The sequence below is a fragment of the Pipistrellus hanaki genome, assembly GCF_964339955.1.
Source record: "Pipistrellus hanaki genome assembly, chromosome: 18".
Taxonomy (NCBI): domain Eukaryota; kingdom Metazoa; phylum Chordata; class Mammalia; order Chiroptera; family Vespertilionidae; genus Pipistrellus; species Pipistrellus hanaki.
Genome location: NC_140520.1, coordinates 1,963,885 through 2,032,863, shown reverse-complemented (window position 1 = coordinate 2,032,863; position 68,979 = coordinate 1,963,885). Strand labels below are relative to the sequence as shown.

Below are 68,979 nucleotides of genomic sequence, written 5' to 3'. Positions count from 1 at the left end.
CACCGGCCGGCAGAGTCGGCTTGGAGATGGACGAGGGGAATCCCAGCGGAGATCACCCAACTCCACAGTCAGTGGCTGCCTGGTGGTGAGGCCCCGGCTGGGGCGACTCTTGGGAGGGTCCTTCAGCTTCTCTCGACTCGGTGTATGTGCATCGTTCAATCATCAGCCTGCGGACTGAAGAGTGCCGGGTTCGATTCCGGTCAAGGGCATGTACCTTGGTTGCGGGCACATCCCCAGTGGGGGGAGTGGGTGTGGAGGAGGCAGCTGATGGATGTTTCTCTCTCATCGATGTTTCTAGCTCTCTCTCTCCCTTCCTCTCTGTAAAAAGAAATAAATCAATAAAATATATTAAACAACAACAACAACAAAAACGAGCCTGGCTTTTCAGTAACACGGACTCATTTCCTCATTTCAAGAAGCGAACCTGTTTCTTCTCCTCTGCCCGGGAAGACCCACCCGCAGCCACTCCCTCCTGGGACAGCTCCTCTCCCACCAGCGCCTCCGCCGCCTTCTTCCCCGAGCTCCGCCCGCGCACAGCGCTCAGATGCCCCTCCGAGGCCCCTCCAGCACCGGCTCCATCACCGCCATCATCAAGCCTCTCACAGAGCATCTCCGCCTGTGCCAGGCGGTGTCCGCGCCCGTGCCCGGCGCCCTGCCCTGAGCTCACTGCCCGCCTGCGCCCACCTCCCGGGCGCACCCTGCGGGATCTGACCCGCTGCCCTCTCCCTGCTCCCTGGCACCCCCTCCGCCGCCCGGTGGACAGCCCTGCTCCGCCCTCTGCTCTCCTCCCTGCACGCCTGTCCCCGCAGACGCTGTCACCTTCCCGGCCATGGGCGGGAGCCCAGTCTCTGCCCTCAGCCCCTCTTCCCTCCCAGACCTCGGCGGCAGCCCTGCCGTCAACCTGGGGGTGCCCTTTGGTGTCCTGCGGGTCTCCATCCTCAACCACAACCTCAGCCCTCACTGTGCCCCCCTCCCCCCAGGGTGTGACAGCACCCGGCCCACAGGGGACTCGGAGGTGTGTGGACCAGAGAAATGAATGGGCAGGAGCCGCTGGTCTGGGCTGAGGCCTCTGGGCTGAGGAGGCCACTTCGGGGAGGGGGCAGCGCTCCAGGCGGCAGAGAAGGCCCTCGAGCTGGCGAGTGGGCGGCTGCGCTTTCACTGGACGGAGTCTTACTCATGGGCTCTGCTTCTCGGCAGTCACGTGGCTTTCCCCATGGCGGCCCTGGCAGGCGGACAGCGGCTTATCTCCGAGTCAGCAGCCAGCGCCTTCCGATGTCCAGATGTGACCTCAGCAGCAGCGGGCAGGGCGCGGGCGGGCACTGCCCAGGCGGCCGGGCTGGGGGCCTCGGCCCAGCAGACGTTCCGCTCTCCGAAGCGGGCGGGAGGGATGGGGGGGAGCAGCCACCTCTCCCTCCCGCGTCTGGCAGGTGCTGGGATGACTCGGACCCCTTGTCCCGGGCTCACCGACGACAGCGGCGGGAACGGGCTGGGTGGCTGCGCCCTGCGCCCGGTGCCACGGACGGGGAGCGTGGGGTGCGGGAGGGATCCGCTGCCCCCGGAGCCCATGTCTGTGCTCACAGATACTGTGCGCGCTGAGACGGGACACACAGCAGGGGACCGGCGGGCAGAGCTCGCTCCCCAGGAGGCGGAGGGAGGGCCGTGGGCCGCGCCGTCCTTTCTCCGCCTTCCTCCGCCCGGCTCATCGCCCCCGTCCGCCTCCCGGAACTCGGGGCAGGGATCCTGTCCGCTGGCCTCAGGGAAAGTGAAAACCCAAAGGATGCAAGTGAGGTGTCCAGGATTACAGCGCAGTCTATATCTGTATCTGTATCTGTATCTGTATCTGTATCTGTATCTGTATCTGTATCTGTATCTATATCTATATCTGTATCTGTATCTGTATCTGTATCTGTATCTATTGATATATCTATATCTATATCTATATCTATATCTGTATCTGTATCTATATCTATATCTGTATCTGTATCTGTATCTGTATCTATATCTATTGATATATCTATATCTATATCTATATCTGTATCTGTATCTGTATCTATATCTGTATCTATATCTATTGATATATCTATATCTATATCTATATCTATATCTGTATCTGTATCTGTATCTGTATCTGTATCTGCACCTGCACCTGCACCTGTACCTGTATCTGTATCTGTATCTGTATCTATATCGATATCTCTAATATCTATATATCTATATATCTCTATCTCTATCTCTATCTCTATCTCTATCTCTATATCTATATCTATACACACTGAATGGCCAGATTATTATGATCTCTGAATCTCTGAATGCATAATAACATAAATATATTGATAAATACATATTTACATTACTGATTTATAATAATACAAATATAAATATGTATTTATATTACTGACTTCAGAGAGGAAGAAAGAGATGGAGAGAGATATAATAGAAACATCAATGATCAAGGATGATAGATACTCATGGATCAGCTGCCTCCCGCACACCCCCTTCATGTGCCCTGACCAGGAATTGAACCGCGACTTCTTGTTCCTAGGTCGCCGCTCACCACTGAGCAACACCGCCGGGGCACTGGTAATCAGTGTTTAACCATGCGGCCGGTCAGACGGACGGACGGAGGGCGGTGTGAGGAGAGGAGCGAGCGCGGACGCTGGGCGGAGCCGCCACCCCATGCCTCTTGGGCAGCGCCCCTCTCTCCTCTGGCAGGAGGCGTCCGGGCGCTGAAGGCTGTCGCCGGCACCCTGTCCTCTCCGGGGACCCGGCTCAGCTGCCGGCACGTTCCTTATCACATTCCCGAGCCGGGGAGGGCAGGGGCACTTCCCAGAAGCGGCGGCTGGGGTAAACAGCCCGCGGCCAGCGCGGCCCAGCGGGCCCCCGGGGAGCCGTGTTTACCCGCAGGCCCGGGCCCGGCCAGCATTCCTGACCGCAGCCCCAGAGCGGCCCCGGAGCTCCTCCCGAAGGACGCGGGTCCGGGCCCGCCTCGCCCGGAGGGAGCTGGCCCGGTGATCGGGGAGGCGGCCAGGCCTTCGTCCACGGAGGTCCGCTTCCTCCCGGAGAGCGGCCGGCCCGCACCGCCCGCCCCTGAGCCGGCCAGACCGCGGCCGTGGCACCCGCCGCCGTGGCCGTGACAGACCGGCCGGCGGGGTGTGGCTGCACCAACCAGACAGGGAGCCCCCTGCCCGCCTGGGCCCGAGCGCAGCAGCTGCTCAGTAGCCGTCTGCGGGGAGCGGCGTGGACACAGCCCCGCGCGGCTCACCGCCCGTGTCCCGAGGGACGTGCCGTCCTGTTTGGGCGGCGGGGCTCCCTCCCGGCTGCGGAGATGTCTGCGGCCTTCGGCGAGTCCCCCGCGGGAGCAGCTGGCGTGGGCGTGAGGAGGCGCCGGGGCCACGGGCCCGGGAGGGCGCCCCCTGGTGCCCACACCTCACAGGGAGGCCTGGCGCTCGGGGCTGAGCAGTCCGCCCGGCAGGCCAGGGAGGTGTGGACGTCAGAGCGGAGTCAGGTGGCCCCAGAACAGTCTCCCTGCCGCCTCCTCGGTGACACCGACAGGAATGCCCTCCGGAGCCCGCAGGGCGGAGGGCCGGCTACCCTTCTGGAACCCTCCACCCCAGCCCCGAGCCTGTGGGCACCCGGGCCCGGGGGTCCATGGACTTCAGAACCCGGCACCGACCCCACCCCTTCTCAGACGCAGGCGCTCCGTTCTCCTCTGGAACCGGCCAGGCGTCAGCGTGCCCAGCTCGTGGCCGGGCTTACTGTGTATATAAGGCCTTTCTCTTTGACAGGAAAAACCCACCCCCCAAAACGCCTCCCGCAAAACCCGCTGGGAGACAGTGCAGGGGCAGTGGGCCCGTCGCTAGCTCAGCACCAGTGGTTTCACTGACTCAACCATCTTCCCCCAAAGCCGGTCTGTGTAGGTCGGGCCCAACCCAGATCCTGTTGGATCACAGAAAAGTGTGAGTCCCCAAGGACCCGGATCGCAGCAGTGAAGGCCAGTGAGCGGCCTGACGGTGACCCCTGGAATCCCCCTAAAGCCTCTCCCTGGGGCCCAGTCTCCCCGAGAAAAACAACCACCGCGATGACGTCGCCTTTGCTGCTGGAGCAGCTGGGCAGTGAGGGACAGGCCGGCCCCGCAGAGCGCGTCTGAAGGCTGAACCTCCCTCAGCACAGCTGCAGGCGCTAGTGAGCGTCCAACACGGACAGCGAGCCAGCCCGGGGCGGACGGGGGGACTGAGGGCTCCTGGGAGGCACTTATTTGGCTCTGAGTGACCAGCTTGCCCTGGCTGGTGTGGCTCAGTGGTAGAGCATCAGCCCACACACTGAAGGCCAGCGGTTCGATTCCCTGTCAAGGGCAGTACCGCTCATACCTAGGTTGCAGGTTCCTTCCGCCAGCATTCAGGAGGTGACTAAGCGGTGTTTCTCTCTCCCTCTCTCTCTCTCTCTCTCTTTCTCTCTCTCTCTCTCTCTCTCTCTCTCTCTCTCTCTCTCCCTTCCTCTCTCTCTCTCTCTCTCTCTCTCTCCCTTCCTCTCTCTCTCTCTCTCTCTCTCTCTCTCCCTCTCTCTCTCTCTCTCTCTCTCCCTCCCTACCTCCCCCCTCTCTCCCTCCTCTCTCTCTCTCTCTCTCTCTCTCTCTCTCTCTCTCTCCCCCTCTCTCTCTCTCTTTCTCTCTCTCTCTCTCTTTCTCTCCTTCCCTCCCTTCCCCCCTCTCTCTCTCCCTCCCTCTCTCTCTCTCTTTCTCTTCCCCCCCTCTCTCCTCTGTCTGTTTGTCTCTCTCTTTCCTCTCCCCCCCTCCCCAAATCAACGGAGGAAAATATCCTCAGGTGAGGATTAACAAAAAAAGAAAAGCTACGTCGATGAAGTGACCAACTGTGAAAGGAATACTGTGTCCACCCAGTGATTTCCCCGAGTCCTGGGCAGGTGGCCCTGACTGCCTCAGGCACAGGACACGGGGGCCCACGACCCCAAACCACGTGCTCGAGGCTCACAGTGTTGCCGCAGGAGAGACGCCTGGAGCAGCGGTCGCCAGCCTTTCCGACCTCACAGACTGACCGCCAGTGTCCCGCGGACCACCGGGCGGCGCACTGCCCTGGCTGCTCTCCGCACCTGCCTCTCCTGGCAGGGCTGGAGCCACAGCCTGCTCCCTTGGCAAACCGTGAGCCTGGGACCATCTGTTTTTTGTTTTTTGTAAAATACAGATCTACAGTGTAAGTGTCTTATTTGCAAAAAAAAATAATCAGCCGAAACCGGTTTGGCTCAGTGGATAGAGCGTCGGCCTGCGGGCTGAAGGGTCCCAGGTTCGATTCCGGTCAAGGGCATGTGCCTTGGTTGCATGCACATCCCCAGTAGGGGGTGTGCAGGAGGCAGCTGATTGATAATTTATCTCTCATCGATGTTTCTAACTCTCTATCCCTCTCCCTTCCTCTCTGTAAAAAAAAATCAATAAAATGTATTTTTTTAAAATAATCAGAAAGCTCCAATGACAATGCTGACAGTGGTTAATAAAGCACAAGAGGAAACTGAGATCCGTCCGCGCTAAAATGCTGACAGTGCGAACGCGGACGGATCTCAGTTTCCTCTTGTGCTTTATTAACGCTTTCCGGATTCTTCTAATTGTGCGTTTTAAAGGCTTTTTAAAAATGACATACTTGAACACGCTGTTCCTCTTTCCTGCTGGCATTTCCTCTCTCTCCGTCACACTTCTCCCAGCTCCCCCCAAGAGCAGCCCTCCCGTGGCACCTCGGCCCGGCTGCCGGCGGGTGGAAGGGACTCAGACGGAGAGACCGTGTCTGCTGTGGCGGCAGGGGCACCGGGACCACTGGAGGCCGCAGAGAGAAAACCCCAAGCCCCCTTCGCATTCTCCCGGGAAGAATTCCTCGAGGCCCCTAAAGCTGACGTGGCCATCGGGGTGCAGGTGGGGTTGTTCTTACGGCAGCTGCTGGCATCAGCTGTTAGTCATAAACAGAACCCGAATTTTCTCCAGAGAAGTACGGGTAGTATGCCGTCTCTCTCTCTCTCTCTCTCTCTCTCATTAATTCCAAACAAAAACCTCATCATCTGGCTGATCCGAGGCCCTGAGGGAAGGGATGCATCTCACAGGCCTCCGTCTGGGTCCGGCGCAGGTCCCGCGGGTCACGCATCTTTGGATTCGGAGACAGACGTGTCGGGCGGCAGGACCGGCCCGCTCCGCCCGGGGCGGTGTGTGATCGCGCAGACGAATGCGCCCTCCCCTGCCCCCGGCTGCCTCTGGTCCCGCCACAGGCCCTCCCGTCGCCGGGTCGGCCCTCGGGGTCAGCCGCCAGCTGCAGGAGGGACGTGTGCACGCACATGACCACCGGCCAGCTGCACAGTGTCCCGGACACCGAGCACCCCCCCGGGTGCGGACACCACCCGCAGGGACCCAGCGCAGGCCCCGCACCCAGAGCGCAGGCTGAACGGCCAATCCAGGCCCAAGAGCCACAGACTTTGCAGACGCTGCACGTCTAGGGAGGGCGCTTTTGGCGGGACAGTCCCGATTTTTAACAATTTGTCCCGCATCCCGTGGCATTTTTAAAAAGTCCCGGTTTTTTGTTTTGTTTCGTTTTTTTGCTGAAACCAGTTTGGCTCAGTGGATAGAGCGTCGGTCTGCGGACTGAAAGGTCCCGGGTTCGATTCCAGTCAAGGGCATGTACCTTGGTTGCGGGCACATCACCAGTAAGGGGGTGTGCAGGATGCAGCTGATGGATGTTTCTCTCTCGTCGATGTTTCTAACTCTCTCTCCCTCTCCCTTCCTCTCTGTTAAAAAAAGAAATCAATAAAATATATATATTAAAAAAAAAAAAAAAAAAAAAAAGGTCCCGATTTTTGGAAAGATTTTGCAGCGTTTTAAAAAAATGCCGCGGGACAAATTGTTAAAAATCGGGACTGTCCCACCAAAAGCGGGCCGTCTGGTCACCTTACACTTGGTGGGAAAGCAGAGCTGGGCGCTCTGCCCTCACGCCGTCTCCAGCCCTCCCCGGCCACGTGCTGTAGACCAGGGGGTGAGCGAGTCCCTCTGGGCTCAGTTGTTCCCTCTGTGCGATGGGTTAACAGCCGCCCCTGCCTCCCGGCCGTCCTGCAGACTCACCGACAAAAGCCACCCGAGGCTCTCGGCGACAGATGCCCGCTGTTGTCGTGAGAGCTCGTGTTGTCCTGGCGTTTTCTCTAACCGTCCTGGTGTGTAACCGGGGAAACTGAGGCCCGGGAGAGGGAGGGACTGACTTTCCCGGAGGCCCCAGAGCGGATGGAGCGTGAAGCCGGGCAGGACCCTGGGCTTCCGGGCTCCCCCAGGACACGGGGGGCTCGAACCCGTGGCCTCCCCCTAGGCGCTAAGTACAAAAACAGGCCTCCAAGGGCACAGCCCCTCCCCCCCGGCCGGGCGCCCGCCCGCCAGGCTGGAGGGAACATAACGTCCCCGGCCATCGAAGGGGAAGCCAAGGTCACTGTCAGGCCCGCTCCCCGAGGGCCGGCCCCGCCTGCTGCCCCTGGACACTGCTGGCATGGAGCCCTCCCCCGGCCCGCCGCGCGGACACGGAGGACAGTGCGTCCCCGGCAGCTGCGGCCAGGGGGCCGCCCTCTGGCCTGCTGGGGAGGGAGGACACCTGTCCCCGGCTCCCACAGAACGCACAGCTCGGCACTTTCCACAATAAATAACACAAGAGAGCTCTCTCCCCGCCCGGGGGAATGCAGAGTGCTTTTCAGGAACGCTGCCGAGAGAGGCGACGGGTCCCGGCCTCACCTCCGTGTGTGTCTGGCCTGGAAACACAGGAAAAAGCCGAGTCGTTTGTGGGCATCACAATGAGCGTTAGAGCGGGGGTGCCCTGGGCCGGGAGCAGCGGCCGGGCACTGGGCAGGGCGGGAGTGCCACCTGGCTGCCCTCCTGGAGGACACTGCCCTTCCCTGGACCTTCTCCGTGCCCGAAGGAGCCAGCCCGGGGCCAGCACCCTGCTGGGCTGATGAGACAGACAGACGGAGAGGCCAGCATGGCCCTGCCTGTCCGCGCAGCGAGCTTGCCCGAGGCAGCTGGGTAGGATCCTGCGAGTCTGGGCTCAGCACCCCCGGCCCAGGCCCACGCCACCCCCAGCCACACACACAAACTCAAGACGGATTGAAGATGACAACGGAAGGCCGGCAACCGTGAAACTCCTGCCGAACACTCCCTGACGTTGATCTTGGCAATGATGTTTGGGGCTTGAAACAAAAAAGCTCAGGCAACAAAAAGAACAACAAGCCAGTGGGATTGCGTTAACTTGAAAAGCTTCTGCACAGCAAAGAAAACAGCCCACAACATTAAGAGGCAGCCTGTGAAATGAAAACCATATTTGCAAACCAAGTAGCTCATGAAGCGTTAATATAAAATTAATCCGTATGTGGAGTGGTTCCTGTGCATCTGGACGGCGTCAGGCCCCTGGGAGAGGAGGAGGAGGCCACGCTGAAGGAGGCCGGCCAGGGGCTGGGGGTAAACACTGAGCCCCCACAAACACGGGGTGTCAGGCCAGGAAAGGGGGTGCCGGGTGGCAGCTCATGGCACAGTAAACTCGTTACTGAAAGTCTGTGGCACACCAAAAAGGTTACATTTTTTTGCCGATCTCACAAAAACAATAGGTATAATTTTTAATTGGTTTATAGAAATAATAATAGTGTTTACCTACCCATTTTGCTCTAACGTGACTTTTTTAAAAAGTCAGATGCCTATACTTGTATATCAGGATTTCTGGTACCAAGAATTAACCAATCAGATGCAACCTTAATGTGCAATGTGACCAAGGAGATGCGACTCTTATATGACCTGCAGATTCCCACTGGGAAATTCCCACTGGACGGGGCATTCCCACTGGGCGGCTATTGTTGTGTTGGCTGCTGTCATTTTTTTATTTGACAATTTGAGAAAGAAAAGGTTGGTGACCCTGACTAAATAGTCAGGTAGTGCATGCTTTAAAAACTCTTGTGGCATAGGTTGAAAATCACTGCCCTAGAGAAAGAAAATACTTTATTAAAAAATATTTTTTTTAATTGATTTTTTTACAGAGAAGAAAGGAGAGGGATAGAGAATTAGAAACATCGATGAGAGAGAGACATCAATCAGCTGCCTCCAGCACACCTTCTACTGGGGATGTGCCCGCAACCACGGTACATGCCCTTGACTGGAATCAAACCTGGGACCTTTAAGTCCGCAGGCCGATGCTCTATCCACTGAGCCAAACCAGTCTCAGCAAGAAAATATTTTAGAATAGAAGTAATCCTGTTATTTGCAGATTTTTAATATTTCCTACAGCTTTTGTGATATTATACTGTGTTAGTACAGTTTTGGTAATATAATTATATTAAAATATTTTCTCTTAAAATATTAATGTTTATTGCCTGTAACATTACTTAAAATTATTTTTCTTGGGGGAAAAAGAAAGAAAGAATATCACTGCTCTAGGGGGAGAGTACAGAGAAGAAAGAAGTCTGAGGCCGGTGATCTCTGAGGGGAGGCTGATGAGAGGTGAAGCCAGCAGGGAATCTGAGGAGCTCTGGACAGAGGGACGGGGCCGCCATGAGCATGAGGCAGGACCTTCCGGCCAGGCAGGGTTTTATGAAGAAAGTTGTCACTGTGCCCGAGGCTGCTGAGACATCCAACAGCCGGGGCGAGTCAGCTCAGCTCGGCCACTCAGTTCTAGGCTCCAGGAAGCTCTCAGCCCTCACAGACCCCCCCTGTTCTCCTGCCCCCCCCCCCCCCCCGATGGATGCAAGTCTGCACTTAAGCCTTCATTCCTTTGTTTAATTACATCCGAAGTCCCATGAGTGAAATAGCAAATTAAGTCATTTCTACCCCCTGGAGGGGATAAGCTTTGGATCGTTTGTGGATCCTGGAGACCTGTAAGGAAGAGAGACAGAGAGAGAGAGAGAGAGAGAGAGAGAGAGAGAGAGAGAGAGAGAGAGAGAGAGAGAGACGAGTGTGGGGGAGTGAGGGAAGAGAGGGATGTCAGAGTGGAGGGGAGGAAAGGCGGACATGCTGGGAGACACCAAGCAGCAAGGTCCCTCACTCGTTTGCCCGGGGCGGGCTCCCTGCGCTGAGTCACTGTGCCGCTGGTACTCTGGCTGACACCTGATTTCATAAACTCATAGACTCTCCCTGCCCTCCCCTGGGCCTAGGGCGTACGCACAGGGTCTCTTTATGTGAGATTCATCATCGATAATTACAGCACATTCTCCCTGAGGATGCATTAGAGCCATGGTTAGGGACAAAGCTCTATCCTCATACAAACACCACATGACAGCAATTTTCACCCGTGTGCCCTCGAATGCGGGTGTGCCGTAAGAATTTTTAGAACATGCAGTCATTGACTATTTAGTCAGGACACTGACCTCTTCTCCTTAATAATGTCGAATAAAAAATGACAATAACCAATACAATAGCTGTCCGGTATGAGTAAATCAAAATTGTACCTATTATTTTTGTTAGATCAGCAAAAATCTATTTTTTGGTGTGCTACAGAAGCTGAGTAATTAGTTTATATGTGCCATGCCATGACAAAGGTTAAAAATCACTGCCACATGATGCTACCATTTGACTAATGGAGATGTGGTGAATGAGATAGACTTGCCCATGACTAGCATCTTCAGAGCAACCCACACCCAACTAGACCAACCCACACCCAACTAGACCAACCCACACCCAACTAGACCAACCCACACCCAACTAGACCAACCCACACCCAACTAGACCAACCCACACCCAACTAGACCAACCCACACCCAACTAGACCAACCCACACCCAACTAGACCTACTCACACACAAGACCAACCCATATCCCACTGGGCCAAACCACACCACTAGACCCACCCACAACCCTGAAGAGGTTCCATTTGTCAGAGAGAGGCCCCCCTCCTGCTTGGGTGCTGGTGAACGTGGACTCCAGTTGGCATGCTTGAGTGGAACCCATTGGTTGCCCACTTCTTTATAGACTCTTAATTCTCCTTTGTCGGTCTTTCACAGATCCTCGGGGGAGAGAAGAACGGATAAATCATCCATCTCTCATGTCAAATGTTTCCACGGTAAGTGAGTCCCAATGACCTGGTGGGGGGTGGAAACACCATTCATCAAAGCGCTTAATTCTTTCGAAACCCTGCTTCCACAGCAGCATGTTCCGAGGAGCAGAACAAGGGGAGTCAGCATCCTCCCACGACTTGCGGTTAGAAGAATAATGATGTTACGTAACAAGTGTCCCTTCTCCCTAGGAAGTTCTGCTCAGAAGAATGCGCGGGGAACAAACCCTCAGGCTGGTGAATGCAGGCCAAAGGCGCGCCATATGCCTTTTCCCGATTCCCAACAGGGCGAGCCAGGTGTGCCCCCGGGGAATGTGATCCCTGCCCGGCTCAGAGCAGGGCAGAGCCTGGGGCGGGGGTAGGCGCGCAGGAAAAGCCACAGGGGCACAAACAAAGAGACCTTGGCCCCCGGGGTGGCGGGCCGACTCTGTTCTCCACTCGCGTCCTTGTGGCGTCTCATCGGAAGTCCCGGCCGGCGATTCCCAAATCGCTGATCTGAGGATGAGATTTCCCTGACGGTGCAAAAAGCAGGCAGCGCCGCCTCCCTCAGGAGGTGTTTTTTGAAAAGCAAGCATTTCCCCTCTTCCCCTCTTCAGACCAACCCCCTCCGGAGAAGGTTAGCGTTCCTGGAGAGCGGCCAAGTGGTCCAGAGAGACTCTGTCCCCGGAGGCTAAACATCAACAAGGAGGAGAAAATTCAACAAAGTTGCTTAAAAACCAACCAAACAAACAACCACAAAAACCCACTTTTCATGTGGAGGCCAAAGGATTGCTGCGGGGAGGGAGGGGGGCAGGGACCTGGGACAGCCGGGTCCCTGGGGCCACGGGGCTGCACTAAGTCGGAGCCAGGACTGGGGTTGCGTTCCAGGCGCTGTGCCAGGCAGGAGGGCTCTCCCTGTCAGAATTCATCGGGGGCATTGCCTGCGCCAGCCCTGGCTTGCTCTGGATTGCCCGACGGTGGTCCACAGCAGCTGCCGGCTGGGTCTGCCCCGTGTGAGCGGCGCCTGGGTAAGACTCCACACACAACCAGACTGAGAGCGTGAGTCTCGCCCCCGACGTTCTCCCTGTCCTCCTCCCGCCTGCAGGAGCCAGCCCTCCGCCACCGCCTCCCGCTAGAAATGGGGGCATCGCCCAGGATTGTCACTTGTCCCTGATACTTTGGATCAGCCACACGGGGTAGAGGGAAGAGCAGGAATGTCTGGTCAAACTGGCGTAGCCCCCACCCCCGCCACGGACTGATCGCGTGATCTCAGGCCCAAGTTCCTGGACTTGTCAGAGCTCTGCCTCCCAGCCTGCGGCCTGGATCCACCAACACGGAGCCCCCGGCATTGCCGCGAGGGTGACAGAGGGCGACCGTCCATGCCACCCTGATGGCACTCACTCGGTGAGCTCTGTAAGTGTGGGTTCCTCTCTGCCCAGGGTTCTCCCTTCCCGGCCTTATGATCTCACCCACCGTCCCTCAGTCCCAGTCTACAGAGAGGCCACCGGCTCAGAGACGCTATACCTCGCCCAGGACCCCCCAGATTATAACAGCTCAGGACCCTAATGGATATGTTTCCAATGGGATGATGGGGAGACAGGGGTTACGTCCGGAGCCCCCAGCAATCATCACTTTTGGTCACTTCTCTGTTTTGCCAGGCACCACCCACATGTGACAGAAACAGCTGAAAATCCACTAACAATTTGGTCAACTTATAAAATGCCCATTTTTCTTCTAAAAAAAAATAAAAATAAAAAAACTGTAAAAGCAACTCCCTGGCCCAGGGGGTGTGGCCCAGAGACTGAACCAAGAAGTCGCTGCTGGATTCCCGGCCCGGGCACAGGCCGGGGCTGTGGGCTCGATCCCCAGGGCGGGGCGTGCAGAAGGCAGCCCATCACTAATTCTCTCTCATCGTTTCTCTCTCTCTCCTCCTCCCTTCCTCTCTAAAATCAATTTTTTAAAAAATATTTTCTTTTAAGAAAAACAACTTCCTGGAGCCCGTGAGCCCTCTCTCTGGGCTAAAGTTCAAAACCCCGCGGCCACCTCTGGCCTCATTCCGACGTGGCGGCCCTTCACCCACTGGCCAGAGGCTGGCCCGGAGAGATGTTGTTTTAAAGGCCAAACTCCGGGCTCAGCAGTCTCGCTGTGGCCTCAGGAACAGCCTGTTTCCCACCGCGGTCCCCCGGGGCTCCTCCGAGGGCTCAGCCGCACACCCCTCTCTGGCGGCCGGGCAGCCTTCCCCGTCCCTCCGCACAGGAGCCTCTCCGAAGGAGCCGCATTTCCAGTCCCTGGCTTCCTCAGGAGGGAGAGCCTTAATGAGGTCCCACTGGCCTTTGGCAACTTTTTCCTCCTGCTCACCGGAGGCATCAGGGCTCACAGGGGTGAGGCAGCCAGGAGCTGGGGCTCGGGGAGGGGCGGCGTGAGGATGCGGGCAAGCTGTCTTTATTATTATTTTTTTTTTTTGGGGGGGGGGCGGTCCCGCTTCACTTTCCCATTTGATTCTACCTTCCAGCCGCACCAAGATCACCCACACCCTCCTCCTCCCCCTTAGAAAGACCTGTCCTGTTTGGCTCAGTGGACTGAAGGGTCCAGGTTTGATTCGGGTCAACCAGACACATCCCCAGTGGGGGGTGTGCAGGAGGCAGCTGGTCATGTTTCTCTCTCATCGATGTTTCTAGCTCTCTCTCCCTCCCCCTTGCTCTCTGTAAAAAATCAATAAAATATATATATTTTTAAAAAGGCCTGCCCTGACCCCTGTGCGGGCCTGAGCAGAGCGCCCTGGCGGCGGAAGGCCACTCGCCATGGGCCAGGACGCGGCAGTTACTTGAGGGGCCCCTTTGCCCTACGCAGGCGCAAGCAGAGCACTCAGAGTGCTGCGCAGGCGCACCCTCCTGAGCCTGCTGGTGTGAATGCTGCCCGGGCGCCGCTGATTGGCCCGAGGCCCTGGTCTGAGGGTATATAAGGGGCGTCCCTCCGGCCTCTGTCCCTGGCGGGTGCTCCCGCTCTCCTGCACCCGTACCCCGCACCCTGCACCCTGCACTCTGCACCCCGCGTGATCCAGTTCTCGGCTCAGGGTGCTCCCGCTCTCCTGCACCTGCACCCTGCACCCCACACCCTGCACCCCGCACCCTGCACCCCGCACCCTGCACCCCGCACCCCGTGTGATCCAGTCCTCCGCTCAGGGTGCTCCCGCTCTCCTGCACCCACACCCCGAGGGATCCAGTCCTCCGCTCAGGGTGCTCACGCCGGCGCTCCACCGGCCGGCTGTCCTGTCGTCCCTCCTGTGCTCTCCTCCCTGCCTGTCCTCCTCCCTGCGCTCAGCCTCCCCTGGGCGGCCTCGGTCCCGGATTTCCTTTCCGAAAAGCTGGCTTCTGTGGGAGGAAAGGGGTCTCTGAGACAAAGCGTTCCTTCTTCCCTCCCCCGGGGGGTGCAGAGGGCCTCAGGGCTGATCTGTAAAGACTTGCGGGAAATGGTGCAACCCCGAATGTGCCAGTGACGCCCCCTTGTCTCGGTGGGAGCGTCCCCCGGAGCGGAGGGCGGTCGGCCACGCGGAGGGCCGGCTGCAGGCTCCCAGGTGCCTCTGGCCCAGGGCCCGGCTGCAGCCCATCTGGTGCCAATGCCGGGGAGATGGGGGCCTGCTTTTGCCGCCCTCCTCTCTGCGCCCCGGTTCTCGCCTCTGCAGAGGCGTCCTCTGGCCTCACCTCTTCTGTGCAGGCCCAGCCCGCAGCCGGTCCCTGCCTGGCAGGTGTGGGGCCGGCACAGCGGCCTCAGACCAGAGCGGGTGCAGCTGAGCCCAGGCCGAGCCCCGTGGGCATGCCCAGCTTCCGGGCTCCATCCCCAGTAAGGGCGTGCAGGAGGCAGCCAATCCACGCTTCTCTCTCCAACGATGGTTCTCTCTCTCCCCCTTTCCCGTCCTCTCTGAAATCAGTAGAAACGTTGTTTGTTTGTTTTTGTTTGTTTGTTTGTTTGTTTGTTTTAAATCTGATTTCCTCCCAGCCCAGCCCTTCCCTCTTACACTCAGAGTCGGACAGAAGTGTTGCTCCAGCGCCTTACCTCGTCATCCAGACCTCAGGCGTGCTGCCTCCTTCTCTCTTTACTTTTTCTCTTTTTTCCTGGGTTTTGGCTTTGCTCTTTAAGACTTTTCATTGTGAGAAATTTCCCAAGTGAAGAAAGCTGCACTATGACCCGTGTTCCCCCCATCCGGCCCACATCTGCCCGGCTCTGCTGCCCCCGAACCCTCTCCCGGCCCCCTCCCGCCTCCTCTCGTGGGTTAGGCCGTGATGCACCCACGCGTGCCCCTGCCTGAGGCGTCCCTGCGGGTGGGATTCCCAAGAAGCTCCTCCGGGAGCGCAGGATCGCCCTCAGACTCAGGAAACGGGGTCCCCACCGGGTCTCACGCTTTAAAAGGCCTGCCCCCTCCCACTCCCCTGGCCACACTCCTCCCTGTGGGGCGAGGAGGCCCGAGGAAATGTGCGCAGCCTGAAGGGGTCTCCCCGCCCTGGCCGCAGGAGGCGGTGACTCGGAGGGGGTGGGGTGCGTGGGGAGCTCAGTCGTATAGAAGCATCGGGAGACCTCGTGTGTCCACCGGAGCAGGAGGAAGGCCTCGTTAACAGACCGTTTTGCTGGATTCGGAAGAGGGACCCCAGCCCCCTCCCCTCCTCCAGAGGAAAGCCCTTAGCTCTGAGCTGCTGCCACCTCATCCCCAATGCCTCCCCCTCGCAGCCAGGAGCCTGCGCCCGTCCCCGTGCTGGCCCGGGGGCCGTGCTGTCCTCCGAGGGGGTCCTCTCAGAAGCGGAAAATCTATCCAGCGGGCGATGAGCGTGCTTCCCGCACGGCGCCGGGACACGGTGTCGCCTGGTACAGGGACGGGGGGGCGTGCAAGGAGACGAGGCAGAAGGACACTCAGGACCGGAGTCTCCACTTTAATCATTTGCATTGAGGGAAACGGGAACAGATGCACCTTCAGAAACGGTCATGCACTACGGGGGGCGGGGGGGGTTAATAAAACGGCCGCTGGCCCGTTACTGGTGCCGCACATGTTTGTTTCGCTTGCTTTTACTACACACACAGCCCAGGTCCCTGCAGCTCCCGTCACTCAGAGGCACGTGTCCCCCCTCTCCCAGCTGACACTGTCCCGAGGGCAACAGCGTGACCCCGCTCACTGGGGCCGCCCGGCCCCACGGGGACGCGGTGAGCAGCCGGGCTGCGGACAGCCTTGAGGGGCAGTCTCTTCCCGATCTCAGGGTCTGAAGCGATGGCACACCCTGTGCCTGCCCAGGGCTCCTGCGTACAGTGAGTGAACGAGGGTGAACACGGCAAAGCCTCAAATGGTACATTTCACAGCGATTCCCTGGGAAACTGCCCTCCTGTAGCTGAGTGTGTTCCACCTGCTGTACCAGACACGGTACTGATCATGTACCAGACACGGTACTGATCATGTACCAGACACGGTACTGATCATGTCCCGTAACACATGGAACTATCCAAGAAACCCACCGCCTCCTAGCGGGTGGCCTGTCCAGACCCTAAAAGCAGACCTCATGACTGGTCCATCCTGACTGTGGTTCCATTGGCAAGGGTCCCAACCGGGCTCTCTCGTCAGCCGGGTCAAGGTGAGAGGACTCGGTAGCACAGGCCGCTCTCCTGGCCTGGGCGGACGTACAGCCTCCTTGTCTCGCCCTATTGCTTTAGTCCACTGGTCGGCAAACTCCTTGGTCCGCAGAGCCAAATACCAACAGCACAACTATTGACATTTCTTTGGAGAGCCACATTTTTTAAACTTCTTCTAACGCCACTTCTTCAACGTAGACTCACCCAGGCCGTGGTGTTTTGTGGAAGAGCCACACACTCCAGGGGCCAGAGAGCCGCATGTGGCTCGGGAGCCGCAGTTTGCCGACCACGGCTTTGGGAGGCCGCACGCCCATACGTTCTAGCGTGGAGGCGCATGCAGCAGCGGCCGGCAGGAGCGATGCAGTGGCGGTGTCAGTGGGGCTCAGGCACAGCCTGTGCACTGAGACGTTTTAAATGGTGAAGAGAAAGAAAATAAATAGCAGAGGAACTTGCTCTCGAGGCCACCGTTATAGTACAGAGTTCAAGGCGGCAATCACACCCTCACGGAGCCAGCGGACTGCAGGACAGAGGGCTGCAGGTGTGCATGCTCCGGGGCCGGACACTGGCTCCGGACACAGGCGCTCCTCCGTCAGGGTCCCTTGCGGGCGCAGAGCGGCCTCGGGCACCATGGAAACGCTCCCTCTGCCCGGAGGCCGTTTCTCAGTCTTAAGAGTGCAAAGAGGACTATAAGACAGTGCGCCTGCCTGGTTTTTCTCCTCACTGGCTACGATTCTCTCTCCTTCGGGGATGGTTTTTCTTCGTAAAAACCCTTTTAAGAACAAAGGGCTTGAGGTCTTCATGCATCTCATCCCGGGGCCCCAGCTCTTTCCCCAAAACGGTGGGAATCGGTGGACTGGCTCCGGTGGAAGGTCACTCCGCCAGTCCTGGAGGCCTCTGGCATCGGACCTCCTGAGGTCCTTACACCACCGGAACCAGGGGTGGACCCAGGGGCCGCCCAGCCTGACCCTGGGGACCCATTTGGGGAGAGACCTCGGTTCGCGTAGCTCTGTTCCCTCCTCCCCTCCCCCGTGGGGGTGGAAGGGGAATCTCCGCCCCAAAATGTCCTGGGCTCCGCGCAGGAGCCTTTGGTCCGGGGACCCCCTCTCCGAGGGGCGAGGCGCCGGGCACCCGTGGGGGACACGGGGCGCGGGGCGTCACCAGGGCTGCCCGGCGGCGCCCAGCTGCGCCTGCGACACGGCGGGCACGGCGGTGGCGGCGGCGGCGGCGGCGGCCGCGTCCCCCACGCCGGGCAGCACGGAGCGCACGGAGCGGCGGAACTCCTCGTTCCTCCACGTGTAGAGCAGCGGGTTGAGCGCCGACAGCGCGCAGCACAGCAGCCAGCTGGCCGCCTGCACGGCGCCGGGCACGGGCAGCGCCAGCCCGCGCGCCAGGCTCACCCAGGCGAGCGGCTGCGTGGCCAGCAGGAACACGCCGCCCAGCAGCAGCACCGACAGCCCGCTGAGCCGCCGCGGGGCGCGCCGGGCCGGCAGGGGCGGCAGGGGCGGCGCGGGCGCGGGGCCGGGGCCGGGGCCGGGGCCGGGCGCGCGCGGGGCGGGCAGCGCGGCGGGCAGCGCGGCGGCGGCGCAGCCGGGCAGCTGGTGCAGCAGGTGGAAGTTGAGGACGCTGACCCGCTTCACGCTGACCCGCACGCGGCGCACGATGCCCAGGTAGCAGTGCAGCAGCAGCGCCGTCTGCGCCAGCAGCGCCGCGGCCGCCAGCAGCGCGGGGTAGTGCAGGCGCGCGCCCGCGGGGCCGGGGTCCGCGGGGCCGGGGTCCGCGGGGCCGGGGTCCGCGGGGCCGGGGTCCGCGGGGCCGGGCCGCGGCGCCCAGGGCGGCAGCAGCAGCGCCAGCGCCAGCGCCAGCGCCCAGCACAGCGCCAGCATGCCGGCCGTGTGGCGCCGCCGGTACAGCGCCTGGTAGGTGGCGGGCGCCCGCGTGATGAGCAGGTAGCGGTTCAGCGCCACGAGGCAGTGGGACAGCAGCGAGGCGGTGAGGCCCAGGCCCAGCAGCGCGCCCCGCAGCAGCCGGTAGCGGCCCGCGCCCGCCCAGCCCCCGGGCGGCGCGGCGGGCAGCAGCCCCAGCACGGCCTCCTGCGGCATCCAGAGCGCGCACACGCCCAGGTCGGCGGCGCAGCCGTTGACGATGAAGGCGTTGCTGGTGGTCTGCAGCTTGCGGAAGGACGCCACCAGGTAGATGACCATGCCGTTGGCCAGCGTGCCGCCCAGCGCCAGCCCCGAGTACAGCAGCGACACGGGGATGCGCCGGCCGGCGCCCGCCTCCTCGTCCTCGCACAGCAGCAGCGGCGAGCCCCCCGCCGCCGGCGCCGCCGAGGACGCGTTGGCCATCCTGGCGCTTCGCACCTCCGGCCCCTGGGCTAGCGCTCCGCCCGGCCGCCCGGTGCCGCCTGCGGGAGCGGAGACCCGTCAGCTCCTCCGCCGCACAAAGGCTGGAGCCGGAGCCGGAGCCGGAGCCGGAGCCGGAGCGGCGGGGGAGGGAGGCAGGAGCACGGGGGTGGCACTGACAGGTGCCTGCCTCCCGAGTGCCGCCCGGGCCGGGGAGAGGGTCCCGTGCGCAGGGGGCACTGGGGAAGCCCGCGCACAGCTGTGCCCGGACAGCCCCCCTCTCCCCCAAAACACACACGCTCACACACGCTCACACACACTCACACATGCTCACACACACATTCTCACACTCACACACGCTCACACATGCTTACATACACATGCTCACACACGCTCACACACGCTCACACACATGCTCACACACACACTTTCTCACACACACACTCACACACACACACACGCTCACACACACGCAGGAATACTGCCAGGTGGAGCCCTAGTTCCCAGGAGAAAGTGGAGGTACCCCGCTGGGGGAAATGGGGGGCGGAGAGGAGTTGGGGTGCCTTACTTGCGGGCTGGTCCTTAGCTGGCAGGTGCAGAGGGAGAGACGCCAAGAAGTGCCTCCTCCGAGGCAGCCTCTGTGGTCCCCGGACCCACAGGACACTCAGCTGGGACCAGTGCCAGGAGCAAGCACCCCCGTCTCCCTGGCCGCGTCCACGCACATGGTCCTGGCAGGACCGGCAGCTGCCGAGTGCCTCCGGGGCAGCTGGGCTGGAGAGGCGGGCGGGCGGGCAGCTGGGCAGCTGGGCTGGCGGGCGGGCAGGAGGCGGCAGGATGCCGGCGGCCGGGCAGGAGCCCCCGGGAGCCAGGCGCCCGCCCTGTGCTCGGAGGCGAGAGGGGGCCGGGTGAGCCCGCTCCGCTGGAGCTCAGCTCCCCGTCACCGGGAGGCAGAGACTATTCATCCCGCGGCATGCATTATTCAGCAGCTCTCCCTGGGAACGCAGACACCCGCCCGGAGTCCTGTCATTAACAAGTCCCTCTGCCTGTCTTCTCCTTCTCTCCATCGCCCGCTCTGCACCCCACTCCGGTCGCCTTTGTTCCCATCCCTTCAGCGCGAGAATAAAACTCAGGTGCTCCCTGCCGCCCCAGTGCCTCCCACCGGACTGGTGCATGCTGGGGAGACTCCCAGCCCCAGGACTGACCCCCCTCCCACCCTTTCCAGGGAGAATTCCTTCTATTCTAATGGAAATTTATTCTTTCTTTGGTGCGGTGGGACCTGGGTAATTATCCCCAGAAACCACCCCCCATCCCTGTTTAAATCAAAATTTCCATTTTTTTTTCTCTTCTCATCGCCACACTCCTTTCGCTCCTTTTGGGGTTCAGCTTGGGTTTCAGTCATGAGAAGGTTAGAGGGCGGAAATGACAGGGTCCGAAGTGAGAAACGGGAATGGGGGGAGCAAAGACCCAGAATGCCCCGCGGTGTCTGCCCGATGCCCCTCAGACGCCAGCCCCGCGGGCTGGTGATGGGTGGGCTCCGGCACCCGCGTGCGACTGAACTCATCCCGGGAACTCCGTGTTCGCGGGGACTGATGGTTTGGTTTTGTTCCCTGCGTGGTGTGTGGGGGAGACGCGGGTGGGGTTGCTGGACGCCTGGGCCCCTCGCTGGGCATCAGCCGGCCTGTCCTGGTCACGTTCGTGCTGGCGGATCGGTTCCCCCCCGGACCCCGGCCAGCAGCGCCCGCAGCGCCCGCAGCACCTGCAAACGTGTTGGAAGTATTTGGACCCGCGGAGTCAGACGGGGTTGCAGAGAAGAAAACGGAAACCCAGACTGTCTGTCAGTGACTTACCCAGAGTCACACACAGTGATATGTCCATGCTGTGAACCGGGTCGTCCATGACCCACAATCCACCTGACCCCACCGACTCCACTTCCTAACAAAACAGCATAGCAAGCCCACGGCCTCGTTCTCCTCCTGGGAAGTTCTAAGCCTCTCCATTTGTTTTTTTGTTTGTTTGTTTTGTTTTTTAATATGTTTGTATTGATTTCAGAGAGGAAGGGAAACACCCATGATGAGAGAGCATCGTGGATTGGCTGCCTTCTGCACAGCCCCTATTGGGGGTTGGGAGCCCACAACCTGAGCATGCACCCTTGGCTGGAATCGGACCCAGGACCCCTTCAGTCTGCAGACTGACGCTATACCCACTGGGCCACACCAGCCAGGCCCTCTCCATGTGTCTTTTCTGGGTGAATTGAACTGTACCTGACATTTCCACTGGCGTCTCCACAGCGATGGCCCGGCCCCAGGCGTCTGCCGTGTAACCGGCCCCAGGAGGCCTTTTCTCAGCGGCATGTGTGCAGGGTGCAGAGCGGCCTGGCTGCCGTCGGAGTGCCCATCTGTGAGGCTGCCCAGGCCCCTCTTCCCTGAGCTGCCTTCCCACCCTTTCCAGGAAAAGCAATTTGGACTAACACGGCTTTGGCTTGGTCTCTGTCCAGAAGGGACTTTTTTTCTTCCAGTAAGAGGTTTATTATAGTCATGTGTTTTTTTAATCTGCTTTAAAAATATGTCTGAGAGTCTTAGGAATTTGATGGAGATCGTTTCGTGGTTTTAAGCATTGAGGAATTATTTTCTGTTGTTTCAATGATGAGATCAAATCCCTTGAAAAGTGTGCAGTGTGTGTACATATCGCTGATGGGGGAAAAAGATGGCACACTTATAGAAGCCTGGCCATAATCACTACCACCCTTAATTACAGGTCAGCAGAGGTGATAGGAAAACAATCAAAGAAACCGTGTCCTTTTCGGGACTAAATTAGGATGATGAGGGATCGAGTGCCCGGAGCCACAGCCCGGTCCGCCCTCCTCGAGGCCATGATGGTGGCCAGGAAACCATGGTCCTTTCCCTGTGGGACCCGCCTCCGAGGTCAGCCGGGCTCCGGGTCTGAGACGGTTCTCTCATCCCCCGGCCAGGACACGCCGGTTCCCAATCAGGACCAGGATGCCGGACCCGCTCCCCGCCGCCCGCTGCCTTCGGACCTCAGCACACGCCCGCTCCCTGGGGTCCCCCTCGGACCACACCCTCCTCCCCCCCGCCCCACTTTCTCTGGTTCCCCGGGAGAGGCGTGTCCGGGGGCTGGACGGTCATTGTTTGGTGTCTGAGTGGAAACGTCAAACCTGGACGCGTCTGCCTTCGGTCAACGCGCCTTTTCAACACCGCATCGTAACACGTGTCATTTCAGGAATTAAATTCTTTCCCACCAGGTTCCAGGGTCCCGGTGCCGGGCCCTTTAAGATGCTACGCTCCCGCTGAGGATCAGCAGGAACTGGTTAATTTACAGGCACGTCTCGGCAGCTGATTGATGTTTCTCTCTCGTCGATGTTTCTAGCTCTCTCTCCCTCTCCCTTCCTCTCTGTAAAAATAATAAAATATATTAAAAAATAAAAATAAAACACGTTGGTCAGCTTGCTGCAGGCCAGAGGGGAGAGACCAAGCCGTGATGTAGCTCGCCTCTACTGGGGAGGTGGGGGGCCTGCAGGTTAAAGGTCAGCCAGCTCGTGTCTGTCCACTTCCAACCAGCCCCAGACCGCAGGGTTCGCACGAAAAGTCGACCTGCAATGTTAAGCTTCTACTCGCACTCACCACAGTTAGAATTCTCTACAAAAGCTCTTCTTCTCCTCCTCATGATGATTATCATAATTCAATCCATAGAGGAGGAACTGGGTGGGAATATATTACCATTTCAATTCGGCTCAAAATAACCTAATACCGTTATTTGCCACGCCCCGGGCTGGGGCCGTGGCCCGTGCAGCCTGTGCGGACACGGGACACGGAGCTCCCGCTGGGCGGTCACCTGGCGGGATCGGAAACTCCCATTTGTCTCCAGAGTCAGCACCACCCGGTTCCTGCTCTGCCGAAGCCCAGGAGGCGCCCGCAGCGCCAGGACCTCTGCCTCCGAGGCTCAGAGGGAGAGAGCCCAACGGCGGGTGCTGTCCGCTCATGGACCAGCAACTGATGGGAAAGGAAACCTTAACGTGTCAGTGGGTTAGCCCACAGGCCACACGAGGCCGGCGGAATCCTTTGGCCTGGCCCCATCTGGGATGAGTGAATCCAATGCCTGACCCAGCCCTGACCGGTGTGGCTCAGTGGATAGAGCGTCGGCCTGCGGACTGAGAGGTCCCAGGTTTGATTCCAGTCAAGGGTATGTACCTTGGTTGCGGGCACATCCCCAATAGGGGGGTTGTGCAGGAGGCAGCTGATCGGTTTCTCTCTCATTGATGTTTCTAACTCTCTATTCCTCTCCCTCTCTGTAAAAAAAAAAAATCAATAAAATATGTATTTAAAAAAATAATATAGATAACTAATTAATTAAATGTCTGACCCAGCAGAGCAGGCTGAGTTAAGCTGACACGTCTGTACGGCCCACACACAATGTGATAAATACCCACAAGGCTCTGGGTCAGCCCGTCACCGTGGACAGCACACGCAGAGCCGCGGTGAGGAGGTGACTGTGGCCCTTACCTGCGGTGAGTCCTCTGCCTGCTGCTGCTGGGACCCCCTGGCTGACGCCTGCACCCCTCCCCGAGTTCCCACCTCGGGGACCACGTGAGCGCCATGACCCGCCGGCGGGAAGTGTGTTGCTACCAGCTCCTTGGCTGTTTTTTTGGGGGGTGGGGGGGGAAGGAGGAACTAAATCTGTCGGAAAGGACTGTCTGACCTTATCACCGTGTTTGTCAGGTCTGTGACGTCACAGGAAACCGGGGTAAGACGAGGCCCGTGGCCGCCTGGGGCCCGGCTGTCCCTGCGCTGGACGCAAGCACAAGGCTGCCCTCCCGCCCCCAGCCTCTCCCGCTGCTCGGACGCTTTTAAGGGGCAAACGAGGAGGGAAGAGCCTCAGCGAGGCCGCAGCCCAGAGGGTCCAGTCCAGCTGGAGACACAGAATCGCTCCGAGGCTTCTCCCGGGGCGGCGTCCACCGTCATAGATGACCCACAGGGCGGCGCTCTGCGCTTTATGGACAGAACGGGCGTCACAGAGAGAGACACGCCCAGACGCCGCGATCCCTGGTGGCCGGGCCGTTCGGAGGTTCCCCTGGGCTCACCGTCAGGGCTTCCGGGACACCGGGAGCCGGAGCAGGTCCATGGGAGGCACCGGCCAGACGGGATCCAGCACAAACCCACAGAGACACTGTGGGACATTCGTAACGCAAGCCCAGATCACAGAAGCCAGCGGACGTGTGAATGGCATAAAACTTTTATTATTTAGTAGCAGTGTATCCGCCTACACTTCAAAATAGAACAGAGCATCTTTGGGAAAGTAAAACTATTCATAACAAAATACATGTCAAACGATTTTTCATTATTGCAGTAGAATTACTTTGCTATATACTTTGTCTATTATATACATCCTCTTCTCGGTTCGCCTACGTATGCACATGTGTATAAATAATGTTTAAGACGTACACATGTGGATACCTAGGACGAGTGCGCGCGCGCACGCCTGGGAGAGTTACAGCAGTCACTGTTACAATCATTTTCGTAGCTGCACACGAGTTAGTGTTCACAGAACCAGAGTGTCCGTGTGGCTCCCTGCCCTCCTCCAGGGTCACCTGGATGGTGGCCCGCTGATCCCTTTGTAAAAAAATACTGCCACCTGTACATTTCACCAATCTCTCTCTCTCTCTCTCTCTCTCTCTCTCTCTCTCTCTTTTTTTTTTTTTTTTTTTTTTTTTTACAATAACTCATAATAAAATAGTTCACTATTTCGGCTTTAGAAAAAGTATACAATTTGTGATCCCTAAAAACATACCCTTCTCTTTATTTTAAATCAACGTAGTGCAACGATTTGGTACTGTCGTTCTTGGAGGTTAACTAACCCACCTGAGTCAAACGTTCATTCAAACACCAGGTAAAGTTTAAGACGTAAAACAAACAGGAGGCTCCGCTGAAGCGTGGGTGAGGGTCTCGAGGCCCCTCCTAATAAATACACAAAAATAACCCGGCGGGCGAGGCCTGGAGAGGCGCACCCTCCGAGGGGGGCCCCGGGGGTTCTCACAGGCCCCTGCACGCCCAGGGCTCCTCTCTGACAGGCGAGGACCGCCTAGCAGCATCCCTGCCCTGTCCTCTTCCTGGCGTGAACACGGGCACCTGAGCACGGGTGAGCCCACAGCGGGCCGCCCTGCTGGCCCGGGAGCCGGGGGGCCGGGGGCCGGGAGCCGGGGGGCCGGGAGCCGGGGGGCCGGGGGCCGGGGGGCCGGGAGGAGCCCGCTCCGAGCAACACCCAGCGAGCCGGCTGGCCGTGAGGCTCAGGGTCCGAAAGCCCGAGGAGGCGACACTGAGCCGCTCAGCAACCAAAACGCAGGGGAAGCGAGGCCGGGGCCGGGCCGAGGAGCAGCGCTCGGGAGAGACCTGGGCGCCCCGGGCCGTGGACCCCCTTCCCCGACGGAAGGACCTCCGGGCAGGGACACGTCCCGCTCCGAGCACCCTCCCCAGGCTCCTGCCCCGAGGGCTGCGGCCAGCACACCGCACACCACACTGCACAGATTCAAAATACAAACGTGTGTGTTTTTTTTTTGGTAGCAAAGAGCAAGAAAACCTAAGTCAAAATATAGTCTAACTTTTCCATCATTGTATATATTTATAAATTTATCAAAATAGGCTTTTGACGTTCATAATACATACATCATGACACTGTACAGATACACGCAGTAAGAAAAGGATCCCGCGGGCATTAAAGACCCTTCGGGCGGCCGGCCCGCATTAAAGCGTCCTGAGCGGCGCCGCAGTCTGCCTGGGCCGCGGGGCCGGCCGGTCCCTGAAGGCCGCTCTAACGGACAGGGACGCAGAGGTGTCCGGTGCCGCAGCCGGTGCTGGCCCTGGTCCCGGTGCAGAGGTGGCGCTAAGAGCAGCGAGCGGTCCGACGGCGGGCCTCAGTAATGGACATACTCAGACTGGAGGGACTGCGCGGGAGAGACACAGGAGGTAATGCCATCAGAGCCGCCAGCTCCCCACACAGCTCCCGCCTGCCTTCTCACCTTCCTTCCTTCCTCCCTTCCTCCCTTCCTTCCTGCCTGCCTGCCTGCCTGCCTTCCCCGTGGCGCTGCGGCCTGCTCTCCAGAAGGCCTGGAGATGCAGGAGGGGGCAGATGAGAGACGTGAAGCATCGGCTAAGGAGGGGTGTGCCATTCCCAAAGTGGCGGCAAGAAAGGTTTGATGTCGAAAGGTTTGCCAACGGCCCCAGCTGGGGGCTCGGTTGTCTGAACACCAAAAGGCTGCAGGTTCGATTCCCGGCCAGGGCACGCGCCTCGATGGCGGGCTGGATCCCTGGCTGGCTGCGAATGAGAGGCAGCTTATCTCTTTCTCAAAGAAAATCAATAAGTATATAATTAGAGGAGGATTAAGAAGCCCACTAACTGCCCTGGCCGGTATGGCTCAGTGGATAGAGCGTCGGCCTGTGAACTGAAAGGTCCCGGGTTTCAATCCCAGTCAGGGACACAGGCCTGTGTTGCAGGTTCGATCCCCATTGTGGGTCGTGCAGGAGGCAGCTGATTCTTGATTCTCTCTCATCGTTCATGTTTCCATCTCTCTCTCCCTTCCTCTATGAAATCAATAAAAATATATTTTTTTAAACTCTCTAATTTATTAGTAGTGATGACAAATTAAATATTATTTGAAAATCGGTAGGTAGGGCTCAACTCGCTTCCATGCTCTTGTGCAATGATATTGGATTTTCCTCAGCAATATTAAACGACACCTGTCACTAAACTGGGGGTGATTAGAATAGACTTTACGAATATGTATAATTCTGAGTGCAACGCAACACATAGCGAATGAACGTTCATGCTTCTGATGCAGCAGAAGGGGCAGTCCCTTAACTAAATTCCTCGAGGATGGGGGACTGTGACGCAAACACCTTACAAATCCTTTCCTTTTAGGGGGACGCAAAGCACAGCTCTGAACTCTGACCTTCCCTCCCCAGAGCATTTGTGCGGAAGAGCCAGGCAGCCCCCACGAAACAGTGGGAAGTTTCTAAAAAGGTAAACAGTGCCCGTTCCTCCCTGATCACGTCCGATACTGACGTACAAGAGGAGGGCGTCGGGGAGCGGAACCAGACGGCTCTGGTCCTAAAGTGACCCAGGAAAAGACGGGGGAACCCAGCTGCCGGACAGGACTCTGGGCAGCCAGGGCAGTGAGAAATGGCAGCCCAAACCAGTGCTAACATTCGCCAAACCCCTGCGCAGTCCTCCTCCGTCCACACCCGGGACAGACCCTCCCACCTCCACGCCTCGGAGCCGGTTTACGGGACTTGCTCCGTGCCCTCCCTCCTCCCCGAGAGCCTCTGCCCGGCCCGTCCGCAGCAGGTTGTGGCTCGGTCGTGTCCGTGCTGGGGCCGGTCCGTTCTGTTGACGGGAACAGGGCATCCGTCCACTTTGCAAATAACTTACTGAAAGATCCAGCCTCTCTCTGTGTACCTTTAAGTCCTCCCCACGGCCGCTCACTGAGGAGTCTCCACCAGCACCCTGAGCCCTCGGGGGCCACCACTCCGCTCCCCGCAGACCGAGAGTGAGAGACCGGTGTCCGCATTTCATGAGAACGAACTGAGGGTGAGGCAGCGCCGGGCACAGTGGGAGATTGGGGGGGGGGGAGAGAGGGGGAGCAGGGACTGTTTGTGGGGGTTAGGGGCTGGGGGTCTCAAGGCTGCAAGTTTCAAAGACGAGGTGAAAGGTTAAGAGCGCCCCTAGAGCTCTAGCCGGTGTGGCTCAATGGATAGAGCGTCGGCCTGCAGACTGAAGGGTCCCAGGTTCGATTCCAGCCAAGGGCACATGCTTGGGCTGCAGGCTTGATCCCCGTTGTGGGGGCATGCAGGAGGCAGCCGATCGATGATTCTCTCATCATTAATGTTTCTATCTTTCTCTCCCTTTCTCTCCCTCTCTGAAATCAATAAAAATATAGTATTTTAAAAATAAATAAATGTAAATAAATTTAAAAAAAATAAATAAAAGCGCCCCTAGGAAGAAGGACCAGGGCTTGGCACGTCTCCCCACAGGATGTGGGTTAGGCCGCGGCTTCAGCCCAGGAAGGCGTCGGGCACTGTCTCACACGCCTGCACGCACAGCGTGGCCAGGAGAGCGAGGGTCAACGTGCTGCCCCATGGGACTGATTCCCAACTCGCTCTCGGGACTGTTCTAAAGCACGTCTTCTTTATAAAACACCCAGGACTCAGCATTCTGACTCACGCTTTCATTCTGCTCGGCCCGTTGTTTTTATCTTTGCCATAAGAAGTAATACCTAATGCATCTCAAGTACTAAAAAAAAAGGGGGGGGAGGGGGAGAGCAATGCAAGTGAAGGGTGGGAAACTGAGGCATAAATATTACTTTACAGGAAATATTTATATAATCAAGCACTTATTTCTATAACAAGGGATTTTAATTACTACCCAAATGGAACATTCGGTTTCTTGGGACCGGTAAGTTCCAGCGGTTATACTGGGTTCAGACCAGATAAGCTTATCGTGAAGATAAGAAGTGCAAACCATAAAATTAATAGCGCAGCCGTAATTAACCTGGGAAAGGAGCCTAAAGTTACCTTAAGGGTGCAGCCCCCCAAATAAATGATGTCAAAACAGACGAAGTCGTGTTCCCCGAGAGCCGTTAGGTTTGACAAGAAACAAGTGTTAGGTGAGGAGATGAAACCCTGTTCTCCCCGGAACCAGCTCCCAGCCGTGCTGGCGGGTATAGGTAGTGCTTTAGAGTTAGCTGTTCGAGTGCTTCTTTTTTAATCAGCCCGTTACCTAATCGCGGTGGGAAAACCGCTGATGATCCGAGCTATAAATACGGGCAGGCCTTTTATCTCCGGCCCACGCGGCCCTCAGAGGCAGAGCGGGAGGAGTCTGAGAGATCGCCGTCTTTGCCAGCAAACGAACGAGGCCGATCTTCAGATCCCAACACCCTGGCCCCCAGGGCCCTGGGCCTGCTGTCAGTCTCCCAAGGGGTCGGAACCCCGCTCACCGCCCCCCTGCTTTCCCCACGCTCGCTCCCGCCCCCTCCCGAGTCCCTCCGGAGGAAAGCAGCTCCCCGCTGCCCTCGGTGTGGTTCTCACTCAGAGGACGGGCCTTGCGGAGGGTCTGTCTATGGCACCGGCCGTGGCCGGGGGAAGGCCCAGGGCTGCGGGGGACACCGGGGCACGGCTGGGCCTGGGGTCAGGGGAGGACACGTGGGGAGCCTCGGTGAGAGGAGCTGGAACATTCAGCACAGAGCGTTCGGGGGCCGCCACCTTGATGGAACGCTTCCCGCGCCCACGCCCGTCCCCGCCCCAGCTCCCCGCGCGGCACACACCCCGACAGACGTCAGAGGGCGGCTTCCCCCTGCAAGTGGGTCACTGAGCGCCACCTCGCCCCCCGCCCGGGCAGCCCGGCCCCGGGACCAGCCAGGGGCCGGAGGAACAGAGTGGCCGCGGCCTGGAGCCCCCCTCCCGCCCCCGGCCCTTCCTGTGGGAAGCGGGGAGATGGGCCGTGGTCGGCCGCCATCCTGGGGCTGAGCTGCTGCGGAGAGCGAGCAAGGAATCGAGGAATCGCAGCGCTCAGAAACGAGGCTGATTGCAGCTTCTGACCTGCTAGACGCCCGAGCCCCAGGGCCTTCGGGGGCTTCCTCCCGATGCGGGGGGTGCGGGGTGGCCCTGCCCTGTCCTCCCGGAGGACGTAGGAACCTCACAGCCCCGGGGGCATCAGGAGCAGGGCCGGCGCTTTAGACCAGAAACCCACACCCTCAGGACAGCTGCCTCCCGGCCGGGGGCTCAAGGGCTGAGCGTCGACCTGTGAACCAGGAGGTCACCGTCCGATGCCTGCTCAAGGCTCGACTCCCAGCATGAAGCGTGCAGGAGGCAGCCTGACCGATGTCTCTCTCCTCTCCCTTCGCTCTGAGATCAATAGAAATGTATCTTTTTTTTAAAAAAGAAAGAAAGAAAAGAGCCGCAGCGGCCCCACAGGGAACGCACAGCCTCTGCTTTGCCTCATAAAGCAGGGTTTCCTCGGGCACAGACTGCCTGCCCCGGCCGCAGGGGGCAGCCCCCCAGGACGGGGAAGGCAGAGGCGGAGGAGGGCAGGGCAGCGACCCAGGCCCGGGGCAGCCTCCCGGGGGCCGGGAGGGGAGACGGACCGGCCGGCAGCCCCACTTAGACCCGCGTTTCCTTTACAAGAAAACGACAGCGTGGAGGGGAGAGGAGGGAGCCAGCCGCCGCCCACACAGACTCTGACTTTAAATGGAATTATTGGAAAATTGCCCTCTTCGGGCAGAAGGGGAGGAGGAGGAGGAGGGGAAGGAAAATAAGAAAATAGCGACTGAAGCCACGATGAGGTTATGTAAGCGGGAGGCCAGGCACCCACAGGCCTGAGCATTCCCCCGGCCATGGGGACCCGAGCCGGCGCTGCCTCTGGCCAAGCAGGAGGTCGGGTACCCGCTGCCCACCTCAGCCGTGGCCCTGGCAGGTGCTCCCGGACCCCGTTCTACACCTAGCGCCCGCTCCGCACAGGGCAGGGCCTGCCTCCACCAGCTGGTGCAAGTACAGGCGGCCGCCCCTCCTGGCGCAGGATCTGACCTCGAACCCAGCTGTGCACACGCAAACACGTGACCGCTCCCACCAGCCGCCACGGGGATTTAGGCTTTGCCGACACGCATGCACCCACAGCAGAGTGGGGTTCGGGTCACAGGAAGAGGGGTGCCTGGGCCCTGATCTCCCCGGGAATCTAGCGGGAGGGTCAAACCCGCCCCTGGGAATGGTCGGGGGATATGCTGCAGAAGGACGTGTGGACTTCAATCAACACACGCACATGCACGTACACATGTGCACACTGCGTACACATGTGCACACACACATTCACACTGTATCTCCATGTTACAAAAATGGTTTCTGATCTGCCACCTGAGGGCGTGGATCCCACTAACTGTCGCCCACGGGGCTGCCGCTGGGCTGAGGGCACGCGGCACCAGCCCCCCCCTCCTCGCCTGCGGAGCCAGCTCTCCCGGACAACACGGGTAACACGGGAAGAACGCGGGTGCGAGGGGGGCCGGGGAGTCGGTGTGGCCGCTGACGTTGGCCCACGTGCCCGACCTGTGTGAGCTCGCTGTCCTCCTTTCCTGTCCCCGCTCCCCAAATCAGAGCTCACACCCGGACACCCGCCCTCAGTTCCCGTGGAGACAATCAAAATGCCCGGCCCGCGTGGCTCAGTGGTTGAGTGTCCTCCCATGCCCCCGAGGTCACCAGTTCGATCCCGATCAGGGTACATGCCCGAGGGGCAGGCTCGGTCTCCAGTCGGGGGCGTGCAGGAGGCAGCTGATTGGTGTTTCTCTCTCCCTTCCTTTCTGAAATCAATGAAGATTCTTTTTGTTTAAAGATTTTACCCCGAGACCCCCCCGTCGTGAAAGGGGCTGGTCCCGATTACAGAGCCTGCGGGTAAGGTGTTGGGAGCTTCCACCCAGCCTGGGGGGACCCAGCTCCGTCTGCCCGACCCTGACATCCTGCTTCTCCTGCACCCCGGGCCCCATGAGCCTCCCTATGCTCACCTCCCGCCCCGGGTGCACGCTGGGCAGTGCCCAGCGGAGGGGACCGCGCCAGGACCGCAGGCTCCGTGCGGAGCAGACACTGCCCACGACGCACCCTTAACGCACGGAGGTCAGCACGTCTGCCCGTCCGTCTGCCCACTTGTCTGCCCTCCCGTCAGCACACCCGTCTGTCCGCCTGTCTGCCTGCTCGTCTGCATACCCGTCAGCACACCTGTGTCCACCTGTCTGCCCACCTGTCTGCCCGCCCATCTGCCCGCCCATCTGCCTGCATGTCTGCCTGCCCATCTGCACACCTGTCTGCAACCTGTGTCCACCTGTCTGCCCGCCTGTCTGCCCGCCCGTCTGTCCGCCTGTCTGCCCGCCCGTCTGCCCGCCCGTCTGCCTGCATGTCTGCCCACTTGTCTGCCCTCCCGTCAGCACACCCATCTGCACCCATCTGCCCTCTCGTCTGCCCACCTGTCTGCCCACCTGTCTGCCCGCCCGTCTGCCCGCCCGTCTGCCCCCGTCTGCGTGGGAACCCTCCGGCTCAGGGGGGCGGTCAGAAAGCCCAGCCGAGCGCTGACCGAGGTCGGCCGGGGAGGAGGACAAAGAGGGCGGAGGAGCCAGTGGAAGCTGGCGTTTACTTGGGGAGCCGGTGGTGGACAGGAGGCGCCACGTCCCGGCACAGAGGGCTCAGAAGGCCTCCTTGGTGCTGTTGAACTTCTTGGGGGGCAGCCGGGGCGAGGAGGGCGAGGAGGGCGAGGAGGGCGAGGAGGGCGAGGCGGCCGAGGGCGGCGGGGCCCCGCAGCTGCGCTCGGGGGCCTGAGGGCCGAGCGGCGGCGTCTGCGTACTTACGGGGATGGACCGGCTCAGGAAGCGGGCCGAGGAGGCGGACAGGCCGGTGCAGGAGGCCCGGGAGCCGGGGGCCGCGGGGCCGGGCTCCTCCGTCTTGGCGCAGGGGGGGCCCCGCGGGCTGCCCGGGGGGCTGCGGCCGCACTGGTTGTTGTTGAGCTCGGGGTGGGCCCGCGGGGGCGCCGGGGAGCTGCCGTTGAGGTTGGCGAAGGGGCTGGCGGCGTAGCCCACCCTGCAGGGCGAGGCCCGCCGGCCGTCCGGGTCCTCGGAGTTCACGCTCAGGTTCCCCAGCGAGCTGGCCAGCCGCGAGTTCACCGAGAAGCTGGGGAGACAGAGCAGACCGCTACCGGGCCGTCCCCGAACACAGCGCGGCCGGGGCCGCCGGGACGGTGCTGGGGGGACGGGGCGAGGACGGAGGGCAGATGGCGGTGCTGTGGGACCTGAGATCTGGGTGCTGTTGGGTGTGAGATCAGGGTGCTATGGGTCCTGAGATTGGGGTGCTATTGGACGTGAGATGAGGGTGCTACTGGTCCTGAGGTTGGGGTGTCATAGGATTCCAGATCAGGGTGCTATGGGTCCTGAGGTCAGGGTGCTATTGGACTCAAGATCAGGTGCTATCGGCCGTGAGATCAGGGTGCTATGGGTCCTGAGATTGGGGTGCTACTGGACATGAGATGAGGGTGCTACTGGTCCTGAGATTGGGGTGTCATAGGATTCCAGATCAGGGTGCTATGGGTCCTGAGATCAGGGTGCTATTGGACTCAAGATCAGGTGCTATCGGCCGTGAGATTGGGGTTCTATGGCTGCTGAGGAGGAAGTAAGTGGACTCTAAGCAGAGTGAGAAGCGTGAGCATGAACTCATATGAGTTTGATTCCATGGCTCTGGGAACCGTCTGGGCCACGGCGGAGACGTGACCTCCGGCGTGTCCTCAGACACACTCAGCGCCTCCTCCAGACCAGGCGGCTGCGGGCGCCCGTCCCCACAGCGCAGGACAGGGCCGGCTGGAGGGCAGAGCCTGTGGGGTTTCTCCTCTCCCAACCCCTCTCCCCCGGCCAAGGGCAGCCAAATGCCTGCTGTGGCCTGCACCCAGCACCCAGCACCCAGCACCCAGCGCCCGGAGGGGAGTCACCTTCTCAGACTGGCGCCCGAGGCCAGGGAGCCCCTGGTGATGCGCTTGGCGGTGGCGGACGGCGGGGAGGCCACTTTGCAGATCTTCAGCGTGGACGCGGAGCCTTGTGCGGAGGAGGCCAGTCTGGGGAGGGAGGAGCAGGGCGTTCGCGGACATCAGCTGGGCCACGGCGGTCAGCGCGCCAGCGGCTCAGACCCGGGCGTGGGCGCGCCGGGCGGCTGGGGCCTCGGCGCTCAGCCCGCTCTGCGAGGGGCCGTGCTGGGCTCCAGCCGGGACCCCACGCCCTGCTCTTCTCCTCCCGCCGTCCTGGGTCCCCTCCCCTCCCCGCCATGTGGCCCACGGGTCCCGCCACGGCTCACCCGTCCTCCCCTCCCCCGCCCCGGCCTGGCGAGGCCACGGCTGTGCCTGCTCCCACCTGCCAGCCCCGTCTCTGCCTCTGACCCCCAAGACTGTGGCGGCAAACTCGTTAGTCCACAGAGCCCAATGGCCTGGCCCGACCTGAGAGCACTCGGGGGACTTTCCCCCAGAAAAACAGGAACGTGTCCTCCCCGCGTGGAGGGCAGAGGAGGGAACACAGCGAGAAAAGAGAGGAGGCAGCGACACGTGCAAAAACAGGGAGGGGAGAGCGGAACTGCTATCCCTTCGCAGCAGGATCGGGCGCCGGGTCCAAGGGGCCGGGGCAGCCCATGGCCGGTCAGACCCCGTGCTGGGGCACCAGTGCCTGTCCCAGCCTCCGGGCCCCGTGGCCGCCCAGGAAGGAGGGCGGAAGCAGAGAAGCGCAGTGAGCAGCTCATCCTCGCCTGCTGGCGGGGGTAGGGAACGGCCGGCCCGCGGGCCCTGTGAGGCTGAGAAACCCCGTGGCCCGGCCCTGCCCGGCACTGGGCCGAGATAAACGTCCGGCCGACCCCACAGCAGGCTCTTAAGCGGATACGGCTGTGTGGCCCCGAGTGACGTTACAGATACCCCCGGGCCAGGCCGGGGCGCGGTCAGAGGCGGGTGATGGAGGGGGAGCTGGAGCCCGGGGCTCCGGCCGCCGTACCTGACAGGCTGGGACACCACTGCCCTCGGGGGCCCCTTCAGGTCCTCCAACCTACAAAGAGCAAGACAGGCGCTCAGGTCCCCGCCCAGCCGGGCCGAGGCGTCAGACGGGCGCGGGGAGGCCTGGGGACCGGACAGACTGTCCCTTCACCGGACAGACCGCCCCGAGCCGGGGGAGGGGACTGCGGTCTCTCTGTTCATTCTGAATCCCACTTGGAGGAATAAAAAAAAAGGGGGGGGGGTTTGTTTGCCCTTGTTTCGTCTGCTTTGTTAATCCTCACCCACAGATATTTTTCAACTGAATTTAAATGGAGAGGGAGGGAGGGAGGGAGGGAGGGAGGGAGGGAGGGAGGGAGGGAGGGAGGGAAACATCAATGTGAGAGCAGCACCATCGATGGGTTGCCTCCCGCAGGTGCCTAGCCCGGGGTGAATCCTGCAACCCAGGTGCGTGCCCACGACTGGGAACCGAACCCAAGGCCCTTCAGTGCCCAGGCCGATGCTCTCACCGCTGAACACACTGGCCAGAGTGCAGCCAGTCCGTGATTCTCTCTCCTCGTTGATGTGTCTCTCTCCCCCTCTCCCTGCCCCTCTGACATCAATAAAAATCGATTTAAAGAAAAAGGGGGGGTGGTAGGGTCCTGTCCGCCTGTGGAACACCCGAGGGCCCCGGGGTCCGGTCTCACCGGAAGGCGCAGGGCGGCGAGGAGCGCGGCTGGCGCTGGCTCTTTAAGGCACGTAGTTTGTCTCCCTGGGTGATGCTGTTCTTCATCTCCACGTCCTCATCCTCTTCCGGGTTATTCTGGGGGAACGGCATAAAGGTCACGGTGAGGCGCTGGCGCTGGCAGACGGCTCACCGGGCGGCAGGTCACCCCTGCGTGCAGGGCATTTCACACAGGTGAGCGTGCACCGTCGCATGCCCTGTGAACTCAGCCCTGCGCGTGTGCGTGGAGAGTGTGCAGTACAGCACAGGGGACAGTCAACGGCATGTGACAGGGTAGCGCGTGCCCCAAATCTGCGCGCCTTTACTAGCAAGGCTCTGCGCGTGGCACCCCGTCTAACAGCCTCCCTGCACCCTGCGCGTGGCACCCCGTCTTGCTTTGGGGGGGGAGGACTCCACGCCTGAGACCCGGGTCCCCCGGCCGCTCAGAGAAGGAAGAAGCCACACGTGCAGGAGGTGAGTCCCGGGGGGACCCCCGCCCCCGGGGAGACTCACCTCTCCGAACCGCTCCAGGTTCTGGGTTTTGGATACGTTCCCATGGATGGACAGGTCATCCAAGCTCGAAAGGATTTTATTGATACTCTCCTCGCTGGACGGTCTGCTTTTCAACTTGGATCGAAAGATGTCCCCTTGGACCCAGAGCGACGCTTGCTTTCTGTGGAGAGGAGAGGAGAGCGCCCGTCATCTCAGGAGTGCGACGTCGTGTCAGTAAAGAGACGGCAGACACACATTTACGAAGCAGACGGAGCGATGGCGAGGTCTCAGGGTAAAGAAAATAAAACGTCCTGAAGCCACGGCAGTTACACCCTGCACAGAACACCAACGGCTGGCTTCTGACCCGGGTCCCGGTCGCCACGGGGTGGACTGCTAAGGTCCTCAGATGCTCAGGACAGATGCCACCGCAGAAGACTGTGAACCTCCTGTTGTTGTTTTTAAAAAAATATATTTCAATTTATTTCAGAGAGGCAGGGAGAGGCAGGGAGAGAGAAACACCCATGATGAGGGAGAATCATGAATCAACTGCCGCCTGCACGCCCCCCTCTGAGGATGGAGCCGGCAGCCCCGGCCTCTGCCGAGACCGGGCATCGAACCGGGACCTCCTGGTTCCTAGGCCCACGCTCAGCCCCTGAGCCACCCGGCCGGGCTGACGTCTGCTTTCTGAATCCCCCTGTGCTTGGTGTGGCCAGCTGCCTTGTCTCGGCTTTGAATTGCGAGCACGTAGTTCGTTCACTGCGGGCTGCTTCTGTCCGGAGCTGGCCTCCCTCCGCATTCCTGCTGAGGCCTGCCCGCTGCCTCCCTGTGACCTCGTCACCCCGAGACCTCGTCACCTTCCCGCCCGGACACGCCCTCCCAGCGCCACCCGCCTTCCCGTGTCCACCCAAAGCCACAGGGGTCGAGGCGTCTGTCCTCAGCCCAGGCCTGCTGCGCTGCGGCCTCGGCCATCGGCCCCGGGCGGCCGCGGGCACAGGGGACGCTCCTGGGCTCCAGCATCGGGCGGATGGACCCTCTCGCTGGGCGTCTGAAGACAGGGCTGTACGCGGCGCCCACGCCCGGGAGGCGGAGCAGACGGCCACGCAGGGAGAACTGCCCGCGCTGGGTGCTGCGGGCGCTCCGTCGGCAGGTGTTCGGAAAGGGTGCCGAGGGGGCAGGAGAGGGGCCGGTTCTGCACACCAAGAACAGGGAGCTGGGCTCTGGCCGCTGTGGCTCAGTGGATAGAGCGTCGGCCTGCGGACTGAAGGGTCCCGGGTTCGATTCCGGACAAGGACATGTACGTTGGTTGCAGGCACATCCCCAGCAGGGGGGGTGTACAGGAGGCAGCTGATCGATGTTTCTAATCATTAATGTTTCTATCTCTCTCACCCTTCCTCTCTGAAATCAATAAAAATATATAAAAGGAAAAGAAAAGAAATTCTGCCCTAACTGGCTTGGCTCGCTGGTCCATGTTTCTCTCCCATCGATGTTTCCAGCTCTCTATCCCTCTCCCTTCCTCTCTGTAAAAAATCAATGAAACATTTTTTTTTTTTATTTTTTTTAAAGCACATGTAGCTAGAAAGGGAAGGGATGATTTAGGACATCCCCGGAAGAGTCAACTGGCTGAACCTCATCTCGGGGTAGCACCCTCCACCCCGGCCCTCCGGCCCTGCTCTCACCCCAAACACCCACTTCACCCCGAAACCAGGATCGCTATTTCGCCTCTAACGCCTTCCACACAGGGAACAAAACAAAAACCGTCCCGCGTCCCACAGTAACCGGGGTGAGATTTTCAAGATCAATTCCTGACGCCACCATTGCCGAGAATTCTCCTCAGACCAGACACGTGTTCCTGCTCCGCCGAGGGCTTCGGCGCCAGCGGGCTGCGTGAGCCGGACGGTGTGAGTGAACACCGAAAATCAAGGAGCCGTTCCTGCAAACGGTGCCTCTCGCACCAGCTCCGTTTCAGACCGCGGGTGTGCCTGTGACTCTAACGGACACACAGACTGTCCAGCGTCACTCTAATCAGCCTCTAAGAGCTCAGATCCTACTTGTTGCTATTTTAGGAACAGCAAGTTCTGGAACCTTTTACACAGATCATTTTAAAAACTTGGAACCCACTTTCCTTGGCCCAATGCCAGTCTCTCTCTCTCTCTCTCTCTCTCTCTCTCTCTCTCTCTCTCTCTCTCTCTCTCACACACGCACACGCGTGCTGAGCGCGCACAGCAGGAGTCCATCATGGTAAGGAGCTCCAGCTCCGGCTCCCACATTGTTCCCGTCGCTGAGCAGGGTCCCTCGTCCTGTGCCTGCCGTTTCCTGAGATAAACAGCGCTGGCTGACCCGTCACTCCCATGTCACTCCGCTCTGGGTGACGGTCACCAGATGCTGCCAGCACCGCGCCGAGCGGGGCGGCCAGTGCGGAGACGCGGCAGCCTGGACCGACCACACACGGTCTGCGCGTCTGTGCAGAAGCCGGAGCCCCACGCCTGCCGATGGGCGCCCGCTGGGTGCCCGCCCAGCCCTCTGCAGGGCACGCCGCGGCTCCCTGGCCCTCTCCCGGCGGATGGCCAGCAGACGGCCAGCAGACGGCCAGCAGATGGCCAGCAGGCCGACGGGCAGGCGGACGGCCAGGCCTCTCCACACGGACGACACTCACCACTGAGCCCACCGGCCAGGGCGCCTCGTCCCGCTCATGGCAGCCGGCTGGTGGTTTCTGAAATGCCGAGGGGACGCCAGGAAGGGTTAACTCTCTTCCCGGGGACCGGGGTTTGGCCGGAGCCAGTGCGTGCGTCTGGGCAGGGCGGGGGGGGGCTATGAGTGTTCTTCTGAGTGCGACCCTCAGGCCTGGGAACGCTCAGACCAGCCACATGGCAGCCACCTCTGTCCATGAGCGGCACCTCACAGAGGCCCCCCGCCTCGCTGTGTGTGTGTGTGTGTGTGTGCTGTGTGCTGTGTGTGTGTGTGCGTGTGTGTGCACCTGCTGTGTGCGTGTGTGTGCACGTGCTCTGTGTGTGTGTGTGTGTGTGTGTGTGTGCGCGCGCGCGCGCATGCTGTGTGCGTGTGTGCTCTCTGTGTGTGCGCGTGGGTGCTGTGTGCGTGCATGTGTGTGTGTGTGCTCTGTGTGTGTGCGTGCTGTGTGCGTGTGTGTTTTCCCGTTCTGCTCACAGACATGCGAACACAAGGAAAGAAGGAAAGCCATGCGCCAGGTGGGATGACAAACTCACACGGTGGCCGGGCCACCCAGGAAGCGACAGGGAGCCGGCAGGAGGCCGCGCCATGCCCTCGCCGGGCCCCGGGGGCTGGGCTCCCTCCGGCTGCAGCACTCACCCCCTGGCTGCCCGGCTGCCACGTCGGGGGAAGAGGCAGGGGGACCGGGGGACCCGCCGTGGGGACACAGACTTACTCCTCCAGGAAGTGCTGCTGGGGCCCGATGATGGAGCCGGGCCGGCATATTCGGATCCAGGAGATGACCTCGGCATGCGTGAACCGGTAGTGCTTCATGACGTAGCAGCCGATCAGCGTCCCCGTCCTGCCCAGCCCGGCTGCAAGAGAGGGACAGAGCCGATGCCAACCCGCCCGGCACCTGCCGGCGCTGCCCGTTCAAACCGCTACCGACCGTTCCACAGACGACGGAGGGCGTGTGGGGGCGGCCCGGGGCATCTGGAGCAGGGCCACCTCCTGACACCGAGGACCCGCCTGACACCGAGGACCGGCCGGCACCGACACGCTGGCCAGAGGGGCGTGCAGCCGCGGCCCCCGGGGGCCCTTCCTCAGACGTAAGCACCGGGAGACACCGGTCCTGGTCTCTGCAGAGGTCTGACGAGGCCGCAGGTCGTGTGGACAGAGCACGGCCTGGCGGCCCGGAGCAGGGCCAGGGCCCAGGGGGCGTCCAGAGCCCCTCGGCTGGCCTCTGGGGAGACACGAGCCCCCGCCCTCTCCCTGGGAGCGGAGTCTTCACCACACACAACCCCCCCCCCCAAGAAAAGGTGCAGAAAGTGTTCAGATCGCCCTGATCCTTCAACAGCTGTAATTAATCTATAAAAAGAACGTCCTCTGCGCTCTTCCCAGGAGGAGCGCTCCGCTCGGTTCTAAGGAACCTGAACGGGGGGAGGCGTGCCTGGCCGAGGAGGGCCGGCGCGCGGGGCGAGCAGCCGGACACGGTGTGTCCACCGCCCGCCCGCCGCCCCCTCACGGGCCAGGCCGGCCCCGAGCGCCCCACAGAACAAGCACCTCAAACTCACGGCCCCTGGGCCGGGGCCTGGCTCACCTGGCCCGTGCCAGCCTTGGCGTGGGACACGCTGGCTCCAGAGCCTCAGCGATCCCAGGCCAGGACTGCGCGGCCGGCCCTTTTCCCAACCACTGCTTGTGCTGGAAGATTCCACCAGCCCCTCGCCCTCTCGGGGTCACCCAGAAGGCGAACAGGAACGCTGAGCGGTTCTAACAGCCGCACCTTCCAGCACACCGGCTCCGGCCTGTCCACCGGGCGGGAGCCGGCTCCTGCCCAGGGCATCGGGTGTTTGTACGTCATTCTCAGGCCACACGCCAGTATCCACGTACAGGCAGCCCACTCCGTTCGGTCAGACGGTTCCCTGACTCCCGACGCCTGGGCAGGGCCAGGCCCAGCGCCTTCGGGGGCCTCCCCGCCCGCAGGCCGGATGCCCTCACCCCGCCCGGGGCAGCCCGCGGCGGGAGGCGGGGCACGGCCTGCTCTCCCCGGCGGCCGTGGGACAGGGAAGCCATGCTCCCGCCGCCTCCTCGCCGTTCAGTTAAAATGCTCGAGGCGGCTCGGTTCCCAGAACGCAGAGCTGACTTAATTAGGGCGGATGTCAAAATAATTAACGGGCCGCGGCAGACACTGCCGGGGGAGAGGGGCAGGGGCGGTGATTGCTCCGAGGGCGTGATCCCGGGAAAGGCTCCACGCGTGTGCACAAGTGGCGGCAGGGGAAGGCTCAGGCGGCTGTCACCACTGGAGCGGGCTCCCCACGCAGACCGGGCTCCCCCCGCAGACCGGCCTCCCCGCGCAGACCGGGCTCCCCGCGCAGACCGGGCTCCCCCCGCAGACCGGCCTCCCCCCGCAGACCGGGCTCCCCCCGCAGACCGGCCTCACCCCACAGACCGGGCTCCCCCCACAGACCGGCCTCCCCTCACAGACCGGGCTCCCAGCACAGACCGGGCTCCCCCCGCAGACCGGGCTCCCAGCACAGACCGGGCTCCCCCCGCAGACCGGGCTCCCCCCGCAGACCGGGCTCCCCCCACAGACCGGGCTCCCCGCGCAGACCGGCCTCCCCGCACAGACCGGGCTCCCCCCGCAGACCGGGCTCCCCCCGCAGACCGGGCTCCCCCCGCAGACCGGGCTCCCCAGTGGGGGGGGTGCAGGAGGCAGCTGATCAATGTTTCTCTCTCATCGATGTTTCTAACTCTCCCTCTCCCTTCCTCTCTGTAAAATAATCAATAAAAAATATTTAAAAAATAAAAAATGCCCGGCCAGCCACACCGCCCCCAGCACCCCCATCTGAGCCACGCTTCTCCCGGGAGGGGCTGTGCCAGCAGGCCGCGTCCCCCCATGCTCAGACGTAGCGGCCGCGGGCGGGCCCGGGGTGCGGGCCGGGGATGCGGGGTTCAGTGTGCGGGCTGCGGGCGGGCCTGGGGTGCGGGTGCGGCCACGGGAGGCAGGGGGCAGCGTACCTTTGCAGTGCACGGCGATGGCGCCCTCGGTGCTCTCGCAGATGCTCAGGAAGCGGCGCAGGATGCTGTCGCTGGGCGTGCTGCCGTCGGTGAAGAACAGGTCGTGGTGCTCGAAGCCGGCGTCCGTGAAGCGCCGCGCCTCGTAGATCTTCTTGTTCAGCCTCACCACGGCCGTCACGTTGTGCTTCTTGAAGTAGGGGAAGTAGGCCTCGGGGGCGTGGAGGGGGTACCCTGGGGGGAGCGGGCTGTCAGCACTGCAGGGAGCACACCCTCCCGGGTCTCCCCCGGGACCCTGGCTGTTCCTAAGCCCGGCCCCGCTCCCCGGGCTGGGACTCCCCACAGCATTCCCGCCAGGCCGCCTGGGCTCATGTGTTCGAGGTGGGTCTTCCGCCTGCTCCCCCCACCCCACCCCCGGAGCCCAGGGTCACCCCCCGGGGGCAGGCAGGGCTGAGAGGCCGACACACAATCTCCAGTCCTGAGCGAAGAGGGAAGAGAGTGCATGTTCCGTCTCCCCTGGGGAGGGACAGACATGGGCGCAGAGAGCCACGTCCCCACCGGGGACGTCACCGGGCTCCGGGCTGGGTCACCGTTCTCCTGAGAACGGGGCCCAGGGCCGGGACAGGATGGCCCGGGACCGGAGTCCTGCCGAGGATGGTGATCGCAGCTCGGAGTGCCGAGCACTCTGTGCACCAGGCTCCACGCGACCTGCCTCGCTGACCCCGGGGCCGGCCGGCTGGGGGCCCGGGGAGGCCTGGCCTGCACACGGCGGGCAGAGAGCGGCAGAGGCTGCGCCTGGAGCCAGGCTCCGGGCTGCGCGGGGGTGATTTTGGGTCAGAACCAGCCCGAGGCTAATGGTTGGGCCTCCGCTTCCTAGAGTTGGTGGGGAGGTTTCTTAAAGATCCCCCGTGCTCCCGGTGAGTTATAACCAAAGCCAGGGCACTGTCCTAGGACTGGGTCAGTGCTCCAGGCCTGGGCTGCCCTTCTCCGGCCGGCCGCTAGGTGGCGCCCTGGCACCGGTGAAGCACAGGCAGGCCCTGGCACTCCCCGGACCAGGCAGAACTTGAGGGCAGAGAGAGATTTGAAAATGCATCTCTTCCCTCCTTGAAAGTCAGGAAACTAAAGGGTCGGGTGACTAGGCCCCCCAGGCATTATTAAAAGTAAAAGAAACTGCAAAATGGGCAAATGAAGTCAATATTAGGCTCATTTGTGATACACATGGAACCTGCATATCTGCTCCTAATAAGCACCTGTCATGTGCGGAGCGCGGGGCACAGTCTCGAACCCTCACTGCGCGCCTGCAGTGTGCCTGCTCCCCCCTTGGTGGAGGGGACCCCCTCAGAGGTGAGGAGGAGAGGGGACCCGCCCAGAGGCGCAGGAGGAGAGGGGACCCGCCCAGAGGCGCAGGAGCTCACACACCCCACAGGGTGCACCGGCCCCACCTGCCCGCCTCTCCCACCTGCTCTCCCCTTAAAGGGGCAGCTGACCTCCGGAGAGCGGGACTCCCTGCCTCTGCTGTCTGTCTGTCTGTCTGTCTGTCTCTCTCTCTCTCTCTCTCTCTCTGCGCTTTTGTTCTTTTTAAAATACACGCTGGCGCCAGAGGAAAACCTACCATTTTCAATCTTGCTTTTGGGGTGTGGTCCACTAAATGCTAAGAACTTCCCCGGGACGATCCAGTTGAAGTCGCCGTTTTCCACGCGCTGGCAGGGTTTTGTGGGGAAAGAGCAAAAGGAAAGTGATGTATCCCCAGGCCCCCGTCCCGCTTGGTTTTTGAAAGAACCCAGACTTTCAAAGAGACGGAACCGACAATGGCGCTGCCAAACGGCGGCCGCTTTTCTCAGGACGGGGCCAAGTGATGACGGACGAGCGCACAGAGATCAGCCTTTCCCGAGACCGAAGCGGTGGCTCCCGGTAGAGCGGAGAGGGGACACTGGCCACCGGGGCCCCGGGGCCCGACCCCCGCCGGCCGCCCGCGGGCCATGTCCCCCCCCCACACCCCCCGGCCATCGCGGCCCGAACCCGGGCTCCGTCCTCCGCCGGCCGCCCGCGGGCCCCGTCACACCCCCAACACCCCCCCCCCCCCCCCCGCCATCACAGCCCGAACCCGGGACCCATCCCCCGCTGGCCGCCCGCGGGCCCCGTCACCCCCCCCCCCCCCCCGGCCATCACAGCCTGAACCCGGCGCCCACCTCGTAGTGCTCGTACTCGTCCACGTCGAACGTCTCGAAGTCGAAAAATCCGTGTTGCAATCCCTGGGAGCAGAAGGGAGTCAGTTTCCCACTGAGCTGGGGCGGCACCTGCCAGCCCAGGAGCCCTCGCCACCTGCCCTGTGCCCACGCCCCCCCGTGCCCACAGCCCCTCCGTGCCCACTCCCCCGTGCCCACGCGGCCCGTGCCCACGCAGGAAGGACCGTGTGGCTGGCCGCAGAGCGGGTACCTTTCTGATTCCCTGCAGGCAGTCGAGGATGGTGAGGTTGTACGTGCAGTTTCCGAAGGAAGCGTCCCTGTGGACACAGACAAGCCCGTGAGCCCGAGCCCACGTCCGTCTGTGCCGAGAGCCCAGCCCCCGGGCCCGGGGGGCGGGTCCCAGCGGCCGGCGTGGTCAGCGCGAGGGGCCCGCCGGGTGCGACTCCTGGGGCCGCACTCCAAGGCCGCACCCCAGGGGGCGGGGGGGCCCAGCCCGAGGCGCGGGGTCGGACTCAAACCCCAGCCCTGCTGGGCCTGGGCCGGGGACGCCGCCCTGCGGCCTCCGAGTCCCGCTGAGACGCAGGCCGGGAGCAGCGGCCGCGCCCGCAGGACCCGGACGGCGTCGGCGACACTGAGCCCGAAGCCCTCCCCCGGGGCGGGCACACGGGAGGCACCGCTGGTGCCGTCACTGCTGCTGCGTCACTGACAGGCCGCACAGACGGGGCTGCGTTATTTCTATAACATTGTTACTGAGGTCAGAGGGGAAGGGAGAGGGAGAAACATCAATGATGAGAGTCATGGACCCGCTGCCTGCTGCACGCCCCCCACTGCGGATCAAGCCCACAACCGGGGCTGTGCCCTGACCGGAATCGAACCCTGACCTCCTGGCTCCTAGTTCGACGCTCAACCCCTGGGCCAGCCAGGCGGGCTGACTTTTTGTGAAGAAAGACACTGACCGTCGAGGGAGGGGCGAGCACTGAGGGAGGCAGGAGGTGGGGGAGGGAGATGGGTGCAGGTCACAGACCCAGCAGCTGTTTTCCGGGGTGGAATGCCAGCCCCTCTCCCCCAGGCCGACCCCCCAAAACCACGGGAAACGGCGGCCAGGCCTCCGAGGGGCGTCCTCTCGGGAGGGACAGGCCGCACCGAACACCGCGCACTTCATCCTTTATTTACGTTCCGGGCCTGAGCAGGCTGCTCGCTCTCCGCAACCCAAGACGCCGGCTCAGGTTCGGCCGGGGCAGGAGCGGGCCCCGCCCGACCGGTGCTCCCAGGTCCGGGGGCACCCCGACCCCGAGGCTTGTCCCCGCAGCCCCCGCTGACCGCGGACCGGCCCCGCCCGGCCCCCCGCTGACCGAGGACCGGCCCCGCCCAGCCAATCCCCCCGCTGACCGCGGACCAGATCCGCCCAGCCCCCCGCTGACCGCGGACCGGCTCCACCCGGCCCCCCGCTGACCGCGGACCGACTCCACCCGGCCCCCCTGCTGCCTGTGGACCGGCTCTGCCCAGCCCCCCGCTGACCGCAGACCGGCCCGCCTGGCCCCACCCCGCCCGGCCCCCCTCTGTCCGCGGACTGGCTCCGCCCGCCCAGCCCCCCGCTGACCGCAGACCCCCCCGCTGGCCGCGGACCGGCTCCAGCTGCCCAGCCAATCCCCCGCTGGCCGCGGACCGGCTCCGGCAGGAGGCAGCCCATCCATGATTCTCCCTCATCACTGGTGCTTCTAGCTCTCCCTCTCCCTTCCTCTCTGAGATCAATACAATGTATATTTTTTTAAGTTAAACACAGAGAGAGAGAGAGAGATCCATTTTGTGATGGTGGCTCCCGTCTGCTTTGTGAGAAGGAAGGGGAGGCCTGAGCCCCTGTGGGCCCTGCAGGCTCTGACTTGCCCGGGCACAGTCACTGCTGCGGCCACGGGGAGACTCGCTCAGCAACAGAGAGGTCACGGGGTCACCCACCACGACACTCCCTCCCAACGCACACAGGCGTGCGGTCACACAGGCCCTGGCCCGGGCGGCGGGGGCCTTGGTGGTGAGTGCACCGCCTGTGTGCGTTGGGAGGGAGTGTTGTGGGGTCGTCTCCCGGAGAGAAAACCTGCTGTCCCCCCACGGAGATGAGCCGTCCACACCAGGCTCCGGGGGCTGGACACACACACACACACACACACACACGCACACACACACACCAGGCTCCGGGGGCCGGGGACACACACACACACACACACACACACCAGGCTCCGGGGGCCGGAGACACACACACACACACACACACACACACACACACACCAGGCTCCGGGGGCCGGGGACACACACACACACACACACACACGCACGCACACACACCAGGCTCCGGGGGGCCGGAGACACACACACACACACACACACACACACACACGCACACACCAGGCTCCGGGGGCCGGGGACACACACACACACACACACACACACGCACGCACACACACCAGGCTCCGGGGGCCGGAGACACACACACACATACACGCACGCACACACACCAGGCTCCGGGGGCCGGAGACACACACACACATACACGCACACCAGGCTCCGGGGGCCGGGGACACACACACACACACCAGGCTCCGGGGGCCGGAGACACACACACACACACACACACACGCACACGCACACCAGGCTCCGGGGGCCGGGGACACACACACACACACCAGGCTCTGGGGGCCGGAGACACACACACACACACACACACACACACACACATGCACACACACACCAGGCTCCGGGGGCCGGAGACACACACACACACACACACACACACACACGCACACCAGGCTCCGGGGGGCCGAGGAGGACACACACACAGTTCAAGGCCAGCAGCTCGCTCTAAGCCTCTCGGGGGCGCTCCTCACCATGCGGGGCGGGAACAGCACCCTGGGTGCTTAGAGCAGACGGTCACAGAGATGGGCGGGGGGAGGGAAAGTGGGAGATTGGGGATGAATCTTATTCAACAATTCCAGTTCTCAGGAGACGGGTTCCTTAGCACCATGGTGGGCAAACGGCGGCTCGCGAGCCACAGGCGGCTCTTCGGCCCCTTGCGTGCGGCTCTCCCACAAAACACCCCGGCCCGGGCGAGTCTACTTTGAAGAAGTGGCGTTAGGAGAAGTTTACGTTTAAAAAACTCGGCTCTCCAAAGGAATGTCAGTCGTCGTGCTGTCAGTATGTGGCTCCGTGGACGAATGAGTCTGCCGAACGCGGCCCCAGCACGTGTACGCTGACAGACAATCCTGCTCATCACCTGTCGCCGCTCCCCGCCCTCCGTGGTAACGTGCTCAGGCTCTGGGTTTCCCGGGGCTCCTTCCTCTCCCTGCTGTGCCCCCGATTCCCCCAGAACGTCAAGTGCAGCGGGTGCCGGCTTCCCCGCGGCCCCCTCCTGTGGTCTGAGACACCGGGTCGAACCCCTCGAACCCTAGGCATTTTCTCTTAACGAATTCATTGAAGTGATTGCTGGGAAGACGTCTAAGCGTGAGCCCCGGGGACCTTCACTGTGGTCACGTGACCTCAGAAACCGGCAGCAGCCGTCCTAGGCTGGCAGGTTTGCACACACAGCTGAGCACACGCTCGGGATCATTTACAACCAGAGAGGACCTCTGAGGGGGCTCTGATGTGGACCCCTCCTGCTGTCCACACAAGCTCAAGTTCACTCCAAATTTCTAAAAGATCTTCTTTGGCCCTAACCGGTGTGGCTCAGTGGATATAGAGCGTCGGCCTGCGGACTGAAGGGTCCCAGGTTCGATTCCGGCCAAGGGCATGTAGTACCTTGGTTGCGGACACATCCCCAGTAGGAGGTGTGCAGGAGGCAGCCAAGCAACGAGTCTCTCTCATCATTGATGCTTCTCTCTCTCTCCCTCTCCTTCCTCCCTGAAATCAATACAATTCTATTTAAAAATAAATAAATAAGGATAAAAAGATCTTCTTCCTGTGATGCTTACAAACTGCTCCCCCCCAGAGACCCACCCTGGCTGAAGCCACATGTGTGGCCGGCGGTGAGCCGGGCCCCGGAGCCTGTGCTTCAGGAAGATGCTGATTCTACCTGCCCAGCCCCGGCACGGGGTCAGAGGGCAGCCATTGCCCGGGAAAGGGAAGAATGAACGGGGGGACCGATGAGCTCGGTTACCGAGCGCTCACGACGAGTCTTGGTACGACTCTGAGCTCCTGAATCGGGCACCCCTCGCACTCAAGCAGCCAGGATATAGAAATGATCCGGGGAAATTAATCCCTAAAAGGAGGAAGCTGTTCTGTCTCACTAGATTGGGGGGAAGGGGGAGAGGAAACTGGGCAAAAAGAAAATAGTAGAAACCACCCGAGTTTCACTCCATGTCACATCCCGGTCACGGTCTTGAGACCATTGGAACCAATCACCCCCGGGCAGTGCGAGCCGCCCAGCCCGGCCCACCTCCCGCCCGCGCCCCCGCAGCCCTACCTGAATGGAAGGTAGGGGGGGTTGGAGCCGGACAGGAGCGCCCTGTAGGCCTCTTCCGGAGTCTTCTTCAAGTAGATGACCTGCGGCAGACAGACAGCGGGTTCAGAGGGCACCCAGGCCGCCCAGAGCGGGATGCTCGCCCCGCGGGCACCCCCTCCCGCTCTGAGGGGCAGGAGGCAGGTGATCGCGGAGAGCACCGGGGCTGCCCGCCTGTCCTGTCAGCCCTGGCGTAAGGGAGGCTGAGAGCCTGGGCATAGAGGGCAGACCCTGAGCTGCCTGGGCCGTGCTAAAGGCACGCCAACAGCCAGCTGGTGTGGCTCAGTGGTGAGCGCCGGCCCAGGAACCAGGAGGTCAGGGTTTGATTCCCGGTCAGGGCACAGGCCCGGGTTGTCGGCTCCATCCCCAACAGGGGGCGTGCAGGAGGCAGCCGGTCCATTGATGTTTCTCTCCTTCTCCCTTTCCCTTCCTCTCTGAAATCAATAAAAATATATATTCTCTCTCACACACACACACACACACACACACACACACACGTCATGGGGTGGGTCCCCGCTGGGAGCAGACCCACTGTGTGTTGCTGACGGTACTGTGCTCCCTTAGACCCCTGGCCCCCGGCCCTCTCGGGAGAGCCGCCTCGGGGCGATGGCGCTGGGTCAGACCGTGGAGCTCCCTGCGCAGAGCAAGCCCAGGGCCCGGAGCCGGAGGCGGACGCCCGGGAGCCGCTCTCCCCGCCGCCCGGCCGCTGCTCTCCCCGCACGGCTCAGCAGCAGGACCCGCTCCCGCGGGAACGTGAGCCGGGCTTTATTTTTATCCCGGCGCTCAATTATTCATCCGCGCAAAGCGACACCGCGAGGCCCCGCCATCCCAGGAAGGCCGTCCGGGTCCGGGGCAGGCGAGGGCAATGCCCTCCGCGCCCGCCGCGGGGGCGTGGGCGAGGCGGGGCGCCCACAGAGGGCGCTGCGGAGGGCACCCCCCGGGCCCTTAGAGCACCAGGTGCCATGTTTCAGGAGAAAATGTGTCATGGTTCTCATGTGTCACGGCCCTGCCTCTGGGGAAGGGGGAGGGAGCCCTGGCCGGGTGCTCGGCTGGTTGGAGCTTCAGCCCGAGGTTGCAGGTTCGATTCCCGCTCAGCACTCATCCTGGACTGTGGGCTCAGTCCCCGAGGGGCACGTGTGGGAGGCAACCGATTGATGTTTCTCTCTCTGCCCCCCCCCCTTTCCCCGTCCCTTCTTCTGTCTCTAAAAATAATTTTTTAAAAATATATCCTCAGTGAAGATTTAAAAATATGAAATAATTCTTTAAAATATGAAATAATTCTCCAGGTGGCAGGCGCTGTTCCCGGAAAGGGACTGATTTGGCCCCTTAATCCCCACGACCGCCCCGAGGCAGAGAGGAGGTGAACGTGGGTCCCCAAACACTTCTCCTCCGTTTCACCCCATGTCCGTGGGCCTCTGGTGCCAGCTGCATGGTACCAGCCACACGGTACCAGCTGCATGGTACCAGCCTGTATGGTACCAGCCACACGGTACAGCCTGCACGGTGCCAGCCACGGGTACCTGCTTACCCGGCTGCCCTGAACGCCGTCATGGCAGCAGGACAAGAACGAACGGCCCTGTCGCCAGCCGTCTGCACCCCGTGTCCGGGAGGCACGCGTCTGTCAGGGACCCATGCCTGCGACATGGGTCCCGGGTGGAAGAATTGGTGACGGGGAAGACGGCCTTGGGTGATGGGTGCACACGTACAGATGACGCAGCGCAGAAATGTAGGCTTGAACCTGTGCATTTGTTAGCCACGCCACCCAATGAGCTTAATTGTAAGACAAGCAGCAGCAGGAGGAGATCAATGAGCCTGTGGATACGCCTCTGACACGAACCCTGAGTGATTCCACACTCTGGACTGACACTCTGACATCACCAGCTCCTTCCAAACGCACTGCTCTCCCCGCACTGGCCCTGGGCTCAGGACTGACTCCAAACCTGGGGCCTGGTGGGCAGGGCAGCCGGCACAGGAGAAAGGTCTTCTTGATGTAAACAGAGAAATAACGGGAAGAACCGTGAAGCAGAGAAGACATAAGACTCTCTGGCCCGGCCGGCCGGCGTGGCTCAGCGGCTGAGCATCAAACCATGAACCAGGAGGTCAGGGTTCGATTCCCCGTCAGGGCACAGGCCCGGGTTCCGGGCTCCATCCCCAGTGGGAGGCGTGCAGGAGGCAGCCGATCCAGGATTCTCTCTCATCACTGATGTTCCTATCCCTCTCTCTGAAAAGTCATTAAAAACATTAAAAAGTAAATAAAGAGGCCGAGTTGCACAGGAGGAAGGCCTCCACGCTGGCTGGAGGGGTGGGGGGGAGAGGGAGAGACGGGGGAGAACCCGGCGGGGTGGGGGCAGGGACAGGGAGGCCGAGGGGCTGGCTGGCTCCCACGGTCAGGACCCTTGCAGAGGCCCAGCCCCTGGGAGGAGGGGAGAGGGGCGGGAGGACCAGACACCACGCATTCATTAGTAACGGGAGCACGCTCCCGAGGGACCACAGAGAAGCCGCGTGCTCCTTTCCGAGCTGAAGGAGCCTGAGGTGAGATGCTATCCGCTCCCAAGACAGAGGCCGGGGCATGGGAACCGAATGCCCCACCCGCCGCCCAGGCTCGGAGCCGCCGCCCTCTGGGGCGGCTCAGAATAGGAAACCAACAATGGGCCCCACAGGAACTGGCTGTTCCCGCCGTGTGTACGGGGCCGTTGCCGGGCGAGGAGGGGCACGGGGGCGGGGGGCGGGTCAGGTGTCCGCGGGGCGGGCGCGGCTGGAGCCTCGGCCCGAGCCCAGGGTGCTTGGCTACGGGACAGGACTGTCCTCCGAGAACAGGGCAGGATCAATCACTCCTCAGTGCCCACGCACTGTTAGCCCGGCCCAGCCTGGCTCCGTGGTGGGGCGTCGACCTAGGAGCCAGGAGGTCAGGGTTGGATTCCGGGTCAGGGCACAGGCCCGGGTTGGGGGCTCCATCGCCATTGGGGGGTGTGCAGGGGGCAGCTGATCTATGATGCTCTCATCATTGATGTTTCTCTCTCTCTCTCTCTCTCCCTTCCTTCCTCTCTGAAATCAGGAAAAACACATACACTTAGACTGCTTATTCCACTATGATGATGATGGTTTTCTCATGTCGATGTAGGTTTTAATTTTTTAATATTTTTTTTATTATGCACGGGCCGGGCTATATATACTTTGGAAAGCAGCAACCATGTTCCCTGAATACTTCCATCCACTCATGCCAACACGGAGGACTGAGACCCGTGAAGGCGGCGGCCTCGGGAGAAGGGACGAAGCCCAGCCAGCAGGGGCGGTGCCCACAGGCCCAACCAAGGCACCAGGGACCGGAAGTCCGCCACCGTCCCCGGGGCTGCTGGGACTGCCCGCCCCTCCCATCACGGCCGCGGGAGACCTCGCCACACACACACCCCCCCCTCCCCTCCCCGCTCAACTCAGTGCACCGTGAAACCAACGCACACAGCTCTTTCATGGGGAAAGTCAGTGATTTCTCAAGGCTGCTGCTAAGGCTCCAAAAAAGGCGAGAGCAAGCTGCTGGGAGCATGTACAGTGTTCCGTACTGAATACGGTGCATGTGTGTGTGTGTGTGTGTGTGTGTGTGTGTGCACGGTACCAGCCACACGGGACCAGCCTGAGAGCTTTTTAACACATATATATATTATTTCAGAGAGGAAGGGAGAGGGAAAGAGACAGAAGTATCAATGATGAAAGAGAATCATAGATCAGCTGCCTCCTGCACGCCCCCCCGCTGGGGACTGAGCGCACAACCTGGGCCTGTGCCCTGACCGGGAATCGAACCCTGACCTCCTGGTTCACAGGTTGATGCCCAACCACTGAGCCCCGACCGCCGGGCGCTGAGAGCCTGTTTACAGCACAGACGGGGCTTGTTATCAGGACCCAGGAGGAGAACAGAAATCAGAGATTCCTGGAAAGACGTGCTTATTCCGTTAAACGTGAGGAGCGACCCTCTGGCGGACGAAAAGCATTTTCCTCGCCCACAGCCAAACGGGATCCCAGACAGGGCGCCCGCCCCCGGCCGCAGGCTCAGAGCTCCCAGCTGCGCTGTCGGCCGGTGTGGTGTGAGGGGGCCTGACCTCCTCCAGAGCCACCAAAGACACCGCCAGGGTGAGCGCCCGTCCCGCCCACCTGCAGGCCATGGTCACACCGCATTCTCCCCCGCCAGGCTGTGAAAGGAAGGAACTGGGGACCGGAAGCTGCCGGGCCCAGGAACAGGCCCCGGAGCACACGCGTGGTGGCTGCCTAAGAACCCGGAGGCCAAGGCCTCTGTCCTGAACCAACAGTTTATATTTTTTTAGGCTGATGCTCAACCACTGAGCCACACCGGCCAGGCTCTGCACTAAACTTTTAAAGCCAAACCAGGGCTTTTAATGTCCGCTCCTCAGACACACGCTCTCCCTCCTTCGGCCATCACGGCCTGGTCCCCCCACACACACCCCGCCTTGACCCCCATCGCTGTCTGTGAACATACCAGGGCCCTCCCCCACGCAGGGGGGGGGACAGAAACGCAGGTGCATCTGGGAGGGGCTCGCCTGGGTGACCGACAGGAAGCCACGCCCGGCCTGGCCCGGGAGGAGCCGGCTGCCAGGCCACGGCAGGCTCAGAGTCAGCGCTGGTGGCCCGGCCGGTGTGGCTCAGGGGCTGAATGTCGGCCTAGGAACCAGGAAGCCACGGTTCCATTCGCTCAGGGCATAGGCCAGGGGTGTGGGTTTGATCCTCAGTGGGGGGCGTGCAGGAGGCAGCCGGTCCATCGCTCATTATTGATAGTTTCTCTCTCTCTCTCTCTCTCTCTCTCTCTCTCTCTCTCTCTCTCTCTGGAATCAATAAAAATGTATTAAAAAGAAAAGAAAGGTCGGTGGCTGCACCACACTGTGAATGTGCCTGATTCCCCAGCCGTACACGTCACACAGGTCAGGAATCCTCACAAGAAAAAAAGCAGGTAGCTATGGATGATGACGCGTGTTAACTGGACTTCACCTCCAATCTGATCATTTTTAGAGTTTTCCTCTGACATGACCTTCCTCCCTCCCTTCCTCTCTTCCTTCCTTCCTTCCTTCCTTCCTTCCTTCCTTCCTTCCTTCCTTCCTTCCTGTGGGGTCATTCCCTTTTCCATTCATTCGCTCGATGTTTATCAGGCGCCTGTGATGTGCCGGGCACAGCTCTAAGCTCCATGCTCAGCGTCCAGACTCTGACACAGCCCCCTCGTCCCGCAGCCTGGCAGCACCCCACCCTCCCCGACACCGGCCGCCCCTCCTCCTCTCTCTCCGGGCGCCCCCACCCGGACGGCCCCGTGGCGGCCAGCGCCCCGTCGGGGGAGGCCCTGAGCCCGGTTGAACGTTTTGCCGCCTCCCAGACACAGCAACGCGTGGAGCCAGCAAGGTCCCCGCCTTCTGGTCCGGGAAAGAGATAAGCAACCAGCACACACGTCCACGACTCGGATAACCCAGACGGAGACAACGGAATGGCCGTGGGCAGAGGGGGGGGGGGTGGGGGGCGGAGCAGGGGCACCTGGGAGGAGGCTCCGGGGAGGGACCGTCAGGAGGAACAGGGGCCCGAGGGCTGGGGTGGGACACTGCTGGGGACGGAGCCGGCGAGGCCTCTGCTGGGAGCACGCTCAGGGTCCCACGGGGGAGGCCACAGGGACCGGAGCATCTGTCCTCTTAAAAGATCTTAGCAGTTTTTGAGGGAGAGAGTGACAGGGATGTGAGAGTGAAACGCCGATCCGCTGCCTCCTACCAGGGATGGAGCCTGGCCTGGGTCCTGACCGGGAATCGAACCAACAGCCTTTCCGTGTGCCGGACGACGCCCCGCCAGCCGAGCCACGCCGGCCGGCGGGGGGGAGGAGGGTGGGCGAGGAGCCCAGAGAGGCAGCCGGGCGGGGCGGGAGGATTCGGGGCCCCGGGAAAGAGGTCGGACGCCACGCCAGGATCGGGGCACCCTGGACGGGGCAGTGACCCCGTTTCCTTTGTGCCCGTGAAGGGCCGCTCTGGTCTGGACAAAGGAGGGAGTGGAGAGGGCGTGGCGCCGGGCTGGCGTCCGGGTGCGCAGCGGCCCTGGCGGCACGGACGGCAATTGCCATGGGGCAGTGAAAGGTCTGGAGGCAGAGCTGCCCAGACCACGGACCAGCCTGCAAACACGGCTCCCAGCTCCCCCCGCTGGGAGCCTGCTGCTGGGCTGCTCCCAGAGTGAACGCCACAGCCGGCTGGCGCCGCACGCAGCCCCAGTCTCTCGGAATTGGGGGGAGCTTGGAGACCGTCGTACCCCCACCCCGTCTCACTTCACAGAGAAGGAACCGGACGAAGCCGGCGATGGCGGCTCTACCCGCCGCAACTTTTCAAAAAAAGAACATCTCAACAGCCTTCTAATATATATGTTTTTGCTGGAAATACCCTCTCTGGGGATGCTTTTTGCTCTAACACCTGCACTGCCCTGGAATCCCAGCCACACCGCGCGGCTCCCAGAACCCGCCATCGGCTACGAAATTAAAACTGCAGAGGGCACTGCCCACGGGTACCAGGTCCACTCTCTCCATCCGGTCGGCTGCCCCCCACCGGCTGCGGACAGGGGACGGAGGGGACAGCGTCAGCACCCCCAGGAGCAGCCGCCACCCGGTACTCACGGCGTAGGCACCGATCAGGAATGCTGCGTTTGCTCTTTTCCGCTGGTCAAAGCAGGTGTAATGCACTATTTTCTTTCTTGACAAACTGTAGGACTAGAGAGAGAGGGGGGAGAGTTAGGGCGGCCACAGCGACCGGCTGACAGATGTGAGACACCCCCTCTCTCAGCTCTCCAAGGCGGCCCCGGGAGCCGGCACACCAGGGTCTCTGCGGCGTCTGAACCGGTGCCGGGGCGCGGGGTTCCCAGCCCGGACTCTTTGCAGCCCCTCGCGATGGAAGAGCTGGCACTGGACCGCGTGTGTGTCTCTCCGGGAGAGCAGACGCTACGTTGGAAATAACTGAGTTACTGACGAGCATCTTTGTCAGCAGAAACCGTCTCTGAGGATTTGCTCTTGACCTTCCACGTCAAGTCCTTCGTCACGCCCCGCAGGCCGGAGGAGCGGCTCTGCCGGGCGCATCGTGTAGCTGGCTGTGGCCGTGCCCACCAGCCCACTTCCGCGTTAACACGTGTAAGCGCCCGCATGAATGAGAGCACGGCGCTAACGTTTTCCGTCTAACGCACCGATGCAAAGCCCCTCTTCATGACTGGAGATCCACGGAGTGGCCAGGTTATTAGGATCTCTGGACGCACAATCATCTGGCCACTCAGTGGATATCCTATAGAATAAAAGGCTAATATGCAAATGGTCCCCTCCACCAGGAGTTTGACCAGCAGGCAGGCCAGCCAACCGCCCATGTCCCCTCCCCCTGGCCAGGCTGGCCGGACCCCGCCCATGCACGAATTCATGCACCGGGCCTCATATATATATATATATATATATATATATATATATATATATATATGTATGTATGTATGTATGTATGTATGTATGTATATATATATCTCCACATATATAACTCGGCCACTCACTGTAAATGGTTAATAGAAAAAGATGAACCACCACGGGATTATATCAGCAAACATCTTACTACAGCTGCCGGGTATTAAATTCACAGATTCAAATAGGCATGGAGCGCCTGCTGCACGCCAGGCAATGTGCTACGTGCTCAAGCACTCAGCAGGACCCAACATGAGCAGTGGTGTGTGTGGCCATGCCAGACGGAAGAGACTGTGCGAGCGGAAAGGCCGGTTAAAGCGAGATCAGAGAGTTAATCAGAACTCAGACATAAAAAGGGGAGCTCAGCAAGAGCCTCTCCGTTTCCCCATTTCCGACATGATAGCGTGTCTCGTTGTTGTTAACTCTCACTGGGGGACATTTTCTCCATGGTTTTTTCATGAGAGCAGAAGGGGGAGGAAAGGAGAGAAAGAGAGACAGACACATCCACCGGTCGCCTCCCGTACACACCCCGACCAGGGCTGGGGAGCGTACCCACAACCCAGGTCCCTGTCCTTGACCGGGAACCAAACCCGAGACCCTTTAGTGCGAGGGCCAACGCTCTAACCACTGAGCAACACCAGCCGGGACCCAAAGTGACCGCCCTTCGACAAACGGTTCTCATGACACAGACACGGAAGTGGCCGTACGTATCCACAATCTGGCACTGACCACCACACACAGAGTATCTGCGCTCAGAGGCCCCTCGGGGCTGTACCGGAGCTCCACGCTCCGCCCTCCGTGTCCCGGACCCATGACCGCTGGAGGAACACAAACCAGCGCATGAAGGCTGATGACGGGGAGACCGTGCGTGTGGTCCTCCCGCCCAGCCCCGGCCGGCCTCCCTCTCCGGGGTCACTGCCCCAGCCCTGCACCAGCAGCACCGTTCCACGGAAGGCCATCTGGTGCCCGAATGAAAACGCTCGGGCATAACAAAGCCTCTTTTCCAACAAAGCCTCCTTTATCGCAAAACGCTTTGCCAACTCAGGTTCAGGCCCGGGTTGGGCACGTAGGGGAGGCTGATCAGTGTTTCTCTCTCACGTCCATGTTTCTCTCAAACAAACAAACAAACTGCTGGTGGTGGGCATAAATTCCGTTGTTGTTTTTTTTAAGTAGCATTCATGCCCCCAAAACGGGCTGAGGACTGCCCGCAGCCCAGGCGCCCGTTCGCTGGGTCTGGGCGCGGTGGCGGTGGCTGAGGAAGTGGTATTTGGTCTCTCCGCGGGAGCGGAGCCGGAGCTGTGCGTGAAGCACGCGGCTGACAGCGGGGGGCAGAGGGGAACCCCCCAGGCACTCGCTGGAAACGCTCCCCTGAGGACAAAGGGGAAGATGGTAGCCACGGCGGCTGCAGACAGACCAGCAAGGACCAGCGGGCGACCTTCCTGACAGGTGCGGGCATTGTCCAACAGGGTCAGGAGCCCCGCGGTCAGGGAAAGAGCCTCGATCTGCACACGGAAAGGCCCTGGGTTCGGTTCTGATCCAGGGCACAGGCCCGGGGTGCGGGCTCCATCCCCAGGAGGAGGCGTGCAGGAGGCAGCCGGTCTGTGATGCTCTCTCATCATGGGTGCTTCTCTCTCTCTCTCCCTCTCCCTTCCTCTCTGAAATCCATAAACATACATACTTTCCAAAAAGGTAAAGAAAGAGTAGATAAAAGGTGGGCCTTCGTATTTCCCATCTATCCATTCACACCCTCCACCTCCAGACGTTCCCTCTCGTGGGAACGCTGACGGCGCGCACACACACACTCACACACACACTCTAAACCAGAGTCCCCGAGGGCGAGGACGGACGGCGTAAATCAAGGCGTTGGCCTTGACCCCAGACAGGCACTTCCTGTCCAGGAAGCAGAGCCTGTGCCAGGCGTCCTCGAGGGGTGGCTCCGGTGGGAACCCGCCCCGGTGACTCCGCCACGGAGGCGGACGGGCCACAGGCCGATCCATCGCAAACTGCCCGCCGTCCTTGGCCGCGGTGACGTGCACACGCCATGCTTGGTCAGGAGGTCCCAGACCACCGAGCCGTTCAAACCCCAGAGGTGAGCGAGGCAATGAAGCTCGAAGCCAAAACGCAAGAGCCAAGGAATCCACGGCCAACCGGGAGCGGCCGGCCGGCCCTGCGGGAAGGCGTCTGCGGGCGGGAGAGCCGCGGCTGCCCAGGCTCTGCGAGGACAGCGGTGTCATTCCCTGTGCCCCCGCCGGGCCGGGCCGGGCTGGGAGACCCCGTGCGGCCCGGGGAACGTGCGAATCAAACAGGCGCAGCCGTGCACCCCACGCCGGCCGCTCAGCGGCGACGGGTCAGATGGAGCGGGTGACAGCCCGGGGCCCGGTGACCAGGCCGGCCCAGCCATGGCCGCAGCCACCAGCGTCTCCATAGCAACTGCAACAGCCAGCGAAGGCACTAACGGCCCCCTGTGCACAGCCAGCACCTGTGCGTGGTTACCTCCAGCTTGCCCAGGAAGGGGATATTCTGGAACGTTCTCTTGGGCTGCGCACAAAACAAAGCATGGTTACGTCTACGCTCAGCGCACCCAGATGACGGGGGGGGGGGGGGGGGGGGAGGGTCTCAGCAAAAAGGAAAGGCGTCTGGGCGGCCGTGGCGGTCCAGACCCACGCCCTTAGCGTCTGAGTCAGACATCCGAGCATCATGGGAGCAGGACGGTCCTGCGGGTCCTGTGGCCCACAGATTGGCACAGGGGGGCACTCTACAAACGGGGTTCCCCTCGCCCGGCCGGCGGGGCTCCGTGGCTGAGCGTCGGCCTACGAACCAGGAGGTCAGGGCTCGATTCCCGGTAAGGACACCTGCCCGCGTTGCAGGCTCCATCCCCATTGGGGGGCGTGCAAGAGGCAGCTAGTCCATGATTCTCTCTCATCATCAATGTTTCTTTCTATCTTTCTCTCTGAAATCAACAAAAATACTTTTTTTTTTTAAATAGGTCGTTCCTCTTGCTGGGGGTTTCTGAATGGCCGTAAGGGTCCCAAGTCTTGCAAACGCCAGTGGGAGCTCCCTGCCACGAGAATTCATGCTGCCCGGAGCCCCTGACCCTCCCTAATCCGCAGGAGCTGCCTCCAGGAGGAAGCTCGCTCCCCCGCCCCCAAGCCCGTGACCTGAAACAGAAGATAACCCGTGAGGAAATCTCAACACGCCTTTGTGGTTGTACGGGAGGGTGGTCTGATCACGATAGCAAAGGGCTTTTGTGTGCAAGCACCGATCCGGGGCGGGGCTGGCCGGCTAGGGTTACCGCGATCCCCTCAGCACCGGGGCATCGCCGGCCCACCATCTGCCGGGCACCTGTGCCAGCACAATCGCCGTTCACCGTGCCCGCCTCCCCACGCCGCCGAGAGGGCCCCGGGACTCTCCTGTGCGTCTACCATTGCATCTCTGTCAACATGCTCTCTGGCCTTTGAAAAGCATCCTCAGGGGACGGTAACTGGCCTGTTGGTTCTTCAGACCCGGTTTCTAGTGTGTGTTTTTAAATCGCTGCCCTAGAATGTCCCCTTTTTCAGTAACACTCTTAGATTTCCCCTCCGCCCCCGGCCAGGGTTTTGATTTTCTCTGGGAAAAAGTGAAGTCCATCGTTAAAACTGTATTGGCTATTTTAGAAGAAGCTGGCGGAGCCATATCATGTTTATAAAACTTGCAGATTGTTGAATGGGTAGCAAAGATTTGGATGACTACGTTTGAAGAAGGTATTCTGTTTTTTTAAAAATACCACTCCTGCCCGGCTGGTGTGGCTCAGGGGTGGAGCACTGACCTATGAACCCGGGCTCCATCCCCAGTGTGAAGCCCCTACACCCCCCTAAACCCCCCCCCCCCCCCCCCCCGCCCGGCACCCAGGTCACCGTACACGGGTACACCACACTCACCTTCAGCTTCTTGTTCAGCTTGCAGCAGTATCTGTACACCATGGCCAGGTTCAGGGGTCCGAAATCTGCATAGAAGCTGAGATTAGGACAAAAACAGGAGTTAATGAAACTGAGACGTTTGTTCTGGTTAAAGCCGCTGTCGGGTTTCAGCTATCCTCGGGAAAAGGGCCCGTTTACAGCCGACTCGTGGAAATCCAAAGAGCCGTCTCGCACTGGGGAGCCACCTGCACAGCTCTGGTTCCCCCTCCTCTCCTCTCTCTGACCGGCCGGACGTCCCCCTGCCAGGCGGCTCGAGAACCCCACGCACACGGCAGCACCTGGCCCGCTGGCGGGTTTGCTTCCTCATCCTAAAGCTCGTGGGCTCCGGTTCCAACCACTCCCTGCAGACCTCACTCTCCACTCACTCTGTTCGCTCTCCCGGGCTCCTCTCCCTCTCTCCGCCCCGTCATGTCCCGGGCACGCTGTCAGTCTGCAGACCACCCAACCCCGAGGAGAACGGCTCCTGACCTGACGCCGGCACCGCCTTCTCCGCCTCCCACCCCCTGCTCACCCTCCCACCTACGGGTGCTCCCGCCACCCGGGTGAGGTCCTCACAGGCTGGCGAGCCCGGCCAGCGTGGCTCCGTTGCTGAGCCTCGGCCTACGGCCCAGGAGCTCCCAGTTCCATTCCCCGTCCGCTCACACACCTGGGCTCCGGGCCCGATCCCCATTTAGGGGGCGAGCAGGAGGCAGCCGATGGATGGTCCTCTCTCTTCATTGATGTTTCTCTCTCGTCGATGTTTCTAACTCTCAATCCCTCTTCCTTGCTCTTTGTAAAAAATCAATAAAAGATACTAATCCAAGAATGTTGACAACACACACACAAAAAATTAACTGCTTTATAAGTGGATGAAAAACAAGGCTCCAGTGTCTTCCCAAGCCTGCTGGCGTCTGTCTGCTCGCTCGCTCGCTCACTCACTCAGCGGGGTCTTTACGCAAAGCTGCTGACCGCCCTTCCCGGCCACCCGGCGCTCACCGCCCAAGGAGAGCTGAGCCAGTGTGTTATTCCAGCCGCAGCGGCCTCCGGTGCAAAGGGTCATGTCACCCGTGTGCACGTGTGTACGTGTAAAACGTGGCTGCTGTTCACCCGCCAGCCCTCCGGGCCACACAGCCACTGCCGAGCAGTCTCCCCATCACCGGGCCGTTATCAGCATCCCTCCAGCCAGACGGGAACGCTCCTGTGCCTGGCTGGGGCTCAGGACAGGCGAGCTCCAAAAACGCCGGACTGCTCAGCAGACCCTGACCGACGATCAAAGCGCCGTCCGAGTGTCCGCCACAGCCCGCCCGGTGCAGCCACGAGGCGCCCCAGCCCCACACCGGCACAGAGACCCCGATGGGAAACGGGGAAGCAGGGGGGTCTGGTCCCCACTGCACAGCTCCGGTCCCTGGGCTGGCGTCCTGGCCTGTTGGGGCCACCACAGCCTGACCTACCGAATGCTGCGGACATCGCCAGCTCCTGGAGTTCCTTCCTGATCGCCGAGGGTCTAACCTGCACGCTTCCTACCGTATCGCATCCCTTCGCCGCCCTGGCCAATGTGCATGTTACAGGCTTTTGTACGCCGAGTGGGCAGATGATGATGATCTCTGAACGCATAATCATCTGGCCACCCAGTGTGTGTGTGTGTGTGTGTGTGTGTGTGTGTGTGTGTGTGTGTGGAGGCCCGGTGCATGAATTCGTGCATGGTGGGGTCCGGCCAGCCTGACCAGGAGGAGGGGACATGGGCGGTTGGCCGGCCTGCCTGCTGGTGGAACTCCTGGCCGAGGGGATAATTTGCATATTAGCCTTTTATTCTATAGCATAGACACGGAGTGGCCAGATGATTGTGCGTCCAGAGATCACCATCATCTGGCCCCTCCGTGGACGTGACCGTATTTGATTTACACAGCTTATCGCAGGTGAAAAGGAGGCGCTGTGGAAAGCAGCCTCAGAGCTGATCTGATCTTAAATTCCTGCCGGGCAGGTCCAGGAGGGCAGTCACGTCCCAGACACGGAACTTCTTTAGGAAAAGGTTTCTCTTTGCCTCGAGCAAGCCCCGCCCTTGTTCTCGTGCCTCCAGGCTAACGTGCCTTTGAAGCAAGTGACAAAGCACCTTCCACCCTGACCGGTGTGGCTCAGTGGATAGAGCGTCGGCCTGCAAACTCAAGGGTCCCAGGTTTGATTCCGGTCAAGGGCATGTGCCTTGGTTGCGGGCACATCCCCAGGGGGGTGTGTACAGAAGGCGGCTGATGGATATTTCTCTCTCATCAGTGTTTCTAATTCTCTATCCCTTTCCCTTCCGCTCTGCAAAAAATCAATAATTTTTTTTTTTTAAAGGAAAAAAGAAAAAGAAAGAAAAAGCACCTTCCAGGGAGCACCGAGCTCAACTACCCTGGAACCCGAGCCCGCCTCGCCTGCTCGAACCTCCTGTGACCTGCCTCGCACTCCCTCCTTCGTGCCGAGCGCTCAGCCGGCTTTCCCTGCAGGGTCCGGCCACCGTCACCCGTGTGGTGCCAACGCCTTCCGGTAACACTCCTCTCTGGATCGGGATGTTTCGTGACCCGGGGCAGGCAGAGGGGCCCCATCCTGCTCCGCTGCGGCTTCTGCTAAACGGCTCCGGCCCCAAAGCCCAGCAGCTGGTCCGACGGCACCGGTGCCTCCCTGCGTCGGGGTCTGCAATCCGTGACCTCCCTCCTGGGAGCAAGTCCGTCAATGCACCCCGCAGTTTCAGGGCTGCTTTTGTCACGTCCCACAAACACGTCAGGTGCTTCTGTTTTGTTTTTCATCACCAAGGCGCATGGAGCTGTGGCTACGTAACACTCATTGGCTTCTGGCCCTCGATTGTGTATATGAACTTACAAATGAGAACATCTCACACCTTAGAAACCTACATCAAACAGAAGGCGCGGCCCTGGGGTGACGTGGGAGGGCCGGACCGCTCTCGCCCCTGGACCCCCCGCAGCCCACTGGGGCTCCCTCAGGCTGCTGGTGGAGACCGGCCCTCTTTTAAGGGCGCCCTGAGCACCTCAGTGAAAACCTGCTTTGTCACCAGCTCTGTGGGGAGGAGCTGACAAGAACTTGTCCCCAGGAGGACGAGACCCACTGGGAGTGCCAGAGGCCAAGGCAGCAGGTGTTGGCATAAACCAGGGTCCAGGCAGCAGCCCCAGGTGCTGCCTGGCGCGTGTGCACAGATGCGTGTGTGCAGATACGAGTGTGTGTGCACAGATGTGCGTGTGCACAAATGCGAGTGTGCAGATACCAGTGTGCACAGATGTGCGTGTGCACAGATGCGAGTGTGCAGTTAAGAGTGTACATAGATGCGCATGTGCACAGATGCGCTTGTGCACAGATGTGCGTGTGCACAGATGCGTGTGCACAGATGAGTGTGTGCACAGATGCGAGTGTGCACAGATGCGAGTGTGCACAGATGCAAGTGTGCACAGATGTGTCTCCTTCCTCACCACCTACCCCAGCGGGTGGACTGTTAGTCACAGGCACAGGTGCACACCCCACAGGCACACGCCTTAGAACTCGGTGTGCGAAGCGGCTCGGACAAAAGTGACCCAAACAGCATTGTTGTTACCCCCGCCAGGCTCCGTGTGCAGGGGGCTCCCTGGGGCCACAGGGGACCCAGCCTGAGCTCTGGCTCTAACCCCGACCTGCGATCCCAGCCCGAGGAGCTGGGGCCGCTCTCTCAGCCGCCGCCTTTGGCTGCCTTTTACTCAGCCGCTCGGGCCGGGGCAGAACACGTGAGCGCTCTTCACACCAGCCTCTCGTCTAACAAACCGCCTGCCCTGCGCAGAGGCCACCGTGTGACTCTCTCCGCCCACTGCCCAGGCCGCCTGGCCATGAGCACCCCCTCCCTCGGCCGCCTGCAGGGACACGCCGAGCCCCAGCCCCAGCCTCAGCCTCAGAGGGCGCCCGCAGCTCACCGCGGTGGCCACAGCCCCATGGCGGCCTCAGTTCACCCAGTGGTTCCCGCGCGGGGTGCACGCCTCCCTCCCCCCCACTTCCCCTCCCCGCCACCCCAGGGCAACGTGATGTGTAAAGGGGGCAACTCCAGAAGGAGTTCTCCCCCTCCCTGCCACTCCCTCTACCCATCAATGGGGAAATACCCTCTGATGAGAATTAAAAAAAAAAAAAAAAAAAAAACCCTCACACTATCCACGGTGGTCTCCCTGCCAGCCTTTCTCAGGAGAAATAAGAATTAGAGGGGTGCTGATGTGTAGCCCTTCTCTAAAACGCCAACAGGACGATCACACCAAACACGCGGCCCTCGTCCATCGGCCCACAATCCGAAGCCCACTGAGCCGCACGGTCAGCTGGCTCGATGTCACTGTCTGCTGGGCCCCCGTCTGGCCATCCCAAGAGAAGCCACTCGGGCCTTGGTGCGTTCAGACTCCCCGCCTCTGGCTGTGAGTCACTGCGGGACTGGCCAGCATGGCACACGCACAGTCCCCTGCGCTCAGACGCCGGGAGGTGCCCAAACCCTGAGCTCGCCAAAAGACGGCCACAGCAACGCACCGTCCGACCGCGAGCGGCACTCGGAAACACGCAGGTGGACATGGCCCGGGGCCGGGGCGGGACAGGCCACCTGCTCCCGGCTCCGCCCAGCAGCCCAGCGGGAACCCGACTCCGGCCTCAGCCCTCCTGCAGCCACGGGGCGTGTTCACAGGCAGCAGCCATGCTCCCGTACCCACGGCCACCACGGGCATCCTGCCCTGCTCCTCTGCCTGAGGGAGAGTCCCCAGACACCGGGTCCGAGCATCCCACGTGAACGTTAGTTTTCCCTCCAATCAAAGACAGGCACCTGCCCTCACCGGTGTGGCTCAGTGGATAGAGCATAGGCCTGCAGACTGAGAGGTCCCAGGCTCGATTCCAGTCGGGGTCATGTACCTTGGTTTTGGGCACATCCGCAGGAGGCAGCTGATTGACGTTTCTCTCTCATCGATGTTTCTAACTCTCATTCCTCCTTCCTCTCTGTAAAAAAAATCAATAAAATATATATTTTTAAAAAAGACAGGCTCCTGAAGGCCAGGGATACTCACTCTCGGATGCCTGGCGGTGCCCAGCAGTCCAGGCAGAGCTGCCCGCTCCCTTTCAACAGGACAGGCCCCAGGGGGCTAACGAGAGCGACCACGGCTCAGGTGATGATGCTCATCTCACTGCACATGTAGGTAACACAACAAGAAAGTGAAACTAGCCCACTGAGCCAAACCAGTTAGGGCTGAGCGTCAGCCTGCAGACTGAAGGGTCCCAGGTTCGATTCCAGCCAAGGGCACATGCCCTGGTTGTGGGCTCGATCCCCAGTAGGGGGTGTGCAGGTGGCAGCCAATCAATGATTCTCTCTCATCGTTGATGCTTCTCTCTCTCTCCCTCCTCCTTCCTCTCTGAAACCAATAAAAATGTATGTTTTTAAAACAGAAAGTAAAAGTAAGTGTTTAAGCTGGAATAGCTTAGACGACAGGATGATATGAAACCCCAGTTTCCTTTTTTTCCTAACTTTTAAATTGATTTTAGAAAGACAGGAAGAGAGAGAGAAACACCGACCAGTTGCCCCACGGGCTGACACCTTCGTTGGCTGGTTCTTGTCTGTGCCCTGACTGAGGATCCACCCTGAACTGGGTCTACTGCAGTCGTCGGCCAACGCATCAGTCCACAGAGCCAAACGTCAACAGGACAACGATTGAGATTTCTTCTGAGAGCCACATTTTTTAAACTTAAACTTCTTCTAACGCCACTTCTTCCAAATAGACTGGCCCAGGCCGTGGCATTTTGTGGAAGAGCCACACTCAAGGGGCCAAAGAGCCGCATGTGGCTCTCGAGCAGCAGTTTGCCGACCACGGGTCCAGTGGATGTGGGTCTCCCCCACTGAGCTACCCCAGCACTGCCCCAACCCCTTCAGTAGGAGGGCATCGTCCAGCCCACGGAGTCTCCTTACTCCTGATGCCCTGCTGCTTTCCGTGAAGAGAGATTTCCTCTATTTAAATGGTCACTGTGCTTACTATGTACTGAGATACCTCTTCCTGCGGGTCCCGCACAATAAGCAGGTCCTCTCTCTTATCTACACTCTCAGACCCACCTTCCAAAGCAGCGAGGTAACCACAGAAGGCAGACCGCACTCCTCTGCCCTCCCCGAAGGCAGGGCAAAGCACACAGGGTGGGGGCTCCGAGCACCCACTCGGGGAAAGTCACTCCCCAAGACACATTTTTAAAACACCGCCCCCTCAGAGCAAACACCGGACCAGCTCCGACGACAGCTTCCGGGACAACCAGCCGCTCCAACGCAAACGTCCCGCGAGCCAGCAGCGGCCCGGGGCCTGCGACGCTGGAGCCCGGGCACACGCACTGCCCTGGCCTCGAACCCCAGGCCACTGCAGAGTCCGGCAGGGGCCCGGCGGGTCTCCCAGTCCGGCTCTGGGAGGGTTAATCCCCAGGTGCGGTCGGTCCTGGTGGTCAGAACTAGGACAGACAGACAGACAGACGCCCGAGGACTGAGGTGTTGACAGGTTCACCTTCTCTTCACTTTCAGCCCTGGCTGGGTGGTGGGTGGTTAGAGCACCCTCCTGCTACCTCAAGGCTGCAGGTTCGATCCCTGGTCAGGGCACATCGCATCAACAACAAATGCAGGTCTCTCTGTGCGTCTGTCTGTCTCTATCCCAAAGGAACACGTTTAAAAGGTAAAATAAAGGCGTGCTCGCTCTCCCCAGCACCTGGCCCCGTTCCTCGCGCGCACCCTTGGGGGAAAGTGACTGAAACAGCCGTAAAGTTAGTGGTTTTCCTCACCAGCTAAAGGGTTGAGAAAAAAAGCGCGCGCGCGCACACACACACACACACACACACACTCACACACACACACACACACACACACACACTCACACTCACACACACACACACACTCACACACACACACACACAAAACACCCAGAAACTTACTTTTCATAGACCAGCTCCTCGTCGATGGAGAAATAGTGGATATGAACTGTGCTTTTGGGTCTATTCCTTAAAGTAGCAAAATATAAACGATCTGAAAGACAAGTTCAAAAGAAGGAGAAACTGAGAAGCAGGGAAGCTGGGGAAGAGGGGGGGTGGTGGCGACCACAAGGGGAGGTCAAAACAGCCAGCGCTCCCCATTCCTTACCCCCTAACCCCCAACCAGCCCCCCCACACACACACACCCCAGACACACACACACTCACACACACACACTCTCACACACACTCACACACCCCACACTCACACACACTCACACGCACTCACACACACACACACACACACACGCTCTCACACACACACACTCACACTCACACACACACACACACACACACACTCACACACCCCACACTCACACACACTCACACGCACTCACACACACACACACACACGCTCTCACACACACACACTCACACTCACACACACACACACACACACACACACTCACACACACTCACACACACGGGGCTCCTCGCCGGAACCTGATCTCCGGGAAAGGGAGACCCAAGGGCCCAGCACCCAGGGCGCCCCGGGGGATGGGGGTGGGGGGCCCCGGGGCAGAGCACCGCCCGGGGTCGGGGTCGGGGTCGGGGTCCGGCTGGGGCGGGGGGGGGGGCGGGGGGAGCGGCTTGGGGAGCCCGGAGGGTCCCGGGGCTGGCGGTGCCCGCCGGCTGGAAGCTGCAGCCGCTGCGGAAGGGGAAGCGGCGCCCGCCGGCGGCCCGGACCTCAGAAGAGGAAGGAGGCGCGGGGAGTGATCGTGGGGCTGGGGGGTCCCGGACACCGAGAGGGAGAGAGAGGCCACCTAAGGGTCCCCCGGCGGGAGGCCGGCCGGGGCGGCGTGCGGCGGGGAGGGGAGCCGGGCGGGACCGGACCGGGGCCGGGGCGGGGGCCAGCGCGGAGCCGCGGGGGGACGGGGGCCGGGGGACAGCGAGGCCGGGACGGGGTCCGGGGGAGGATCGGGGGCGGCGGGGCGGCGGGGAGGAGGGGTGCGGGACCGGGGCCGGAGGAGGCGCCGCCGCTCCTCACCTGGCACCAGCTCGCTCGCCCCGCGCAGGTCCCCGGGCTCCGCTGCCATCTTAGGCGGGAGGCGCGCGGGGCCCCGGGGGCGGGCGCCGGGGGGCGGGCGGGCGCCTGGGCCGGGCCGGGCGCGGGGGCGCGGGGCTCAGCGCGCCGGGCGCCCCGGGCACATTCCGCGGGGCCGCCCCGCCCCAGCGCCCGGGGCCGCGGCCGAGGCGATCGGCGCCCGGCAGCCGCTCGGCCGGGCAGACGGGGCCCCCGGCGCCCGCGGCGATCATGGAGGAGCCCCGCCGCCCCGATCGCGCCGTGGCCTCTCGCCGGCGGCGGGCAGACTGCGGCCGGGCTGGCGGCCCCGCGGCTGCTGCGCCGCCTCCTCCGGCGACTCTTCCTCCTCCGCCTCCGCTCCGCCTCCGCTCCGCCTCCGCCCCGCCCGCCCGGCCGCCCGGCCGCCCGCTCCGTCCTCCGCCGCCCCGGCCGGTCAGCCTCCGGCCGCCCTTAAAGGGCCCGCCCCCGTCGCCAGGGCCGCGGTCACCTGGCGCCCGTCGCCAGGGCTTTGTTGGCTCCGCCAATGGCGGGCGGAGCGGGGCCCGGCGGCGGGGACCGGCGGCCTCCGGACCGGCATCCATGAGCGAACCGGGGCGGGGTGCGCAGCGCCCTCCCCGCCTCTCCGCACCCACGTTCTCCTAAACTCCTGCACACGCACACATATACACACACATGCACACACATACATACACACATGCACACGTATATGCACTGCATACCTGCATGTACATATATACATACATGCGCGCACATGCACCGCACACATGCACACACACACGTGCGCGCGCACATGCACACAAGGAGACCGCGGCTCTCCCGCTCGGCCTCGCCCCGCCCGGACCGCGCCCGCCCCCGCCCCCGCCCCGCCCGGACGCACCCCTCGGCCGAGGAGGCCCCGGGGGCGGGCGGCTACCTCCGAGCACCGAGGACCGCGGGCCGGCGTCCTCCGCGCACGCCGCGCCCTGGGAGAAGGAGCGCTTGGTTCTCATCGGGGCGACCGTGCCCATCCGGCCCCCGCGCGCCCCGCTCTGGCCGCCGCCGGCCGCGGGCATCACAAACGCCCCCCGCGCCGGGCGGGGCGGCCCGGGAGGGGCGGGGGCCGGGACAGGCCGGGTGGCCAGGACAGGCCGGGGACAGGCCAGGGGCCGGGGACAGGCCGGGGACAGGCAGGGGACAGGGGGCCGGGGCCAGGCCGGGTGGCCAGGACAGGCCAGGGACAGGCCGGGGGCCGGGGACAGGCCGGGGGCTGGAAACAGGCTGGGGACCAGGGGGCCGGGGACTGGCCGGGGGCTGGAGACAGGCTGGGGCCGGGGACAGGCCTGGGGGCCGGGACAGGCTGGGGACCGGGGGGCCGGGGACTGGCCGGGACAGGCTGGGGGGCCGGGACAGGCTGGGGGGCCGGGACAGGCCGGGGACAGGGGGCCGGGGACAGGCCGGGGGCCGGGACAGGCTGGGGACTGGGGGGCCGGGGACTG

At 61.5% G+C, this 68,979-nt stretch overlaps 2 protein-coding genes and 1 long non-coding RNA gene across 8 annotated transcripts; 1 reads left to right on the top strand and 2 right to left on the bottom strand.

Annotated features, from left to right (window-relative positions):
• Positions 1-15,936: 15,936 nt before the first annotated feature.
• Positions 15,937-19,624, bottom strand: GPR88 (G protein-coupled receptor 88). The gene is made up of 2 exons (XM_084865387.1): positions 19,547-19,624; positions 15,937-19,040 (listed from the first exon to the last, which is right to left on the bottom strand). Exon 2 carries the CDS (start codon positions 18,979-18,981, stop codon positions 17,791-17,793), a length of 1,191 nt encoding a protein of 396 aa, XP_084721513.1. The 5' UTR covers positions 18,982-19,040; positions 19,547-19,624; the 3' UTR covers positions 15,937-17,790.
• A 3,743-nt stretch (positions 19,625-23,367) lies between these two features.
• Positions 23,368-24,693, top strand: LOC311612443. The gene is made up of 2 exons (XR_014793294.1): positions 23,368-23,500; positions 23,712-24,693. It is a non-coding gene; the product is annotated as an uncharacterized lncRNA (long non-coding RNA).
• On the bottom strand, positions 24,210-67,864 carry CDC14A (cell division cycle 14A). 6 transcript variants are annotated; one of them, XM_084865343.1, is made up of 17 exons: positions 67,469-67,863; positions 66,386-66,476; positions 59,435-59,510; positions 58,011-58,055; positions 54,702-54,794; positions 48,032-48,111; positions 43,835-43,901; positions 43,588-43,650; positions 43,011-43,098; positions 41,402-41,632; positions 39,120-39,258; positions 35,741-35,900; positions 35,211-35,326; positions 34,529-34,579; positions 33,490-33,612; positions 32,363-32,681; positions 24,210-25,930 (listed from the first exon to the last, which is right to left on the bottom strand). In XM_084865343.1, exons 1-17 carry the CDS (start codon positions 67,515-67,517, stop codon positions 25,901-25,903), a joined length of 1,821 nt encoding a protein of 606 aa, XP_084721469.1. In that variant the 5' UTR covers positions 67,518-67,863; the 3' UTR covers positions 24,210-25,900. The 6 variants fall into 6 exon arrangements, with proteins under 6 accessions (XP_084721469.1, XP_084721471.1, XP_084721470.1 ...); XM_084865345.1 differs by lacking the exon at positions 34,529-34,579; XM_084865344.1 differs by lacking the exon at positions 58,011-58,055 and having other exon boundaries at positions 67,469-67,862.
• Between the last annotated feature and the right edge of the window lie 1,115 nt (positions 67,865-68,979).

Coding starts and splice junctions, on each gene's coding strand:
- GPR88 (XM_084865387.1), bottom strand. CDS start 18,981: ATGGCCAACGCGTCCTCGGCGGCGCCGGCGGCGGGGGGCTCGCCGCTG.
- CDC14A (XM_084865342.1), bottom strand. CDS start 67,517: ATGGCAGCGGAGCCCGGGGACCTGCGCGGGGCGAGCGAGCTGGTGCCA. Junction 59,511..66,385: donor GAGGAGCTGGTCTATGAAAA/GTAAGTTTCTGG, acceptor TCCTAATCTCAG/CTTCTATGCAGATTTCGGAC. Junction 34,580..35,210: donor TCGCCGCCCTGCGCCTTCCG/GTGAGACCGGAC, acceptor TGCTCTTTGTAG/GTTGGAGGACCTGAAGGGGC.